General features: G+C 39.3%; 4 protein-coding genes and 2 long non-coding RNA genes across 8 annotated transcripts in view; 3 read left to right on the forward strand and 3 right to left on the reverse strand.

The window, feature by feature from the left end:
• Positions 1-286: 286 nt before the first annotated feature.
• Positions 287-32,431, forward strand: LOC125237894 (ethanolaminephosphotransferase 1-like). Its single transcript, XM_048145132.1, has 9 exons — positions 287-486; positions 1,373-1,441; positions 14,062-14,275; positions 15,691-15,844; positions 17,701-17,809; positions 18,791-18,948; positions 20,450-20,627; positions 21,985-22,161; positions 31,685-32,431. Exons 1-9 carry the CDS (start codon positions 430-432, stop codon positions 31,745-31,747), a joined length of 1,179 nt encoding a protein of 392 aa, XP_048001089.1. The 5' UTR covers positions 287-429; the 3' UTR covers positions 31,748-32,431.
• On the reverse strand, positions 7,721-9,697 carry LOC125237895. The gene is made up of 4 exons (XR_007178381.1): positions 9,417-9,697; positions 8,751-8,828; positions 8,491-8,617; positions 7,721-8,102 (listed from the first exon to the last, which is right to left on the reverse strand). It is a non-coding gene; the product is annotated as an uncharacterized LOC125237895 (long non-coding RNA).
• LOC125237896 lies at positions 9,954-10,579 on the reverse strand. Its single transcript, XR_007178382.1, has 2 exons — positions 10,434-10,579; positions 9,954-10,032 (listed from the first exon to the last, which is right to left on the reverse strand). It is a non-coding gene; the product is annotated as an uncharacterized LOC125237896 (long non-coding RNA).
• A 6,098-nt stretch (positions 32,432-38,529) lies between the features above and the next one.
• On the reverse strand, positions 38,530-41,061 carry LOC125237876 (coiled-coil-helix-coiled-coil-helix domain-containing protein 7-like). The gene is made up of 3 exons (XM_048145106.1): positions 40,891-41,061; positions 40,711-40,809; positions 38,530-40,628 (listed from the first exon to the last, which is right to left on the reverse strand). Exons 1-3 carry the CDS (start codon positions 40,939-40,941, stop codon positions 40,515-40,517), a joined length of 264 nt encoding a protein of 87 aa, XP_048001063.1. The 5' UTR covers positions 40,942-41,061; the 3' UTR covers positions 38,530-40,514.
• A 213-nt stretch (positions 41,062-41,274) lies between these two features.
• Positions 41,275-55,793, forward strand: LOC125237786 (partitioning defective protein 6-like). 2 transcript variants are annotated; one of them, XR_007178373.1, is made up of 8 exons: positions 41,275-41,544; positions 43,436-43,661; positions 49,189-49,316; positions 49,552-49,649; positions 50,112-50,280; positions 54,099-54,223; positions 55,048-55,440; positions 55,484-55,518. XR_007178373.1 is itself a non-coding variant. In XM_048144968.1 (7 exons), the coding sequence occupies exons 1-7, from the start codon at positions 41,485-41,487 to the stop codon at positions 55,157-55,159; spliced, it is 918 nt and encodes a 305-aa protein (XP_048000925.1). In that variant the 5' UTR covers positions 41,275-41,484; the 3' UTR covers positions 55,160-55,793. The 2 variants fall into 2 exon arrangements, 1 of the variants encoding a protein (XP_048000925.1); XM_048144968.1 differs by having other exon boundaries at positions 55,048-55,793.
• Positions 55,794-70,520: 14,727 nt separating this feature from the next.
• LOC125237957 (dual specificity protein phosphatase 23-like) overlaps positions 70,521-72,089 on the forward strand; it is a 7,772-nt gene continuing 6,203 nt past the window's right edge. Inside the window, exon 1 of one of the 2 annotated variants that reach the window (XM_048145206.1) lies at positions 70,521-70,539. In XM_048145206.1, the coding sequence (XP_048001163.1) occupies positions 70,536-70,539 (4 nt within the window). In that variant the 5' untranslated portion in view covers positions 70,521-70,535. Of the gene's footprint in view, positions 70,540-71,981; positions 72,070-72,089 lie in introns of those variants that run through there. The other variant, XM_048145205.1, reaches the window with a different exon arrangement.

The raw sequence follows: 72,089 nt of genomic DNA on the forward strand, positions 1-72,089 counted from the left end.
CTCACGAAGCGACGCAACTTTTCATACAAATACGTAAAGTCCACGAGCAACTTTGTCGCCCGTGGGCGCGCACCCTTACCTAAACAGGAAGTCACTCCGTTTCCAATTACGTAAAACTGACGCAGCGCGAAAGCTCTTTCATTCCTGTGATTCTATTGGCCGACTGGAAGTTGAGCTGTCAAACGTTATCAATGATTGGTTAAACCACGTTGTAGGTGTCATGACTGTCATCATCTCATGTCAGTTACGTCAGTTGTATTGTATGTACTGTGCGAAATGCGCACGGTCGATTATTATCAAACTCAGCGTTACTGATTTACAAATTAAAATCTAAAGTATGGCGTGAATACTTTAGATAAATTAAATTAAGCTCCACCGCTTATAGATTAGTATTTTCAGTTTATATATAAGTGATGTAAAGGCGTGAAAATGTTCAATTACAAGTATTTGAGTAAGGACCACTTGGAGGGTTTCGATAATTATAAGGTAAGAAATTCATTTTATTATGCGGGATATTTCTGTTCCATAGTGTCAGCTATTGCCTGATTTATGTGTTTCCAAATATTGATTACTTACATAACCTTAAAATAACTAGTTACTCGCTTCGCATGACGCCGTACATTAAAACTGGTAATTAATTAGTCTAAACGTGTTTTAACAATTATTATTCCGAATAATCTTGTTATTGACACACAATATATAGTTCTTATTTAATATCCAATAAAATTCTTTTGTTTTTCAACATTATTTTTTATTGAATATAATACATTTCAATTTACAAATAACTCAACGAAATTCATTACCTTTTTGTACAGAGTGAAATAGGCTTTTATTAACAATGTTTTATAAGAACTAAGAGATGAAGGTAAATAATAGGGAAAATCTTTTAAGCAATCAAATTTTTTGTGCAATAAAGTTTAAATAAAATAATAAACCACCTAATGAAATTGAAGTGAAAAATACATGGCATAAAGTTTTTACCTACTCCTATAAAACAATTTCTGATTGATTACATATGTAGTCCTCAAAATACCATCTCACCTAGTGATGTGCAAGTTGCCGGAAACTTTCCAAAAAAATCTTAAATTTCTTGAAAAATTCACGAAACTTTCACGAAAAATAAAGGGAATTCAAATTTATGAAATGGAAAGTTTCCATCCATACAAAGTATGGAAAGTTTCCCAAGTTTTCCTATGTGAAAATTTCAGAATTTTGGAAACTTTCCGTTGGCATATCAGTAATCTCATCATATACTAAGTTTGGTTACTGAAAGGGGTCTAAAAATGGTCATATAGCTTGGGTATCTTCTTTTAGCTGAACAGTAAGAAAAGTAATATAATATTATTATACATCAAATTTTATTTATTTCCAGTATATGGCGATAGACACAAGCCCCCTCAGTGTCTATGTGATGCACCCGTTTTGGAACAAAGTGGTTGAGGTAAGGATCAACATATAAAATACTAGCTAGTTAGAAAGAGACAAAAAGTAGCCCATGTCACTCTCCATCCCTTCAACTATCTCCACCTAAAAAATCACGTCAATTCGTCGCTCCGTTTTGCCGTGAAAGACGGACAAACAAACAGACACACACACTTTACCATTTATAATATTAGTATGGATTAACTGTACTTTGGCTTTTTTTTTTTTTCATTATTGTCTACTGTATTTTAACTATGAGGTATTCTAGAAGACAGTACAGTTGCCAGTTTAAAAAAAAATATAAAATGATAGAATGCTACATATGAGTTATTATAGCATTGGAAAACCTTAGCTTGTTACTCACAAGTAAATTAAATTATTTTATGTTAAATATTGTTATTTGCAATATTTGTTTTGCGAGCCATAGAAAAATTGTATAATCGTTAGTTAAGAGATCTATTTGCAAAAACAATCTCTACTCGAAATATGCATCATCTATACTTACTTATAGCTATAATTTTAATAATAATTCCTTATTTTCTGCTCTCATGCATTTTACATTATATTTGTCCTTGATACATTCAGCATTGAGAATTTTAATGATTTATTTTTGATAAGGTAGATGAATTGCAAATTAGCGTGGAGAAATTTTTGAACGAATTCATTGTTAAATTCGCCATGCACTTTTGCAGCTACGTACTACAGTATATACATTGTTATATCACTTGCAAATTGTACTACATTTTTGAAAATTTGAATGAAAATGCATGCATACCATGTGTCTGTGTGGCATGACCCATAATAACCTAACCACAAAATTAAAATTTTGAAAAAACCCCCGACTGCGACATAGTGAACCGATTTTCATGAAATATGGCTAAGAACACTCCCGACTAACTCAGGTTTCAGACTAAAAAAACTAAATCTAAATCGGTTCATCCGTTCGGGAGCTACGATGCCACAGACAGACACACACACAGACAAACAGACAGACAGACAGACAGACAGACACGTCAAACTTATAACACCGTCGTTTTTGCGTCGGGGGTTAAAAACAATTTCTACTCAAAATATGCATTATCTATACTTATAGCTATAATTTTAATAATAATTCCTATTTTCTGCTCTCATACATTTTACATATTTGTCCTTGATACATTCAGCATTGAGAATTTTAATGATTTATTTTTGATAAGGTAGATGAGTTGCAAATTAGCGTGGAGACATTTTTGAACGAATTCATTGTTAAATTTGCCATGCACTTTTGCAGCTACATACTACATTGTTATATCACTTGAAAATTGTACTACATTTTTGAAAATTTGAATGAAAATGCATGCATGAAAATGCTATAAGTATGAGTTTTACTCATACTTATAGCAATCTTTTCAACTCTAAGCTTGTAGTATTCCGAAAACAAGTCATGGAAATTCTCAGCCAAAAATCATCATCACCATTATGTACATACATACATACATACATACAATCACGCCTGTATCCCATAAAGGGGTAGGCAGAGCACATGAAACTACTTAAAGTCGCCGTCAATAGAACTTGTGAACAATGTAAACAAACCTTGTTGTCAAAATGTATTTAATTTGCATTCTAACTCATCAGGTACTGGCTAAATCCATGTGTTATTTAATAAATTCATATCACATTATGATCCTCAACCTTTAAAATAATAAAATTGTGCTAAAGTATTGATATTTTATGTAATGGTTTGTTTACATTGTTGACAATTTCTATTGACAGCGATTTTAAGTTTCAGGGCCACTCTTTGCAAATAAGGGGTTAAAAGAAAAAAACCAAACTGTGGCATTGCAGTGACAGGTGGCCAGCCTCTCGCCTACGCCACAATTTAACCCATATCCCATAGTCGCCTTCTACGACACCCACGGGAAGAAAGGGGGTGGTGAAATTCTTAACCCGTCACCACACAGGAGACCGTCACACCATTATGTTAAGTTTGGTTTCTATTTTATTTTATTATATGTGTCTCATTTGTTCTCTAATGTTTTTTTTATTTTATTATTTATTAATTTATTGTGTTTTATTGTGTACCTAATTCAGTGTAGCTTTAGTATAAGCTGTAAATAGTTATAGTTTTCGTTCCTTACATGTGTTTATTTCATGCTGCGCATACATGTTTTGGGTGGCATTCTAACTTAAAACCTATGTGTATACTATTTTATATCATGTTGTAAATGTCAGCTGTTTTGTGTGCCTAATAAATAAATTAAAAAAAAAAAAATCTCATTTCGTCATTTTGTGAGCGAGTTTAGTAAAACCTCCCACTTTCTTGATTGCTATAAAGCCCCTGTGTCAGTTTATTCATATAAAGATACAAGCAAATCTCGTCCTTATGGTTAGCGACAAAGTGGGGCGTTTTACTAAACACTATCATCACATCTTTATTCAATTCTAATCCAACTTAAAATAAAAATGCAATCCAAAATTTATGCAATGAACTATGACCACAGTTATTGATTCATTCTATACCTAGCTTGCAGACAAACATATAACAAGATTACAGGCACCCAAAAAATATTCCTATCCTAGACCACTCTATAACCATGTCAAATTGACAAGCAGTAAGAGATTTCTTACAATCTGATCAGGGTTCGAGGATATATATCAATGGATATATATCAAGATATATATCCGATATATGAAAATGAAAAAAATTAAAAATATTTATTGTAGATAAGTAGGTAAACCTAAGTAAGCTAAACCTAAGTATTACATTTGTACGGGCTACAATCTACGAGTATGTTAATATATAACTTATCCCAAAGTGAAATGCAACCAATGGTTTCATTGGTCTCAGCACTAGGCAAGCCTGTATCGCGGAGGCCAGTACTATAATGTGGTACAGATAAAATAGGGTTGGTCGGTTGTTACACTTATATATCGGATATATATCCAGCTAGGATCGACGATATATATCAATGCATATAAATATCCGATATATATCTTTTTTTTAATAAATATTTCAATTCAAAAATGGTTTTGAAAAATGTAACATTGTTAAAAAACTAGTTTTTTGTGTTTGTTACTGTTTTTATACAAAATTTTATGTTTTTTTGTACATTTTTCCTTATTTAAAGTAGTATTCATAAATAACGCAACAAAAAAATTGGTTGACGTACATGATACTCTGTTAGGGCACAGCAAAAATTCTTACATACTTAGGTTCGTTACATTACTTATATTATATTAATATTTTTAAAAGTGGAAAATGTCTGCCTTGGGTGAGACTTGAACTCACGGCCTCTGGACCCTCTCTGGGCCTCTGGAAGGCAGACGTTTTCCACTTTTAAAAATTTATTCTAAGCCTAGTGGCATCGATTGCAGACATTTATGCTAATCAGAAGTTAAAATTAATATTTTTATCAATTATTTGGGTCTTTAGTTTAAATATTTATCTTCCACCGGAAGATGTAGTCATAAATTAATTTTCTAAGTGTTAACTGTCTGGCTGGAGATCGTTATCACGCGATATCCTTATCAATATGGTCCGATGCGCGTCACGTATTTGTAAGAATAAGAATACATCTGTATTTAGCGTACGCAAATATAGATAATGAATGAACACTGCCTAGTCGAAGTGACATCAATCGTTGACGTTACGCGCTCAAAACGCAGTCTGGCTCTGTCACGCCACTACAGAAGAGTGATATGAAATGAAATGAAATATTTATTTTCCAAGTAGGCATATTACAATGCGCTTATGAACGTCAAATAAAGCTACGCCGGCTCTAACCCTACGCCTCAGCCTCGAGAAGATTTCAGTCCCCCCTCAGTTGGAGGGGGGTATCCACTATGGGACCGGCAAGAAACTCGGCGGGCCACTTCTTTTCAAAACATTACAATTTACCTGTATAATTAACATGCATTAAAAAACAAGATACATTAAGCAAAAGTCAATGGAACAAAACTCTATGGAAATTCATTTCAATAAATTATACAAAGTACAAAGCTACTATGATTAATAAGAGATGTTAGAGATGTATAGAGTCTCTTAATGTTGGTATTGATAGGGAGAGCTGGCTACGATACGCTTACGAAACGCAATCGATTGTGTTGGCTAGATACTCAGAAATTCAAGGCTTGTGTGTATATGTATAGGATTTAGGACCTGTGCTTAAGGAAATTTACAAGAATTCATATAGATTCACCTGTCCTGTTTATGAGTACTCAATTTTCTCGATTGATAGATAGATAGATAGATAGATAATCATTTATTCATCACACAAGGTAATAGGTACATTTAAAATATACATGGTGTACAAAATATCTATACTACTAACAAGTGTGACTAGTCTATAATTTAAAAATTAATAATTGCATTTCATTATTTTCACATTAATATTTCATAAAATTCACTAATGGTATACACAGTCTTGCTGCGCTGTCTGCGCGGGCTTGTCTGTGCTGAACCATTATGAAATAAAATACAAAATGATAATGATTAGAATTTTAGCCAAAATTCTTATCATTTATAAGGCCATGAGCTGGCTTATCGGAATTATTAAATTTAATAACATATTAATTGGAATGAGTTAGGAAATCGTCACTACTTTGAAAAAATCTCGTATCTCACACTCTAAAAAAAATTTGTTTGCTCCTATCAATATTTTGATCGTCGTAGTCAAGCATCTTGATTCCATACGAGCCTGATAAGATCTTAGACAAATGGAATAAGGTAATTTTGATTGCTCTTACTTTTGCGACGTAACTGAGACAATTAAGATCTTGTTCAATAATTACATGAAAAATAATTAGGCGAACTAAATTACCTTAGTAAGTTCAACTAAGCACTTGATAATTATTATCATGATACGTAACTGTATCAACTAACGCAAACCAGTTAGTTCAACTATGACGTTGCTCAATATTAACATGGAGAATGATTGTATTAATTATTTGACCTAAATAAATTCAACTAAGAACATGATTACATCTACTTACGAACCTTGTGAGTCTGAACTAAGATATTGGTCAATTTGAATATTAATTGTTTAATCAATTCAACTAAGACATCTGTCAATATTAACATGAAGCATTACTGTATTAACTATTTAATCCGAATAAGTTCAACTAAGAACATGATTACATCTACTTACGCACCTTGTGAGACTGAACTAAGATATTTTTCTATTTGAACATGAATTGTTTAATCGATTCAACCAAGATGTAGGTCAATATTAACATGAGGCATTACTGTAGTAACCATTAAAACCAAATAAGTTCAATTAAGGACATGATTACATCGATATACACACTTTGTGAGAGTGAACTATGATATTGTTCAATTTGAATCTTTGTTTTGTTATACATTTCAACTGAGAAGCTTGTTCAGTACTATCATTCATGTTCAATTGTACTATGACTTACTTTGTCTCATTTACTAAGACAACAACCCCTTATTGATAATTGTCATAAAACACCACGGGACTGAATTAGACAAATTATGTTTTATACCTATTTACAAATACATACGTTAACTTGACAGATAACATAAAACGATTCATATCTAATTCAGGCTGGTGATGCGTTTATGAATAACGCCATAAATAAAACAAAAGTTATAAAAAAATGACATTTATTCATAATATACTTGGCACCTACTACTACTACCTACTTAGAATAAATAGTTTTTTCTTGCGGCGGTTATCACATCACAGCTAACCTAACAACTTACAAGTTCAATGGAGGAAGAAATCGAAATTTTAAAAACATGGGAGTTGGAGAACTTAAGACGCTACAGGAGCGAAAATGCTAAAATGGAAAGGAGCCCCCCTTTCAATTTGGGAATTCAAATTTAATATACAAGTGTTATTAACTAGATTTATCGAAAAAAAATGTCCATTAAGAACTCAGTTAAAAAATATTGCGAAAAAAATCTTTAAAATCGAGGTTCCGCTCTCGACTGTTTCCCCCTTCAAAATTAAGTCAATCGTAACTAAATTTGAGAATCTGAATAACAATGAAATAATCAGTGTCGGACCGTTCAGTTTTTGTGGCTAATTGTTACCAATTTTGAATACCACACCTTTTTTACGCCATAATCAATAACACCGTTTTTGAAAATTTTCGATGGGCTCTAGCGTCTTTAAAAATAAGAATCTCAAAAAATCAAAACGGTCCGACACAGATAAAAATTATTATAATCTGTCTTGAAAAAAATCATTGCTGTATCTTGAAAAACCAGGGAGGAAATAGTCGAGAGCGTTTGTATGGAGAATAGATCACTCCTGTATCGTCTTAATACCAGAGTTCACCAGTAAGTACAATGTATTATATTTTCATTGTATTATATATTTTGTAGCACGTATCTACTGCGTTCATAATGGACTGTCTTTCATAGATTATCGATCTGCTGACAACAACTAGAAATGATTCGATTTTTTCAAGAGACTCACCCACAACAATTATGTATGGCTGGCATGACAATCCTATTTTTTGAAGTGTGGCTATGCGAAGTTCGATGGTCTGGCTAATTTCTACACTAGAGCGGATATGCTTTATGAAACCTTCCCTTACTTCCATTTTACTGGGCTTCCAATTTTGACTTGCACCGGAACCTCGCTTCTTCTTTTGGCGGACTGCCGCAGTGTTCAGCAAAAATGGAATGGTGAGAAATCCGGCTATATTCGTTGTTTCCTCATAGGGCGCTATAAAAATGGGACTAGTTAGTAAAATATTATTACAAACGATATAATATAAGGAAAGATCAATGCGGGTAAGTGAACAGTGGGGCAACTGAAACGAGCCACGAAGGGCACGAAGGTTAAACATACTTTGCCACCGAGTGAAATACAAAATTTTACACTACACCGACACAAACAAAATATTAACTGTAAAACATCTAACTAAATCAAATCTATCAAGCTTGAGACATCCAGTTAAAATTTGTATGAAATTTCTTTGCACTCTTGTGGACAAAATGCAGTTTTGCTATCTGTTTTTGAAGACTAAAGAGAGCCTTTGCCAGTCGGTGTGGTGAAACTAACTATTTTAACATAGACAACATCTGCTTTATCAATTTTATCATATACTTACAATTGGTAAGTGCAGTAAGTTCGACTTTTTGTATTTCAGCTGTTCCTGAAGATTTATTTTCATTGATGGAAAATTTATAAACAAATTGTCCTAGTAAATTTCATGTGCTTTTGAAGTCGTTAAGCCGCTGGAATGATAAAACAAACAATTAAAAACAAAAAGTAAAAAGAAACGAATGCAGTATTCAGTTATACATATAATAATTATTTTAAAGTTACATAGTAAAAAGTGACTTAGCTAGTTAATGTTATTATATTTACCAAAGAATATCCTTGTGGTTTTTTGAGAGCAGAATATTTTCAAAATAGTGATGCAGAGTCCAATGACTTTTCCACAATCTGAAAAATATTTAGAAACTTTACTTTTCATTTGCCTCTTTAATTAATATAATTATAATACAATTAATTACAGTCATAACCTATACACTCACAGTATAATGTATCATAATAATAAATAAATTAATTAATGTAATAGGACATTCTTACACAGATTGACTGGGTCCCACAGTAAGCTCAAGAAGGCTTGTGATGTGGGTACTCAGACAACGATATAATTAATAAACAAATAATTATATAAATAAAAAACATCCATGACTCAGGATTTTCAGGAACATACCTGTGCTCATCACACAAATAAATGTCCTTACCGGGATTTGAACCCAGAACTGCGGCTTAGTAGGGACGGTCACTTAGTCACTACTCGCTAGGCCAGCCCGGTATCTTGCCTAACAATGCAGTTATATTAAAAATATTATTGTGATAAGATGAGTATGTTACTTCAAAAATGGTTGGAATAAAATCTCTCTCTGGTATGTTGGTCTGCCTATGCAGTATTCATTTATTGAATTGAAATTCTTATAATGTTTTTTACAATAAAATACAGAACCTCCTCCTTCTAGGTAAAGAAGTCTGTTAGAAACTGCTTACCCTGGAATTATAACTGGGCTCTGCTTTCTTCTCAGCAATTGCAGATGGCACATTTTCCTTTTCCGAGGACAAGTTTTCCTTTTCTGAAGTTTCTATAACTATTAGGTCTGTGCTTATGTTAAACTCAGAAAAATCCATCAGGGTCTGGAAATGAATGATACAATTAATATCACATACCATACTACAAAATTATGAACAGCGTGGAAAAATATTTGGCCCTAGAGGAACCGTATTACATCTTTTTTTAACTCAAAGTTAATATTTTTCAATATTGCTACAATATCTATAATTGGGGGGCCATTATGCTAGCAGACAAGATTTAAAAAGTAAAATTCCAAAGACGGCGTCCGTGAGACTTGGATCGCCCGTAGGACAGGGGAATTGCCCCGGAATTCGAATTCCGAACGTCAACGCGTTCTGTGAAACGACCTACTGCTAATTTGGAATTACACATAACCTAAGTGACAATTTGACAAGGTTTTTAAAGAATGTACAATTTACCGTTGGTGGACAAAAGGCGAGCGGAGAGCAGTTTTGCACTTATTTCAACACCCGGGCACGCTGGGCGTCGCCTATTACCATCGGAACATGGTTTTATTAGCGTCCGATTCCGGGGCTGGAAAATATGCAACGCTTTGTTAGAAACTATCCAACTATAAGAAAATACACAACAGAATCACTATCAAAACTCACTCAAACGGGCGATTGCGCCCGATTTTGACTCGGGCTAAAGATCCCCTCGCAATTCTCTCCCTGGCAAAAATAATTCCGGTCTCTCTCATTTTGACGGAACTATAGTTACCATACCAAGTCTAAATCGGCTCGCGCCGCGAAAGCACATGCCGGACGTTCAACGAAAATTGAGCCAACTTAAATGTGTATTTTATAGACAAGAAATTTAAATGTGTATTATTACGAGATTGCATCCATTATCGGCCGGGGCCGCAGCCCAGCAAGCTATTGGCCTCGTGTCATTAGCAACTTGACTAAATAATGAAAAAAATACATTGTACTTACTGGTGAATTTTCGTATTAAGTTCTCCAACTCCCATGTTTTTAAAGATTCGATCACTTACTCCATTGAACTTGTAAGTTGTTAGATCTGTGATGTGATAGATAACCGCAAAAAAATTAACACAAGACGCGTTGACAAATCACTTCGGCGTCAGTGTTACCAACTCCGATTTTGAAAAACGCTAGGCTAATGTATAGAAGATGTCTAAAATACGTTAACATTTTTTTTTAAATGAGTCTACCTCGAATTAAAGGCATAAAGGTACTTAAAATAAATGATTAAAAATAATTCATAAATGATTAAAAATAATTCAGTACCTATCTAAAATTGAAATGCCGTCAAATGATACCTAATGTGCAGTAAAATTCACCTTTGTTATTTGGTTACGAGTCTATTGTTTTTTAGCAATAAATTTGATGGAATTTTTATTTTAACTAATAGATAGTAATCAATAGTAAAGTAATCAATAGTAAATTACGATACAAGTGCGAAAAATGGGAAATTTGAAACGAGTTGTGATTAAAACACGAACGAAGAGAGTTTTTTAAATCGACAGGAGTAGTGAATTACCTATAATACTTATTCTATTCGTACATGTATCGTACAACGTTTTACAATACATACCATAATTATGTAATAGTACATTACGATACAAGTGCGAAAAGGTGGAAGTTCGAAACGAGTGGCAATAAATTAAAACACAACAGAAGGGAGTGTTCTAAATCAACACGAGTTACGAATTTCCTTTTCGCACGTGTATGGTACGACGTTTTTCAGTACAGATGGTCCTCCGAAGTTTCGACCTGACAAGAAATGAATCACTTTTCACACTAGTGCGTAAAAAACGCAACATCTGTACTGAAAACTATATTATAAGTCAATAAAAATATATATTAGCCCCAGTGTCAATATATTGTAAGTAATATATTATATGTTGCCCGTGTGGTGACGGGTTAAGAATTTCACAACCCCTTTCTTCCCGTGGGTGTCGTAGAAGGCGACTGTGGGATACCTATGGGTTAAATTGTGGCGTAGGCGAGAGGCTGGCAACCTGTCACTGCAATGTCACAGTTTCGTTTTCTTTCAATCCCTTATTTGCCAAGAGTGGCACTGAAACGAGTAGATTCATGTGCTACCCCTTCATGGGATACAGGCGTGATTGTATGTATGTATGTATGTATATTATAAGTCATAATTTATTGATTATTTCTCCTCATTTCCTCGCAAATTAGGACAAATTAAATAAATATACTAAAGCAATCTAAGCCTTGGAATGCTTGAATTTTCTGCCTTAACATGTACCTATATAATTATATGCTTAAAATCCTTGCACTTTAAGATGAAGCCTCACGCGCCACGCCGAGTCACGTGATCACGCGTATATATATAGCGTAACCGAAATTGCTCTAGTGTGGCTTCACCCTTTAGGGCTTCTAGATAGAACTTGCTACAGGCTCTGCGCTGCTTTATCCGGCACTGCGTCTGAGCTGAGCCAATTATAGCATTTTTTCTGGGAAGGGGTGGATCCGTTCCTGACTTGGATACTCATGAAGAATACAAAACTGAACCCATATCGAGTCCGGCTATGCTAACGCTGCAGCGTTTTTGATAACAGTGTGCAAGCGTTATTGCGATTATTAAATAACTTTAACGATTCTGACAACACTTTCATAGTGGGCTATCAAATATGAAAAGCATGGTTAGCTTAATAGGATCAGCATGGCAATCCGTAAATAACTCACCCTTCCATTTATTTTGAAAATTGTTATATTACATCGACGTCCGCCACACACGAAAATTCATAATAAAATTGAATACCATTATGGCGATGACAAATATGGTTGCTTTCAAGTTGATGCCTTAGACCAAATATGTAAAAATATGTGCCCAATGCTAAATAAAAATTTTCGATGAAAGAGCCGTGAAAATATCCCAGATCTGGTATATTTTATTCCGAGTTGGCAACACTCGCACGCGCTGCGGGAGGGGCGCGGGCGGAAGGCGGATGTACAAACGCTTACCCCTACTATTCACTTGATTGATCAGATTACCAATTATTTAATTTGTTTATTATGATAATAGATTTAACAATTCATTCTTAGTAGAACTCAATTCATTTCGTAATTGATACAACAATTTGATCATAATGGGATTGAGAAATGAATCTTCGTTGTTTCAAAATTTTATATGTCTAGAACTATTGACATACTTATCTGTCTTAAAGAATTAGTTGAGGATTGAAGCAATCTAGATTTAGTTTATGTCAAATACCAAGTCTTATTTGAATCAACAAAGACAAAATAATCAAATTAAGCATGAAAATGCTTAAAACCATTAACATACTTATTTGTTTTAATGAATTAGTTCAGGATTGAATGTACCTACACGTTTAGTTGTTTCAAATACCTAATCTTATTTGAACCAACAGACAAAATAATCAAATCAACTATGAAAATGTTTAAAACCATTAACATACTTATCTGTTTTAATGAATTCGATCAGGATTGAATCTACCTATGTTTAGTTGTTTCAAATACCTAATCTTATTTGAATCAACAAAGATAAAATAATCAAATTTACTATAAAAATGTTCAGAACTATTAACATACTTATCTGTTTTAATGAACTAGTTCAGGATTGAATCAACCTATGTTACATAGTTTTGCCTAACAAGTTAATAATTGATTCAAGGTGTTCATTGGTTAGGAATAACAAAACACCTAAGTTATTAGTTCAATCATACATTCCTTTATTGTTTTAGTAATCAGCTTTATTTGAATTGTATAAGATCGTAATTGTAGTGATTAACTTAACGTCAACTAAGAGAAAACTGCTCTTAGTTGGCCTTCATTTTTTAGAGTGCACGCTGCTCCTCAAAGTTAAAACGCAGTAAGTCTATATGCATTCCATACATACTTTTACTACAATTTTCTTTTCATTGACATACGAAGATACAAGTTTTTAGGGTTCCGTAGTCAACTAGGAACCCTTATAGTTTCGCCATGTCTGTCTGTCCGTCCGTCCGTCCGCGGATAATCTCAGTAACCGTAAGCACTAGAAAGTTGAAATTTGGTACCAATATGTATATCAATCACGCCAACAAAGTGCAAAAATAAAAAATGGAAAAAAATGTTTTATTAGGGTACCCCCCCTACATGTAAAGTGGGGGCTGATATTTTTTTTCATTCCAACCCCAACGTGTGATATATTGTTGGATAGGTATTTAAAAATGAATAAGGGTTTACTAAGATCGATTTTTGATAATATTTATATTTTCGGAAATAATCGCTCCTAAAGGAAAAAAAAGTGCGCCCCCCCCCTCACCCCTCTAACTTTTGAACCATATGTTTAAAAAATATGACAAAAATCACAAAAGTAGAACTTTATAAAGACTTTCTAGGAAAATTGTTTTGAACTTGATAGGTTCAGTAGTTTTTGAGAAAAATACGAAAAACTACGGAACCCTGAGCGTGGCCCGACACGCTCTTGGCCGGTTTTTTTAAAAGTAGTGACGAAATGAGTTTTGTTAGTTTTCTATTTATGTTACTTAATTCAACATAATTTCCTAAATGATAAATTCAAACACGAACATTTTATATACGGTTTAGACATACATACTTTTTTTTCCAGTTGGTACCCCGCTGGGTGGCCCCGAACCTGCTAACATTCCTCGGGTTCCTCCTGACCGTCCTGGACTTCGTTCTACTCTCGTACTACGACTACTCGTACACGGCCGCCAGCGCACGGAACGAAACCATAGTGGAACTGAGCCAGCGCCCTGAGGTCATACCGCAGACGCTGTGGTACTTCCTAGCTGTGTTCCTGTTCCTGGCTTATACTTTAGGTGAGTACTGGCTAAAAGTAGCTTATACGATGAGGTAGCACACAATCAAACTCTTAAACAAAGGATACTATAGACTAGACAGCCAAATAATAATACCACTACGAACGAGATGGTCACATACAAATTATAATAAGAGTGACAGAGAGCAAAATGTTATTTTTTGTCTTTGTCATAGTTTCACTTTTCCGCCGCTGCCACAAACGAGTTTGTGGCAAACAATAAGGACGTGACTTGTCAAGCTTATTATCCGCCCAAATTACGTAGGTTGTGTATGGTAAACTGTCAGCCATTTTTAAAGTGATTCTTAAATTCGCTCCATTATTCTATATCTGTCCCTTACGGGTGTACCCTTGCGTCAAGTCTATAGTATCCTTCGTCTGAGATCAAACTAGATAATAGAAAACAATAGTGGAACTGTGGTACTGAGCCAGCGCCACAGAATATATAATAATACAAACTAGTACAGAAGGCTCACTCCTTTGATGTTCACAAAATGCCGCTATTCTAAATTCTTACCTACATTAACAAACGAAGCGCTATTGCGTCGCGCGAAGGTCGTCACCACTGAATGGGCCGCGAACTGTACTTGTAGCGCGGCGATAAAATCGAGCCGCCCCTGCCAGCGCCCTGAGATCATACCGCAGACACTGTGGTACTTCCTAGCTGTGTTCCTGTTCCTGGCTTATACTTTAGGTGAGTTTTTTTTTAGTTTACCAGTCAGACAATCTGGTTGGGTTGAAAGAAGATTACTATAGCTAAGAAAGCGGCTCAGGCAAGAGTTGGACAATCTATTTATAACCTAACCACAAAATAAAAATTTTGAAAAAACCCCCGACCGCGACATAATAGACCGATTTTCATGAAACATGGCTAAGAACACTCCCGACTTACTCAGCTTTTAGAAAAAAAAAATATCCAAATCGGTTCATCCGTTCGGGAGCTACGATGCCACAGACAGACACACACACAGACAGACAGACAGACACACACGTAAAACTTATAAACCCCGTCGTTTTTGCGTCGGGGGTTAAAAACGAGACTACTTTTAGTGGAATTGAACTAGCATCCCGCAGACTCTGTGGTACTTCCTAGCTGTGTTTCTGTTCCTGGCTTATACATTAGGTTAGTAGTTCACAGTGGCGGCTGGTGAAAATTTCTGCTAGGAAATATTTAGCAAAAAAGAAACCTACTTTAACATTATTTGTATATGAGTGAAATATGACAGGCCGACTGTTCGCGTTTTTGACAGGAGGTAAACTGAGGTAACCGAGAGGGGGTGGGCGGCACTTTCAGCGGGGAGCGGGAGTGGCCATACTGTACGATAGTACTCTTTCTTATACTGTGCTATAATATAATAAACACAGAATGTCCTGTGGTTATAAAATTTAGACATTAATATCTTAATTGAATTCCAGATGGCATCGATGGCAAGCAAGCCCGCCGCACGCAGACGTCGGGCCCTCTGGGAGAACTATTCGACCACGGCCTGGACTCCTATTCAGTATTCTTCATCCCGGCCTGTCTTTACTCCATCTTTGGGTGTATGGACTACTCTGTCAAGCCTATCAGGTAAATATTAAGCCAGTTATTCCTATAAAAACTTATAAGTCAAAATCACTACAGGTCAATCCATAAGAGCTGGTAATTTTTTAAATAGATAGAGTGATTCGGAGCCGGAAGCCGGGGCGGGTCGCTAAACCGATAAAGAAACTAAATATTGTGAGTGTGTTTAGTAAAATGTCCCACTTTGTCGGTTACCTTTAAGGTGAGATTTACTTGTATCTTTATATGAATAAACTAACAAAGCGGCTTTATAGCAATCGACAAAGTGGGACGTTTTCCCGTACACACTCACATTATGTGAGTTTGTTTATTAAAAAGTCTTACTTTGTCGCTTGCCATAAAAACGAGATTTGCTTGTATGTACATATCTTTATATGAATAAACTGACAAAGCAGCTTTATAGCAATCGACAGTTTTACTAAATACACTCACATGATAATTACCGTTTTTATGGGCTTGTTGCAAGCGCGGATCCAGCTTCGTGCCCAGGGGGGGGTCACGTGGTAAAGGCCCGGGGCCCCAGGGGGGGGGGGGTCACGTGATCTATTTGTATGGCCAACCTAGGCTTGGCTAGGTTTTTTGTATTGTCTGGCCCGCCTGACACACAGACCTCAGGACCTTTGGGTGAACTATTCGATCACGGTCTGGACTCCTATTCCCTCTTCTTCATCCCGGCCTGTCTTTACTCCATCTTTGGTTGTATGGATTACTCTGTCAAGCCTATCAGGTAAATATCGTCACTACTTTAAAAAAAACTTGTATCTTCGTCTGTCAATGAAAAGAAAATTGTAGTAAGTATGTATGGAATGCATATAGACTTACTGCGTTTTAACTTTGAGGAGCAGCGTGAGATACGAGATTTTTTCAAAGTAGTGAAGTAAGCCCCTGGTTTTAGTGTCACGTGGACCGACCGCACGGAGCAATCCGCACGACTAATTTGTATGAAGTTGATGTCGTCCGCGTAGGGTTTCAAAAAAACGGGTTTTTTTTCTGGCTTAAAAAAAACATGAAAAAAACAGTTTTTTTCTGGAGTATGTTTTTTTTCTAAAGTACGAAATCTCAAAATTTGCAAAGCAGTTAATACTTTTATACGGTTTTTTGGACTTTATGTTAACTAATAAACGAATTTCATTTAATAACTTTAATTTCTGGTTTTATAAAAGTAACATTTACGAAATCTGTAGTTAGTAGTTATCGCTATTTACTGTTGGCGACACCACCGCCTATCCACGCTCCACGCATCGGGGATTCCCCAGTAAACGTTTTTATAATCAATGTTAATCGAATTACAAAAAATAAAACCGCCTTCAAAAAAAAGCGTGTTACAAAACACGGAGAAACTAAAAAGCCAAAAATAATAAACCTTCGAATTCAGATTTCTTATCGGATTGCAATAATCTAAACATCCAAATTATAAACAAATCAATTATTTTTGTAGTCGGTACCAGACCTGTTCGTCGCCTTGCTATTTTCTGTTTGCCCTACCCAACCATACGCAGGCTGGTCCCGACTCCAAAAATAATTAATTTGTTAAAAAAAAAAAAAAAGAAACATTCAGTCGAATTGAGAACCTCCTCCTTTTTTGAAGTCGGTTAAAAATGTACGTTATTGTTATTGAAACGTTACAAATCACGAAAAACCATTATTGTCGTATTATTTGGTCATCTAAAAAAAAAAACATATTTAGAAAAAAACAATGGTGCTCGGTTTTTTTCTCATGTTTTTTTTCTTCATAATTCTGAAAAAAAAACATTTGGTTTTTTGGTCCTTTTTATTTCACCATACCAACAAAATTGTTATAACGTATGACAATATGTCATGTGTCCTACTCATTCTCGATAACATAGAACCACTTGTTCCAGAATGTACTACATAATGTGGAACATCCTCCTCAACTTCTACCTGAGCCATTGGGAGAAGTACAACACGGGCGTGCTTTTCCTACCCTGGGGGTATGACTTCAGTATGTGGGTGAGTACTTAAGCACAGTATAATAAAGAGTACTATCGTACAGTATGGCCACCTCTCGGTTACCTCACAAAAACCACCTGTCATAAACGCGAACAGTCGACCTGTCATATGTCACTCATACAAGCATGGTAAGCGTTCACCTACACGAGCTTAGAATGTGTGCTAGGAACGCGCCTCCTTCATATATTTGATCGCCTGTGTCCGAGGTGTGACTTAAGTACATAATCTGGTAAAAAGAGTAAATAGCCTAACCACAAAATTAAGATTTTGAAAAAACCCTCGACGTAGTGGACCGATTTTCATGAAACATGGCTAAGAACACTCCCGACTAACTCGGCTTTCAGACAAAAAAACTAAATCTGAATCGGTTCATCCGTTCGGGAGACACACACACACACAGAGAGACAGAGACGTCAACTTATAACACCCCATCGTTTTTGCGTCGGGGGTTAAAAAAAAGGCAACTTTGTAGTGTCATCCCTTTCAAATCAATATTGTGTAAGAAAACGAGACAATACGTTTACGATATTAACACTTATTAATTTGTAATCTTTTTTGTCAGGTTGTATTTTATTTTAGGATTAAATTTAAATAAAATTTACTCCTTTTTCCCGGCCCCACAAAACTACACGGTTATCACAAAAAAAAATCGAGTCCAGCTTTGAACAATATAACACAATGGCAATATAACACAAAATGAATATCATATGATTATCCTACCTATATGTACAATATACGTGACGCACGTCAAAATCGGCTGCCCAGAAAAAAAATATCGAAGAAAGTTCAAATTTCGTTTTTTTTTTTAATTACTAAACTATAAAGTTTTGGGAGCTGAAATCTGGCATACTCGATACTAATACAAAGACGAATCAATAAAAAAAAATTCAAGCCAAAACTCGCCGGGGGCAGATTCACTTAGCTTATCCTGGCATGGCCTTCGTTAGAAGCCCAGCTAATGATGAATATTTCCTCCTTCAGGCGTCGACGATGTTCTTCCTGTGGACGGGGCACGCGGGCACGGGCTGGTACAAGCGCCACCTGGCGGGCGGCTACACGCTCGCGGACGGGTTCGAGTGCCTGGTGTACGCCACCGGCGTGTTCACTAACCTGCCTGTGGCGCTCTACAATACCTACCAGTGAGTGTTACTTGATGCGACAGATATCCGGTCTGGACGGATACCGAATAGTAGCGCTACCGGAGTCTTCACCAACCTGCCCGTGGCGCTCTACAACACACACCATCACTTGTAGCAACGGCTATCCGGCCACTATCCGGTATCCGGCCAAACACCGGATAGTAGTGTAGTGTCCGGATGGTCCGGCCGAATATCGATTAGTATCGTAGTACCAGGCCGGATACCGGATAGCAGCATAGGATTTGGCCGGATACCGAATAGTGCTTTTACTTAGGTAATTTTGACCAAATCTTAAACCGGACGTTCGGTGCGATAGCTGAATATTCGGTATCCGGTCTAACCAATATCCGTTGTATATTTTGATTACTTGCTCATAGTACGGTAAAACACTCACCTCGTTCAGTCGACTATGTTCTTCCTGTGGACGGGTGCAAGCGCCACCTGACGGGTTCGAGTTCACCAACCTGCCCGTGGCGCTCTACAATACCTACCAGTGAGTATTTGTAGATGCAACGGATATCCGGTATCCGGCCTAATAGCGCTACTGGAGTCGTCACTAACCTGCCCGTGGCGCTCTACAACACACCAGTGAGTATCTATATCTATAGCTTCTAGTAGACCGGGCCATTAGGGCGAGGGCCTCCAAACTGCAGCCCGCGGACACGCCTACAGTAGACCTACGAGAGCACCCCTTCTCAGGAAAAAACGAAAAAAAATGATAATGACCAGCGTAAAAAATTCTAAGGAACAATAAGGCCCTGAGGCAAAATAGTTTGAAGCATTAAGCTATTTTCAGTTTGTGGTTCGTTTTCAGAGCGGGATGGAGGTTTTTTTTTTTTGTCGAAATGTAATGTGTAAATAAATAAATAAATATTATAAGACATTGTTACACAGATTGAGTGAGGCCCACGGTAAGCTCAAGAAGGCTTGTGTTGTGGGTACTCAGACAACGATATATATAATATATAAATACTTATATGCATAGAAAACATCCATGACTCAGGAACAAATATCTGTGTGTAAAGTGTTGGATTTTTTCCTATGTTTTACTCGCATACAAAGTTATTCTAGCACTGGACATTGAAAGTATTATGCCTTAATTTTATAAACTACTACACATATTTTTATCTTCAATTATGTATCCCTTGCACATATTTTTAAAAAGGGATCATAATAAGAAATAAAAGATAAACGTTTTTCTCATCGAAAAATCCTCCTCGACGCTTTTTCACTTCCGAGCAGATTCTTGGCATTCTTGCTATAAGTTTGTGTAGCGTTTCTTGGCTAATGGATTTCCACTCGTATTGCAGTATCTCCCATAGAGCTGTTGCAGATGTCGGACATTGTCTTCGGACTCTACGGTCGAGTTCATCCCATAAAAGTCCGATCGGGTTAAGGTCTGGGGATTGCGGTGGCCAAATCATATTTTTTAGCACACCTTGGCGTTCTTTATTGACTGTGTACAACCATTTCTTATTTCTTCATTTTTTTTAAATTCCAGATCATACAAACTCCGCACTGGCAAGATGCGCTCCTTCACCGAAGCCCTAAGACCTCTCTGGTCGCTACTCTCAGTATTCCTAGTATGCAGTATTTGGGTCCACTACTCTCAACGATTACCGGAGTATGACCCTAGGATGCTGTTCCTACTCATCGGAACACTGTTCAGCAATCTTGCTGTAAGTACACCTCCAAACAATGATATCGGCTCACCTCGTAGCTTCAACCATTGGTCAAGTTAAATCTTAAATAGGGATGACGACTACATTAAAAAAATGGCATTCTGTTTAGTCCGTCAGTTAAATCGTCCAAAAATACTGAACACATATTTTTCGCTTTTTCTAATTAAGAGGGCTTTCGTGTTAAAAAATAGTGAAATCGCAACAGAGCGCTCGATCATACCGTGTGTGGTATCAAATTAAAGGGCTTTTCGAGCAGTTTATAAATATATATCACATTATAGGACTTTTTCTACTTGGTCTAACAAAATATGAGAAAATGTCCAAAAGTGGTAATAATTGTACCGGTGAAGGCTCGTTTTCAAAAAATTGGCAAAAATCAATAATAGCAATTTATAATCACTAAGGCATAACAGCAATTTAAGTAAACGTTGCAGATTAATTTAGTACAAAACTTACTTCGATGTGATGTAGATTTTCAAAGAAATTGTCACTTAATTTTAGGTAATTTCTGAAAAAAATTGAATTCGCCTTAGGCTAGTTTACTCTTTTTCAAAAACTTAAAATAAAAATCTAGTCTGAAATGATTGTGGTACAGGATATACGAATTATAAATTTACCCGTTTTAATATTCAAAATTGTCCAAATTTTACAAATAAGATCGACTGATTCAGCTCTATACGTGCGTTTTTCTAAACGTGCATTAGAGAAAAATTCATAATTAATTTAGTGAGTTAGTTTACAAAAATCCAGTCTTATAAAAATCAAGATAATAAGATGCTCTAACTGGAACTTGAATTGAATAAATCTATTGGATAACGGAAAGTGTAGTATTTCACCGACTAAAACTATCAATTTTACATTCTTTTGACGTTTTTTTTGAAGCAGCCTTAATGAAAAAATACAAAGATATAGAGCATCAAAGTTCCTGAGTAGGGGCTTGTGACGTCACTTCTAAGTGAAAATTGAACCTAGGTACAATTTTCACTTAGAAGTGACGCCTAGGCGTGACGTCACGCGAAACTTCAACGCACTGTTCCGTCGTCACTTTTCGTTTACGAGAAAAAAGAAAAAATACGTGTCTAAAATTCTTTGATAATTAACTGACGGACTAATTAGTTTTTTTTAGTCGTCTCGCCTATTGCAATACATACATTTCATAAAAAAACTGTTGAGGTTTTCCGACCGACATAGAACTATGATTTTTTGAGGCTGCAGCCACAAGGAGGCCAAAACATCAACGAAAAAATTCTTAGTTATTACTTTAGGCTCATTTTAAAAATATCGACGTGTAAATGTAGTACTGGTACTATTTTAAGTAGTTACTATTCTTAAAAAAACCTTTTGTGTGTTCCAGTGTCGTCTAATAGTCAGTCAGATGTCGAACCAGCGTTGCGACGCGGTCAACTGGCTTCTATACCCACTGGTGTTGTGCGCCGCAGTGGGTCTCATTACTCCACAACACGAGCTAACTGCATTCTACGGCGTTACTGTGCTTGCTGTGTTGGCGCACATACATTATGGCGCTTGTGTGGTACGTATGTCACTAGTAACTGGTTGCTATGGTAACGGAGTGATCCCACTGGTGTGCGCCGCAGCGGGTCTCATTACTCCACAACACGAGCTAACTGCATTCTACGGCGTTACTGTGCTTGCTGTGTTGGCGCACATACATTATGGCGCTTGTGTGGTACGTATTATTTATTTATTTATTAGTAAAAACATGTTTACATGACATTACAGTAAAACCAATGCGTCACGAAACTTAGATAACAAAAAAGAGAGAAAATATAAAAATTTTACCTTCCAATAAAATTTGTATTATTTTGCCTGGTATATCCGAGGTCTTTATAGAGAGAGTACGTCGCAGACGTCGCATCGGACCGATAGATGGCGCCATCGTTCGTTGTAAGTCGCTCCGGCGTCTCACCGCCGCGATGTTGGTAGTCCCGTTTTTCCCCACCTGCAACACAAGGCCCCCCCGCGCCCCGACTCGCCACCAGCCACCCTCATTGTTGAGGAGAAGTGCCGACGGTATATTAAGCCTACCAGGAAGGCATCACTCAGACCTCGGATATACCAGGCAAAATAATACAAATTTTATTGGAAGGTAAAATTTTTATATTATTTGTGCCGTTTGTATATCCGAGGTCTTTATAGAGACCTGTTTATTATCTCCTGGTGGCGAGTCAGCTGGCGCGCAACCCTTTGGTAGCCCTATTGGCATAGCATAGAAGAATAAGTGAATCAGTTGAACCGATTTGACAGATGTATCAGTCGAAATAGCCTTCGATCCGCGAATATCTCGGTGCCAGAAACGCATAAAGAGATTTTCGTGATGACGTTTAGCTTTAGTCAGCGAATAGTTAGAGAAATGACATTATTATACATCGCAGATCAAAACCAAAAAAAGATGTAGGCGAGGCTGACTTGAACAAGATACAAAAACCTTAGATACACTATTATTATTAACAGACACGTTATTTTATCAGGTTATAAACCCAATTTCAGACACAAAGTGTGGAAATTAACTGTAAAAGTAGTGTAACTATCTGTACTGTAGCAGGGTAACGTAATTGATACTGCTTTTGTCAACCCTTCGTAAAAATTATCTAAATCAATATTAGCTTTGATATGACTATTTAAAGTCCAACGTCTTACGTCCATATCAAACACAGAAAAAGGTCATCACTCACGCGCCCAAGGGCTATTTGTTACAATACTGGTATTTTCGATCAGACTATTTCGCGTCAAGCGAGCGCGGTTGCAAGCGAGACTCCTGAACTCTGAACTCTTTTTAGTGAGGGCATTTGAGGATACCGATCGCTCGGTAAAACTAGCCTAGAGGATGAAACGTACGAGCGCTGTCGATTGCAACTACACTGAACGGAGGTATCAGTCGATTTCTTTAAGTCAGTCATTGACTCTTAGGGTAATCCATTACCTAATCCAAAACCCGATGCGACGGATTTCTACTTCGTGCAATGAAGGTCGACAGAGTAGACTGAGAGGTGGAGACGTCCGTGTCGCATCGCTGGTGGTTGCTGAACACGTCGTGGTAGCAGGTCAAGGGGTGAATTTAACACCGCCACACATGCGCGCTTTAAGAGCGTAGGCGGAGCGCAATAATGGCGGTGCACCGCACTAACGCTGGCGTTGCGCCCAGTGGGCGCTAGCGGGAACGAACGAGCGCTGATAGCGAGCGCAACGCGCGCGGGACGCGAGCGGAATGCACGCGCATTCAGCGCGCTGATAGCGTAGCGTTAGCGAAGCGGAATGCGCTTTATGTGTGGCGGAGGCTTAATACGTACCGTTGTACGGCGTAATGCAGGGCTCTCGCAGACGAAGAGGTACGATGACGGGCGAAGCAGAAGAAGGCGAGGTCACCGAAGGTCACTTACTTGGCTCCCAGGGGGTGCATACTGACCTCGTACGACAGTCTGTTGGAGTCAGCAGTTACTGTCGTAGTTACTCGTAACAGAAGAGATGTAGTCCTGCCATCGTACAGCATAACATAACATACAACTGAACTGTGCATAGCATATAGTGCTATGCGAACCTTAATCCGACTGCATGTCACTTCAGTCGCCAGCGCCACCGCCTGTTGAAGATTATTCTCCATCGGAAGAGCTTTAGTTCGTACAATGTTCCGATTATTGAAGGTCTTATCGGGCTGCAGATGCAAGCAAAACAGGGGCGATTGGCCTACAGCTATCGGCAGCTGTACGAGGTAATGCTGGAAACTACAGCGGTGCAACCTTCCTCTGTAGACCACGAAAGTTGTGAAATTTATGAAATCAGGTTCTACGATCGAATCAAGCACTATATCAATTGAGTATAGTCGAGCCAGATGATAACTACTGAAGTACTCCTGAGTTCCTGGCCCCTTTCGCTTTGAGCTGGAATCTGAAGTTCACTAAGGCGAAGCAGGTTTATTTTTCCCAATTTGTTTATTAGAGGCTCGGCGAATAAGTTAATCTCTCGAATGGACAGGGGGCGCCACAAGCCTCCGGGAAATCATCGTGTACTTGGAACCCCCGCGGCCAGATTGCCGATCGGTTTTGGTGTCCGCCCGGTAAACAGACGCACGCTCAGGATGCAGGACGCTGGCTCGAATTCAGATCTGGACATTCTGAAAGGGATTTTTTTTTTTTTTTTCGCAAACCTTTACGATGTCTTTGACCTACACAATGAGCGATGTACAGGAATCACAGGGTCTTCTCGCGAGGCGCCTCTCCGATTAGATAGCTCGCGAACATCGTCAGGACACCCTCGCAGCAGTGCGGCTCCTCGTCCGGTTATTGACGTCTTACCTCGTTCAACTATGGGTGTCCAAACCACGTTAGGACGTAGCATCTTTAGAATTTATCTGTTCTCACTTCGGCGACGGAGGAGTCCTTGGTCAAAATAGAGTGTAAATACAGTCGTACTTCACGGGAACTGGAAAGAGAAGAGTGGATACCATAGTGTACGGGATGTCAGCTGATAGCGGCGCCCGGCGTCACATTGGAGGGTAGTATCAGCCTGGTCAGCAACAGAGTCTGCAACGATACCGTAGCAGACGGAGCCTGGATAGTCGTGGTCGTGGCACCATTGTAGGGGAAGACAGTGTTCGCGGTGAGCGTGACATCTTAGGCGCGACGGGCGTTATCAGCGTGGCGGCTAGCAGCACCAAGGGCCCACATCAGCAATCTTACCAGCTTGTCACTGCAGCAGACGCTGTTATGTTCGGCGGTGAGATTGAGACGGCCGTCGTCAGCTCGAAAGGCGTCTCGATGCCCTGTCGCGTCACGCAGTATCGTGCTCGGTGGCCTTCTCGAGGTGGCCGCCGTCAGCGCGGGAGGCACCGGTGCAAGCGTGGCAGTCAGCTACATCGGTGAACAGCATCAACAGAGTTCGCGGCGTCGTCACGGCAAACGCGGCAGGAAAATTAGCGACGCCTTCGCGGTAGCCGCAGTATTGCGCTCGGTGGCGCGATGAAGGTCGCCGCGTCTACAATCTTACCTCGTGCGATAGAGGCGACATCAAGGCGCCAGCATGAGCGTGTCGGCCGACGACACCGGTGGAAAACTTCAAGTAGCTTGCGGCGTTGTCACGGCAGACGCAGCAGAAGGATTGCGACGCCTGTGCAGCGGTTAACAGTATTACGCTCCGCATCACCACTGATGCGCCAGCATAAGCGTGGCGGCCAGCAATACTGGTGGACAGCTTCGGCAGGGTCGCGTCTCGCGTCGTTGTCACGGCATATGAACGCTCTACATCACCATCGAGGCGCCAGCATAAGCGTGGCGGCCAGCGATACTGGTGGACAGCTTCAGCAGGATCGCGTCGTTGTCACGGCATATGAACGCTCTACATCACCATCGAGGCGCCAGCATAAGCGTGGCGGCCAGCGATACTGGTGGACAGCTTCAGCAGGATCGCGGCGTTGTCACGGCAGATGAGCTCGCTGCATCACCATCGAGGCGCCAGCATAAGCGTGGCGGCCAGCGATACTGGTGGACAGCTACAGCAGGATCGCGGCGTTGTCACGGCAGACGAACGCTCTGCATCACCATCGAGGCGCCAGCATAAGCGTGGCGGCCAGCGATATTGGTGGACAGCTTCAGCAGGCTCGCGGCGTTGTCAAGGCAGACGCACGCTCTGCATCACCATCGAGGCGCCAGCATAAGCGTGGCGGCCAGCGATACTGGTGGACAGCTTCAGCAGGATCGCGGTGTTGTCACGGCAGACGAACGCTCTGCATCGTCACCATCGAGGCGCCAGCATAAGCGTGGCGGCCAGCGATACTGGTGGACAGCTTCAGCAGGATCGCGGCGTGGTCACGGCAGACGAACGCTCTGCATCACCATCGAGGCGCCAGCATAAGCGTGGCGGCCAGCGATACTGGTGGACAGCTTCAGCAGGATCGCGGCGTTGTCACGGCAGACGAACGCTCTGCATCATCATCGAGGCGCCAGCATAAGCGTGGCGGCCAGCGATACTGGTGGACAGCTTCAGCAGGATCGCGGCGTTGTCACGGCAGACGAACGCTCTGCATCGTCACCATCGAGGCGCCAGCATAAGCGTGGCGGCCAGCGATACTGGTGGACAGCTTCAGCAGGCTCGCGGCGTTGTGGCGGGGGCAGAAGGTGGCCGCGCTGGTAGCCTGCGTATTGACGACTGATCACTAACGGCACGGCGCTCGCGTCGGGGCAGCAGCAGACATACTTACAGCGTCGCACGCGACGCCTATGCGGCGGCCACAACGTTGTTCGGCGGCACCGCAGAGATGGCCAACGTTAACGAGGAGGCAACTTCTACGTAACCTCGGCGGCGCCGACGCGCGGACAACACTGCCGCGGTCAGCGGCGCTATCGCAGCGCTACAGTAAGTTTCGGCGTCGACACGTGGCTTGGGGCCTCCGCACCGAATCGGAATTCTTTCTAAAATAATATGAATCCGCTCACCCATTCGTCGGAGAAATTCAAACCTCCTTGGAGCGCGGTATTCCTCCACCGCGCCCGCCGCCGCCGCCGCCGCCGCAGCCCGCAGGTCGCGCAGCACGCGGTCGCGAAGCACGTGGTCCCCGGAGCACGTGGTCCCCGGCGGAGCAACTTACCTACGTTACCGCTTATATTCTCGCGCGAAACTTTTAATACGCGGATAACACTTCCTACTTTAGTCTCGGAAATGCGAATAGTTTAAAAAGAAAACTGATTAACGGTAACGATTTTTGCAGCATGGAACTTTCTTACAAAAAAGTGGGTAGAATCATAAAGCACCGCTCGTTCATTTCTATAGTGAGAACCCCGAAAGACGAATAATGATCGCTAGCGAGGCATAATATATCTCATTATTCAAGACGAACGAGCGCAAATTAAAAGGGAAGAAAGAATTGACGGATGAAATTGAAAAATTTCATAATTCCGAAACGTTATAAGCCACTTTTTAAATAAAAACACGAATAACTCTGGTTTGACCAGAAATAACAAGGAAATAGAAACTAAAAGATTAATTTCGAGACACCATGCTGTAAAAATGTTCGAACGGAATACGCGACAACCGGTCACTTCGGCGTTCGACGAAACAATGAGGGCGGCTGGTGGCGAGTCGGGGCGCGGGGGGGCCTTGTGTTGCAGGTGGGGAAAAACGGGACTACCAACATCGCGGCGGTGAGACGCCGGAGCGACTTACAACGAACGATGGCGCCATCTATCGGTCCGATGCGACGTCTGCGACGTACTCTCTCTATAAAGACCTCGGATATACAAACGGCACAAATAATAAAGAAAACAAAATCTATATACATATATAAAATGCTAATGCTAATGTACGTATGTCCGGGGTTTTCTCTATCACTATCAATTCCAATCAACCCCCTGTTGGGGTGGTAAATACGCCTTGGTCTCTAGATGAAAGTAAGGGAGTTTGGTCGCGGTGGGTGGAAGTGGGTGGCTGTGGGTGGCGAAAATGTTAAAAAAATATATATCTGTCCTTCTTCTGTACTGTACATCTCTACTTCTGTATCACGCAATATAATTTTAAATGTATCACGCAATATAAAAAATGTGGGTAAGTGCATCTGTACTTATATATCTGTACTTCTGGAAAGTTCTAAAAATTTCTGGATTGATCTATAAAAGTCCAGAATTTGTGTAAATGTTTCAATCGATCTGGAATGTTCTAGAAAGTTCTAGATACTTCTGGAAAGTTCTAATATTTTCTAGAATAATCTAGAACGTTCCAAAATCTGCAAAACTGAATGTAGTTGATATAGAATGTTCTGGAAAGTTCTGATATTTTCTAGAATGATCTAAAACGTTCCAAAATGTGTAAAACTGAATGTATTTGATATAGAATGTTCTGGAAAGTTCTAATATTTTCTAGAATGTTCTAGAACGTTCCAAAATGTGTAAAACTGAATGTAGTTGATATATAATGTTCTGGAAAGTTCTAATATTTTCTAGAATGTTCTAAAACGTTCCAAAATGTGTAAAACTGAATGTAGTTGATATAGAATGTTCTGGAAAGTTCTAATATTTTCTAGAATGATCTAGAACGTTCCAAAACGTGCAAAACTGAATGTAATTGATATAGAATATTCTGGAAAGTTCTGATATTTTCTAGAATTATCTAGAACGTTCCAAAATGTGCAAAACTGAATACAGTTGATATAGAATGCTCTGGAAAATTCTAATATTTTCTAGAATGTTCTAGAACGTTCCAAACTGTGTTAAACTGAATTAAGTTTTACATATTTATGAAATTTCTACATTATTCCATAAGTTTTCAGAACTTTCTAGAACATTCCATATCGATTGAAACATTTACACACATTCTGGACTTTTCTAGATCATTTGAACATTCCAGAACATTCTTATGAACAACATTAAGTTTTACACGTTTTGGAACGTTCTAGAACATTCTAGAAAATATAAGAACTTTCCCGAACATTCTAAATATATAAAAGAAGAAACTGACTGACTGACTGACTGGCTGACTAACATATCAACGCACAGCCGAAACCGCTGGTCCTAGAGATTCCAAATTTGGCACGTAGGTTCCTTATATAATGTAGTCGCTACGGGACGAGACGGGACGGGCCGGGACAGGAATAAGGTTAGGGATAAGGATAGGGATAGGGATAGGGACAGCGACAGGGACAGGGACAGGGATAGGGATAATATGGGTATCGTTAGAGGGATATGCAGGCAGTGTAAAACGCAGTGCAAAAAGCAGGCGGCTCAGTGGGAAGGGATCGTTGTTGTAAGGGATAATGCAAGAAAGTACTTTTTACCCACCGACCATTAGTGTCGAAATACGGGCTATGTGGGTTGTTTATAAAGGTTTCCCCAGCGTATATAGAATACATACCTACTCATACCTACTACCTACGCTGTGGTCGATGTGGTAACATTTCTACAATCATTGCAAGCATTTCTTTAAAAACAATAGTATTATGTGTAATCGAAATAATCGCAGACAAATGTACCTACAGAGAAACCTACGGATCCAAATGAAAATCTTAATTTTTGTATACGTTTGAATAAAAATACTTTTAGTACGCGGGCGAAGCAGCGGGTAAAAGCTAGTTAAAAATAAAATTAAACAATTGATTTGGGCGATGACGTCACAGCGTGGCTCCGTTGCGTCGTACGTATGTCACTAGTAACTGGTTGCGATGGTAACGGGGTGATATACCCACTGGTGTGCGCCGCAGTGGGTCTCATTACTCCACAACACGAGCTAACTGCATTCTACAGCGTTACTGTGCTTGCTGTGTTGGCGCACATACATTATGGCGCTTGTGTGGTACGTATGTCACTAGTAACTGGTTGCTATGGTAACGGGGTGATATACCCACTGGTGTGCGCCGCAGCGGGTCTCATTACTCCACAACACGAGCTAACCGCATTCTACGGCGTTACTGTGCTTGCTGTGTTGGCGCACATACATTATGGCGCTTGTGTGGTACGTATGTCACTAGTAACTGAATGCTATGGTAACGGGGTGATATACCCACTGGTGTGCGCCGCGGTGGGTCTCATTACTCCACAACACGAACTAACTGCATTCTACGAAGTTACTGTGCTTGCTGTGTTGGCGCACATACATTATGGCGCTTGTGTGGTACGTATGTTACTAGTAACTGGTTGCTATGGTAACGGGGTGATATACCCACTGGTGTGCGCCGCGGTGGGTCTCATCACTCCACAACACGAACTAACTGCGTTCTACGGCGTTACTGTGCTTGCTGTGTTGGCGCACATACATTATGGCGCTTGTGTGGTACGTATGTCACTAGTAACTGGTTGCTATGGTAACGGGGTGATATACCCATTGGTGTGCGCCGCAGTGGGTCTCATTACTCCACAACACGAACTAACTGCATTCTACGGCGTTACTGTGCTTGCTGTGTTAGCGCACATACATTATGGCGCTTGTGTGGTACGTATGTCACTAGTAACTGGTTGCTATGGTAACGGGGTGATATACCCACGTGTGCGCCGCAGTGGGTCTCATTACTCCACAACACGAACTAACTGCATTCTACGGCGTTACTGTGCTTGCTGTGTTGGCGCACATACATTATGGCGCTTGTGTGGTACGTATGTCACTAGTAACTGGTTGCTATGGTAACGGGGTGATATACCCACTGGTGTGCGCCGCAGTGGGTCTCATTACTCCACAACACGAGCTAACTGCATTCTACGGCGTTACTGTGCTTGCTGTGTTGGCGCACATACATTATGGCGCTTGTGTGGTACGTATGTCACTAGTAACTGGTTGCTATGGTAACGGGGTGATATACCCACTGGTGTGCGCCGCAGTGGGTCTCATTACTCCACAACACGAGCTAACTGCATTCTACGGCGTTACTGTGCTTGCTGTGTTGGCGCACATACATTATGGCGCTTGTGTGGTTGCTATAGCAAACTTCGCACTTGTATCGTACGACGTTTTTCAGTACGTATGACCCTTTGAAGTTTCGACATAGGCACATAATCAATCACTTCCCGTACTAGTATGATAAAATAACACTATGTTTAAGATTTTTTAGTGGGAGTTATAGCTTTTTAGATGCAAACTAGAGATGGGCCGAATATTCGGTATTCGGCAAGTTTTTCAATGTTCGTATTCGGCCGAATAGTTCGGTTACATTGCGCGAATATTTACCGAATAAACAAAGTAAATAAATAGCGTAAGTTGTTTCGTTTTTCATTGGATAATGACATCCTATTTCAGCATTCTAAGGAACCACCAAAGGGATATAAAATGCGTTAAAATATAAGTACCTACAATAATTATGTAAAAAAGTAAAAATAACGTAGCATAAGAAACAAAAACCAAAATTTTCTTATGCACTAAATTATAGAAACATTAAGAGCCTTAGTACCCATTACCAATCATTGAAAAGTTTTTAACTCTAAACCAGTATTTAAAATATGGCGAAACCGAATATTCGGCCGAATGCTCGGTTCGGTAACAACTGAAACGAATGTTAGGCCGAATATTGGTATTCGGCCTATCTCTAATACAAACCAAGTATCTAACATACAATTTTCTACTTCCAGGTACAGCAGATGTGCGCGCACTTCCGAATAAACTGCTTCCATATAAAGAAGCGCGACGATTGACTCTTGGACGACAATGCGTGTTAGTAACGAACATACATACATACATACATTACAGCACTCCAACTATTCTGTAGCTTTACCACGAGATTAACCCACTGCGGTTTCGAAAAAGACCACCCTGTATGAGTATCTTTTTGTGTTTTTTTCCTGTACAGAATTTTTAAAGTTGGAGGCACACTGACATTTTATCTCGCCAGGTGGCGCCTGTGCAAGTGTCTAGGCATGTCACTGTCATATGTGAGAAAGAGGAAAAACATCATCTTCTCGCTCTCACGTATGAAATTCTTTATCTGTGCATGTGCAATGCAAGTGCAAAGGACTAATAGGGTGGCGCCATCTGTGATAATCTTTGAGTGTCTACCCTCATTCACGATTTTTTTGAGTCTTGTTGAGTGTTCGCTAATATAATTAAACTTGTTACGGAACTTAAGTCCCGTTACTATTTTAAATAGCACTTTCGGGACCAAGAACCCGCCTAACGGGCACTCGGGAACTTAGCTCAGATGTCCGACAACCCACTGGGATACGGATGTTTTTCATTTCACACCTCAAGAAAAACCCTTAAGCGCTGGTAGTCTAGCGGTAAGTGCATGCGACTTTCGTTCCGGAGGTAGCGGGTTCGAACCCCGGCTCGCACCAATGAGTTTTTCGTAAGTTATGTGCGAAATGTCATTTGATATTTGCCAGTCGCTTTTTGGTGAAGGAAAACATCGTGAGGAAACTGGACTAATTCCAATAAGGTCTAGTTACCCTTCGGGTTGGAAGGTCAGATGGCAGTCGCTTTCGTAAAACTAGTGCCTACGCCAAATCTTGGGATTAGTTGTCAAAGCGGACCTCAGGTTCCCATGAGCCGTGGCAAATGCCGGGATAACGCAAGGAAGATGATGATCTCAAGAAAAACCCATCTTACACCTCGTTACCCATTGCATTCACTACCAGACAAAAAAAACTGCGCACTACGTCAGAAACCGGTCGTAATTTATAACCGCCCGCTTATATGGCGAGAACCTTAGTTCTTGGTTGCAAAAGTGTTAAATACTCTTTTATTTTATGTGGTTTTTCTCAAGAGATATATTTTTTAATTTACTAAAGCTACAATCACTAAATATTAGTTGGAGTACTTGTATTATGTTCTCTGATGTTTCGTTACGTGAAGAATATGCACAGTCAAAAAATCCAGCAGTACATTAACAGCTCTTAAGCTAAAAATGTACTTGAATCACATCATGTACTGTTTACTTACCCTTATTTGGCACATCCAATCAGTGACTACACAGCTATAGTTTGTATTTTTAAGCATTTGGGCAATTTTTTTCAAAGTTGTCCCACTTTGTTTATGTGGTTTCCACTCAGAATCGCGAGCTCTTTCAATCGTAATAGGAGAAAAAAGTGTCCAAAGGTTTTTTTTTCCATTTATCATTTTTTCATACATTTTGTATGGCGGTAACGGAACGAAGGTTTGAACAATGTATGGAAATCTTTTTTCTCCTATCAGGATAGAAAAATATCGCAATTCTGAGCATGAATCGTGTAAAAAATACCAATGTTGCAAAAAAGTGGTGTGGAAAAAAAATGGCCAATTTCATAAATGTAAACAAAATTTACCCTCAAAAGGCTCCTTAAGTCAGTTGAGGGTAAATTATTACGCGACGAAATAAGAAGGATATGTCGCTCAGTGACAGATCCATTTGGTTTTGTATTTAATTGGTGAACAGTTAAATCTTGTTACTACCCGAAAATTTACAAATTATACAATACAATACAATACTCTTTTTTGCACACCTCACATAGTTTACAAGTAATACACAAGAAACAAAACAAATTAAACAGAGGTAACAACAGGCGGTCTTATCGCTTAAGAGCGATCTCTTCCAGACAACCTTTGGGTACTGGATTATTTGTGAATGTGCACGGGAAAACGTCCCACTTTGTCGATTGCTTTAAAGTCGCTTTGTGAGTTTATTCATATTATAAAGATACAAGGAAATCTCGCCTTAATGGTTACCGACAAAGTGGGACGTTTTACTAAACACACTCACATTTGTTTACGTTTTTTTAATACCTAAACTACAGAGTGTTCAAAATTGTATAAACACATTTTCATGTTTTTAGAATAATATTGTGTTAATATAATTTTGAAAACCATAATGTGTTGTCACTGACATTTCTAAATATTTAACGTATAATTTACAAATATTCTCTTGTGCATATATTTTCTTGGTGTTTTAACATGCATTGTCTTATTTTATTCATTAAGAGTTTTTAATTTTAGTTCACTAGACTTAATATTGACTGGGATATAGACCGTGATTACCTTTTCAATACATATTATAAAACATAAGCTTTTCTGGGCGAGCTCATTCTATCTAGGCCACGTCTTCGCCTCGGCCAGTCTGTGGCCCTGAATGAGCCCATTTATAATAATAAAAAAACTGTACCCGCTGACTGTGTCTGTATGCTTAGATTATTTTAAACTACGCAACGTTTTATTTTTAGTATGAATAGGTAGACGTTTGACCATGATCACGCCTGATGGTATGTGATGATGCAATCTACGGTGGAGCATGCTTACCTATGTGATACCTGTGTGTGTACTCTTGCTTTCATGAGACCTGGATTGTGCGGAAACACAGACTCAGGCAGGGCATTCCACTCCTTGGCGGAGTGTTGGCTTGTTCGCAAAAGAAATGCTGAAGCGAAACGCATAGGGCGTATTTTTGGAATAGATAGTGATTCAAGAGGAATGTTTATATAGACATTCAAGTAAATCTTGTCATTTAAAAAGGAAGTAAATTTGAAAATTGTAAAACGAAGGTTCACCGTCCCATAGACATTTTTTGTTTCTTTATTTAGTCCAAGATCACAGTATATATAATAAAGAGTACTATCGTACAGTATGGCCACTCCCGCTTCCTGAAAAGTGCCGCCCACCCCCTTCCGGTTACCTCACAGTTACCGCCTGTCAAAAACGCGAACAGTCGACCTGTCATATCTCACTCATACAAGCGTACGCGTTCACCTACACGAGCTTAGACTGTGTGCTAGGAACACGCCTCTTTCATATATTTGATCGCCAGTGTCCGAGGTGTGGCATTATTTGCTTGTTCCCCTATAACTAAGAAGACGCCGGGTCGTTAGTTGAATATAAAGGTTTTCATAGTTTATATCTTATGCAAAATAAGTATATTTATTAATTTTTGCTTTCCATGAGCTTGTGTTATACAGTAATATTTTTATACACTATTTAACATTAATTTAAGCAATGTTTATTTTACAGTTGAAAACTCCTGTATAATCAAACGTATTATTTAATTTGACTGTATTAAAACAGAATTCTGTGTGTATTTATGTTAGTATTTCATATTTTATTCATAGACCGTAATAACATTTAGTATTACGTTGAAGATCTAAATGTATTAACTTTTTACTTTAAGACAGCTTGAAGTCATTATTTTTAAGTTTGGGAGCTATTCATACATAAACCAAAGACATATGTAACTCCGTATAAACAGATAAGGTCTAAGAAAAAACGTTTCTCGGAACCATAGAGAAAAATGGTACGGTGGCCTAGATGGCGATACACCTTTGGGGGACTCTCATGCTATTTGACATTTTAACGCATATCAAGCTAAGAATATGGGCCAAATTGTCAACACTGAGGTTCAAAAGATTTAAGCCTGTATCGAGAGATGGCAGTCTATGCACTGTCACTACACATTGTTCTTTGGCAGTAACTCTCTAGCAACTCGCTAACAATTTGGCCCATATTTTAAAGCTGAGTTTAGACGTGCAAGTTATTGCTGCAAGTTTTAAGACAGAAGTATATGCAAGAAAGAGATGCAGATATCTGCCACTCACTTTTACCTATAGTTGCGTCTCAAAACATGCAGCAATAACTTGCTGGTCAAACCTCAGCTTTAGCTTGATATATGTGTTAAAATGTCCAATATCAATATTAGCGCCATCTAGCCGAGCGTCCCCCAAAAGTGTGACGCCATCTAGGTCACCGTACCTTTTTTTGCATTGTTCTGAGGTACGTTTTTTTCTTAGACTTTATCTGTCTTTTACGGAGTTACATAATGTCGTTGGATTGGTAATATTGGCATTACATTTCTGAATGTATGAATAGCTTCTATGTAAAAAAGTGGCATTTAATTTATGCAATGACAATGACATTAAGTTAAAAATTGCCACTTTCGTTTCTAGTATTTTGCTAGTATTTTTAGTACCTCATCTGTACTAACCATAGTGTGTATTTTGTGTTAACACTTCTCTAAGTATTTATATAGTATTCTTGTTTATTTACTGATTGCATTATTAAAACCGTATTTTTAAAACTAATTTGTATTATAGCTTACTATTTAAGTTTAATTTTGGCCTATTTAAAATATACTATGACAGTGATTCAGGCAGTTAGTTAAATACAAATGTGATATATCCAAATAGGTATTTTATTTAATATTCCGGATGAAAATGTCAATGTTTGTATAAAAAGCTATTTAATGCCTTAACTAAAGCATACTGTTAAGTACTTATTTATAATATTTATAGTAGTATTATTATTTTCACATTGTTTGGTTTTGTTTATAAGTACCGTAAACTAGGGCTACTTTGATTATTGGGGTAACTTTAATCATCAATTTCTTAAGTATCCATAAAGAATCTGTTTTTAAACTACGTAATTCTGTTAAGCCTGAAAAATGATTTAATTTCACGTTCAAAACTCATCTCCCAATTCCTCAATAATCGATGGTCAATGATACCCCATTAATCAAAGTAACCCCAGTCTACCGGGTCAATCGGGGTGACTAGGGACAGCTGGGCTGAAAATAATTTTCTATTCCCCTATTCACTTTGTTGGTACTTCCAAAATAACTAAATATTGTAATCATATCGCTAATGCATATGCATATCGAATATGTATTTATGTCCTATGTTATAAAATGAAAGTACATTGTTTTTGTTTGCTTGATTTTTTTGTACAATTGGGAATATGATCTTTTATTCTTGACTATTGGCGTTTTATCTTGATTTCATAATACTCTTTCTTAATAATGATGTGTTCGTGTAAATAGTTTGACTGAGTTATACTTATAGGCAATGCAACAGTGAAAATTGAAATGTTACTTGGTGATGATTTGGCCTGAAAAACTGAACGATGTGGTGAATAACTGTATGATATCTATTTTTCCTTTCATTTAAAAATATGTGCTGTCGCTCCGCACTCGCTAACATACATACCTATCTGCTTGATAATAAATAGTGTTTGTGAGTCTGTGGCATCATAAATTCAATACTTTTAGGGTTATTCACTAGGTTTTACTTTCCTAGTCGCTGTTATAATTTTACCAGGAAAAGTAAGAGGATTCTGAAACTAAGTCATACAATTATTCACTATATTTTTCAGATCACGTAGTACATAAATATCGCTGTAATTGTAGAATATCATAATAACTGTATGAGTCGTTCCGAACCGTAGTTCCATACTAGTATTTATCAAATCGCTAGTATTAATATCAAGTGCCTCACGAGTGAATGATATTTTTGTCACGTAATTATAGTCTTACCAATTCTAAATCACACTTTTGACAGGTATTCGTTGTCTAAACAGGGTGAAATGATTCTAAATGTGCTTAATCACGAAGGTCCACTTCAAAGTACGTAATAAACTGTAAGCTGGGGTTACTATAAACAGCAACATTGATTATCAGATTACAAAAGAAATGAATGAAATGTATTTATGAACTCCTTTAACTTGTGTTTAGAAATTGACAAACGAATATTGATGGTCAATTTTACCCCTCTGTTAAAAGTAGCCCCGCTTAACTTTTGAATAAAACGAACGAAAATCTGTAAAAAGTTTGACTCTAGCGTTAAATCTAGTAGCGTAAATTAAATGTATTAATCACTAATGTAGAAAAATTTAGCTGTATAGCAGAGTTAGCATGGTTGCGTTTTTTGTCACCTGTCGCACGTACAGTCAACAACAGGTACAGACAATGTGCGAAAAATATGTATACAAGAATTTTATTGCCTGTACATTAAGGTGTGTATACATATTTTTGTCAGTTTGTATTCACAGCTGTGTTGTTGACCACGAGAGGCGACCATGCTAAAGCCGCACATAACCTACCAAATGGTCAGTTTTGTCGAAGTATCGTCAGTTGTAAGGCACTAGTGCTGCCAAAAGCGTGTAAGCGATGAACTATCTTCGATAGAAAAGAACAAAAGATAGTCGCAGCCGTGTGAGTAAAAGAGACGCGATGATAGCGCGAGCGAGATAGTTCGTCGCCGAGCGATAAACTAATAGCTCGCTCACTCTTTTATTTACACAGGATCGCTTTTGATGGGACCAGTGCCTATCTGACCATGTTAAGTTGTGGGCGCTGACTTCTTTAAATTTAGAAGCTGATTATTTCGAAATGATAATACCAGTACTTGTCAAATATAATCATAATTATATTTCAGTGAGATCTAACTAAAACATGACCCACCAGCTAGCAATAGGGACTTAAGACTACATAAAAAATTTCTTAAATAACCGCGACCGCCTGACCATGGAAACTTCTAGAGTTTGTCACTTGAGCTGTATTTATTATTTAAAGAAGTCAGACCACAATCCAAACTCAAACTATTGAAATATCTTCATCAAGGATCGGTAAAATACTATGGCGAACCCCAATTGCCAACGGCAAATTGTGAAAGTCGAAGTACGAAACAGGTTCTTCCCGATATGCCTTCGTCGTTGTGATAGTTATCTAGCGCTTTTACACGAGTCTCGCTTTTTCGGCACCAGATGGCCTGTCGCGAACGCCAAAGTTCAAATATTGCTTGTCACTATTTCTTTTTTTTTTTGGTGGCAGCGTGCACAGGTCGCGTGAAGAAAAACCCCGAGAAGGATACGGGGAGCCTTGCTCATGTGCATATTTGTCGCCATCAGTTTTCCCTTTTAGGCCTGAGTAGACGCTCGGTGGTGGGGCGGACTCGCTATGCGGCGTGGACTCAGGGGGCCGATTTTTGAGTCTCACGCGTTCGAATTCAGAAAATTGTCACTGAAAAGCAAAGCAAGTCACCGTTTTCAACCGGTATTTTAGTGACAAAATCCCGTATGCGAGGTTCAAAAATCGCCCCCCAGGACACTTAGTATGAGCTTCAATTGTGCGAGCACTCAGACCTTACACTTATACCACACACACGGGATGAGATGGGGTGGTGATTTTTTTTTTCTGATGCTGTCACTTGCTTCTCTGTCACTCTAATTACGGGTTCATATAAGTGTAAGAGAGAACTAGTGTTCATTTTTTTCTGTTGGTGTCACTTGCTTGTCACTCTAATTAGGGTGCGCGCCCACGGGGGACACAGTTGCTCGGCGACTTTCGTATTTGTATGAAAAGTTGCGTCGCCTCGTGTGCGCACTTTCATACTAGACCATGGTCGCGACAAAAAAGTCGCCGGCAACAGTTGCCCATATGCGCGCTCTCTTACTTGTTCATATAAGTGAAAGAAAACTAGTGTTCGCGGAGGCCTCAGGCTCACCCAGTCGATGTAATGTCACAATCAATAAATAAATAATGTCAACTTGATGCTCGTTTTATTTCTTGTCCTGTTTTCTTACACTAATTGATTAGAAAGGGATGACACTACAATGTTGCCATTGTTTCTACTCTTATTTGCTGGACTGTATGATAAGGTTACAATAAAATTGGATTTCAGAAAAAAAAGAAGTACTTAAATAATGACTAAATTTTCTTTACTAATAATTTTAACCACATCCATTACAATATTCAGTAAATGAACATGATCTTTAAATCAACAAGAATATTTCAACAATAAAAGTATATTGATAATACACTTATTTTTCTTTGTATTAGCTTGAAGCTAGGAACATACTACGGCGGACGTCCGTCGTAAATCGACCGCGGACGGGGATCTGGACAATGAATATACACTTAACCGTGCAAACTATCGGTCGACGGACGTGGACGTCCGATCGAAATCTAGCTCGCTGGATGTTTTGTTCCGTGCACACTGATCGGTCGCGGTCGCGGTCGATTTACGACGGACGTCCGCGTAGTATGTTCCTAGCTTTATAGTACAGTCAGGCAGACTTAACCCTTCGCTGTGTTTGATGAGGATCCTTATGGTGTTGGACTTTAAAAATGTATATTAAAATGTGTATTTTTCTCTTTTGTGTGTTTACGAATAAAATTTATTCTATTCTATATCAAAGTTAATTATTTTATGATTTTTTTTTACAGAAACAGACGACGGGTTAACCCTGAAATGCATAGTGATGTATATATGCATCATGCATTTTTGACTCTATTGACAGCATGTCAAAATTCAAATTTGAATAAATCTTTGTCAAGGTCATGCATTTAAGGGTTAAGTCATAGAATAGGAGAACCATGAACAAATTTATATGCAGAGAGGGTATGAGTTATGTACCTACTCTGCTGCTTACTGTACATTTTTAAACAGAACCCATTATTAGGTTAAGAAATGATAAAATAAATGCCAGTATACAAGATATTCTGAAATTCCATTTAGGCTTAGAATTCATGTAACTGATGTGACAATAAAGCCTGTTCTTATTTGTCAAAATTGTATAGTTGTGTACATTCTTATGAAAAATAGCCATACCCTTATTATTATAGGCCCGTTTATACTGGATAAAAGTTATTCTTACTGGGCCTTCAAATGTATTTATTAAAGTGAATCTTTAAGCATGGCATCAAAAACTTATTCTATAAAGTTTGGTGAACAATCACAAGGAGTCCTTCACATTTTTAATATAGTCCGACTTAATTTTCTCTCTCTCCTCCACATCAGGAAGGTAGGGGTAAATGCCTCTGGCTTTCCTATCGCTGTATATTTTTCCCTGAAATAATATCAAAATCTTAATCAGAACATAAACCCACATTGGAACTATAACAAGGCCTGGCAATAAAAAATGTACCTACCCAGAACTTTTTACAAGTATTGTAGTTATCAAAATACGCTTCGCACTTTTTGTGGTCAAAGCCATTTTTATTCAGACACTCGTAAGACTGTTCTTGCTCCTGAAAAGTTAAATTACATAATTTTATTTTCGTATTGAAGTACTGTTCATGTTCAACACGAATTTGGAAATATAGACAAACCTTTAAACATGGATTAATTCGTGCAGCATTTGGATTGTTGAGTTTCGTCATGTTTTAGGTAAACAGTTAAGGACTTCTGTGTTATATTTGTACTGAAAAGTACGTGAATTATTCATTCGTTCCAGAAAGAAAAACAATCACACAGCCTCTTCAGCTAAATGCGAAACGTCAAATCTGACTGAAGACAAGATAGCGATTTGACAGCTTCACGGTCAGTGACACATTGGCAGCTTACGTCCCCGCACCACTCAGCGTTTTACTCATTGCCTTAAACAATTTAATTATAGGCTTGAATCGGAACGTCATAGTAATCAAGGTTGTTTTATATTCCCGTTAAAACCAACCAATGGAAACTGCATAGTTCTCAACAGTGGCCAATAACAATGTAGCATGCGATTACTAATGCAGTAAAAATGTTGTAAATGAGAATTACCCAAAATTACGACGCGAGCGAGAGCCGAATAACAGCCTTTTTGTAAAAGCAATAATCGTCTAATTTAATAAAAACTTTTATATTTTACAATGTTATATTGCTAATGAAGTGCCTAAATATTTTGATGGTTTTTTATAATTAGTGCATTTAATGCTATAGTGATGTCGAAGAACAAAATCGCCGCACGGATAGACAGTCAAAATGTTGAAGTCAAAACTAAGGTAAATAATTTCTAATATTTCTTACAAATAAAGTGAGTCACGTTATCTTTGAGGCCTAGTTTATATTCTTTGGGCAACGAGTAGTTAATTTACTTAAGCATTTGTACATGATGAGTCGAGGAATGCTCGTGGGCTGCGGTTGCCAAGGTGAATTGAGATAAATCGTATAATTATGTGTCGGTTGAAAGAAAATCACGTACAGACTAATTATATGTTGTTTTTAACAGCTCATTTGCACTTTTTGTAGTTATAAAACTTGTTTGTATAATAAATTAACAGTACTCTTATTCCCAGCTCTTAAAGCAGCTAAATTATTATACCACCTAAAAAGTCATAATTTAAGGCTTAGATCTTGGTGTATCTTACTTATAAATCTTATAATTTAGAAACATTATGCATTAATGTAAACAAAAAACTTAAAGCTAGGGTCAATAAATGTAATAATCCAAATACAATGAAATAAACAAGCAAATAGTTTATTATTCAGGTCATTAGAAAACTATAAGGAAGTAAAGGAAGTGTTGTCTGCACTACAGGATTGATTTTAGAATGGAAATGTTTGTTAGATAAGGATGTCTACCTAAACAACATACTATTATATGTAATAATAGCTTATAAATAGGCTTAGTTACATGTGAGCATGTCTCGGCCAACAAACTTGTTTTCTGAATAATTTTTTTTTTCTTGTAAGGAAAATAGACTTGTTCTACTAAGCAATGTGCCTGATAACTGCAGAATGCTTAAAAGATAAGCCATTATCTATTTAATCTACATGCTTGAATAATTACATATGTCTACTTTTCTCCAGTTCTCATTACAGCGGCTATGAAACTAGCTAGTAATCATGCTAAGTGATAGTTCCTACCATTCCTATATTTTTAGAAGGGTTTCTTTTGCTTAGCTAGTTAAAAAAAAGTGTTTTTACCACATTTTCATTATTTAAATGTCAAATTTTTATCTCAAAACAATGTTTACAAACATTATATGGCCATTTGTGGGGCAATTCCCTACCTTAAAACCCCATTGCTCTACCTTAAAAATCACCATCACCCCTCGTGTGCGGATGCGTCAAAAAATCGTGGGTTCCAACCTCGGCTATGCCATGTAGACCATAAAAATTGTTCTGGAAAAATTGAAAAAAGATGTCCTACCTTGAATTGTTATACAGACAGACAGACAGATTGTTATCTTATTTATATGAATTGGTAGAGTAAGTTCGTAACCATTTTAGGGGAGGGTGTAGCTGGGGGGTAGCCTGTGCCACTCTCACGCTATATAATATGATTTAACAAAAAAACAGTCCATAGTGGAAACAAGTTAAACATACAAAATTGAAAATAGTCCTGAAGCAGTCCAAGTCAAAAAAAAACGAATTCAGCACAAAATGTGAATCAGTTTAAAAAAAATTGACTATAGTTTGTACTTTTGGCTGTTGAAAGTGTAAACAAAGCGGAGCTGTCAAATTTGACAAACCCAGGAGTAGTGAACCTTTTTAAGGCCAGATTGAAGAACAAAAATGTGGGTGGCTACTTACTTAGTACTTTTTATTTATGGTGAGCCAATTTTAATTATTATAAATGCATAACAACGCCCATTTGCATTTGACGACCGGTCTGGCTCAGTCGGTAGTGACCCTGCCTGCTAAGCCGCGGTCTTGGGTTCGAATCCCGGTAAGGGCATTTATTTGTGTGATGAGCACTATATTTGTTCCTGAGTCATGGATGTTTTCTATGTATATAAGTATGTATTTATCTATTTATGTATGTATATTGTCGCTTAGCAGCCATAGCTTTGTTTAGTTTGGGGCTAAGGTGATCTATGTAAGGTGTCCCCAATATTTATTTATTTAATCTTTATGTAGGATGGAATTAACATCTATTATCCATTCCAGTTTGACGCAGAATTCCGGCGGTTCTCCCTCAACCGCTCAGAGAAGCTCAAGTACGAGGACTTCAAGGCTCTGATCGAGAAGCTCCACAGACTCCATGACGTCACATTCCTCATCTCGTACACGGACCCTCGGGATGGGGACCTGCTGCCCATCAACAATGATGATAACTTCGCGCGAGCGCTGCTCACGGCGCGCCCGCTGCTCAGGGTCATCATACAGAGGAAGGGTGAGTCCAAAATACTTCATACTTACTTCCTTCTCTGGCACAGCGACTAGGGAATGCAATAGCCGGCCACACTTCATGGGCATGCAATAACCAACCAAAGTCCATAACCGGTTAACCGGTTATGGTTATGCCCAAAAAATAACCGATCGACGGTTATAATCGGTTACGGTTATTTTCAACAAAAAGTGGTAAATTTCCAATCAAATAGACGAAAAATTCAATAATGACTACTTATTATAGATTATAGTTTTTATTGAATTTACATTATTAGGTAATATAAGTCTTAGTGTATTTTTTTTAAATCCGCAAGTTAGTGAATAAAATGTGTGAAGTCATAAATAGACATAATTATACCATATTTTTAAATTAAAGGAAAAATGGAAAAATTCTACCGGTGTTAATTTTTTCCATTTTTCCTTTAACTTAAAAATATGTCATATTGCTCGCAGACATTTCTCATTTCTGCATGATAAAAAAACAAATTTAGACATATACCTTTAACGAGATACAATATTCAATCGAAATTTTTCACAAATAACGGAAGAAATGTGTTTTTCGTTACAAATGTCAAAAATGATAGTCACAGCCAAAAAAGGCTGTTGATACTTTTGGAATTGGTGTCATCTCACACAAATGATGCCGACTGTACTGTAGCAAGACAGAGTGTTCATAATGACACTGATTATTAATTACTTAGTGCTATGTAAAGTATGTAAATAAATCTGATGACGTCATCGCACGTCTAAAGACGCAACATGCATCTGCTAAAGGAAGTTAATTAACATATAATACGAGGATTTTAATTATTAACACATATATCTCATTTTAGCTCTTATGAGACTGAAGATAGATTTCATATTCGCTGGTAAAGATTTTTCAAGTGCAGTTTATTATTGTTGTTAGAGAATAAATGGCTTTGGATAAGTAAAGACGAGTTGGTACGAAGTTTAAGATTATTGAACCCTTTCACTTACGTAGTCCGATATGTTACTATTATTGTTACACGCCTGTACTGTGTCCCACTGCTGGGCAAAGGCAAAATTTCATACATGTCGAGTGTCGTGAAACCGCTCATTTCTGTTCTGTGGAACAGCCAAATTTTTTTTCGCGATTTCAGCATTAGTCCCATTTTAAAAGTTGTTCATTATGACCTAATAAATCACTATGTAAAGTTTGGATAGTACTTAGGGCCCCCCCACATCTAGCGTCTCGCGAGTAGCGTCGGGCCAACTGTATGGAAAAAGTCGCTGCGTCGACGTCGCGCCGACGCGGCGTCAGGCGTGACCATCCACATATTACGTCACACCAAAATTTCAAGTTTTTGGACCCCTCCCCCTATTTACGCTTTTTTTAGATCCCTTGTAGATTGTCACATTTAGTATGACCCCCCCTCCCCCTTACGCTGTGACGTAATTTATGTATGATGCCTTACAAAATCACACTGTATACTTGCTATAACTCAAAATAAAGTAAATAAAATTACTAAACGAAATAACATAATTAAAATTAAGGAAGACGCGAAACCTAAAAGGCAAAAAAACAGCCGTGACTTTAATTTAAAACGTAAAAGATGACTCGCTCTAATATACAGATTTAATTATTTCCTATCCTTCCTCATACCTACTTAATTATACAGCTAAACCAATATCGTATGACCTTTAATCTATACAATGCCACATACCGCTTAAGGTTATACATATATCAGTTATTAAAACCAACGAAAAATGGCGTCTACTTTGTTAGAAAATCTATAGAATTCAGGGTTACAGATATAATGGTCAGTTTTTAAACCAGGGGACTTTGGCATGTTATTGTTAGGAAAGCTGTAGAATTCAGGGCTACTATTATAATAGACAGGTCGCCTGCATGTCCACTGATGCATAAACGCAGGTTGAATAACTTGTTGTAGTTATTTAAATAGTCGTATGTACATACTAATTGGTAATGACATGTGATGGTTCGGTATGGGTAGGAAGTATGGCAGTTAGTAAGTTACAAGCGGTAGCGGTTATGCCACAGAATATATAATAGTACAAGTTATGCCAGTTATTAACCAAACATACGGTTAGCGTTTGAGATAATACAAAATGGATCACTCGTGCGTCTGTCCGTCCGTCCGACTGTCACGGCCCATTATCTCCGAAACAGACAGTAGAGTTTATTGTTAAATGGGTTGTTATCCCGCCTATCCGAAGTGACTATGTTACCGAAAAAGTACAAATTTTGACTTAGTAGGCAGTGACTAGGATAAAACATAATTTAACTAGTTCAGCACGGGAAGCATGGTCGCGCGATAGACGATAAAATAGCAGGCCGTACCTATCGCACTATTTGTAAGTGCGATAGGGACGGCCTGATATTTTATCGTCTATCGCGCGACCATGCTTCCCGTGCAGCTTATTAAAGCTGCCATTAGGGCCATTAGGCCCTAAGTTTTATTGAATATGGGTGTAAACCTGCAGGCCTAGCACATGATGGCCGCGGGAGTATGTCGCCGCGAGATAGACTACCTGTCCTTATGTCATTAATACAATTAGACAAAGACGTGTCATCTATCTCGCGGTGACATACTCCCGCGGCCATCATGTGCTAGGCCTACTGTCGCCAGTTTAATTGAATATGCCTAGTAGGATTTAGTATGAAATTGCAAGTTGCCTGTTACAGTGAATTTTTATTAAAGCCTGACCGTCCCGCAGCCGGATGGCATTACTACGACGCGAAACGAAAACGAAACGCCGCGAAAGGTATAGTCTGGCTCTGTCGCAAGAGCGATAGCGATAGATATCTACGAGCGTTTCGTTTCGTGAGCGTTTCTGCATTCGGCTACGCAAGCGGAAATATATCGTCACTACTTTAAAAAAAACTTGAATCTTCGTCTGTCAATGAAAAGAAAATTGTAGTAAGTATGTATGGAATGCATATAGACTTACTGCGTTTTAACTTTGAGGAACAGCGTGTGAGATACGAGTTTTTTTTTTTTAAGTAGTGACGATATGACTACGCGCCATGTTGCGGAATTTCATTGGAACCATTTTTAACCCCCGACGAAAACGAAGGAGTGTTATAAGTTTGACGTGTATGTCTGTCTGTCTGTCTGTCTGTCTGTTTGTCTGTCTGTGTGTGTCTGTGGCATCGTAGCTCCCGTACGGATGAACCGATTTAGATTTAGTTTTTTTTGTCTGAAAGCTTTGTTAGTCGGGAGTGTTCTTAGCCATGTTTCATGAAAATCGGTCTACTATGTCGCAGTCGGGGGTTTTTCAAAATTTTTCTTCATACAGACAATAGTCAGATATCTGGTTAATCTTTACTTCTCTCGTGACTTGCACCAATGATTGGAGTCACCTACTCCCGTTCCATGGTCATGGGTACAATACAATGCTAGTAATTAATTTATACATCTGTAGAGTACAGATACAGTAGTTGTATGGACAATGGGCATCATGAGTACACACACAGGACTACACTTACACTTAATATACACTTTTGATAATCTAAGATTAGATTATGCCACAAAATATATAATAGTACAAGTACAGAAGGCTCACGCCGTGGCTTGCGTGGGCGATGGTCGCGCGATGGTCGCGCGACGGCGATGCGACGTATACGAAATCAAACCTTATCGACATGGAAGTATGAGACGCGACGGCGACAGTCGCGCGACCGTCGCCCACGCAAGACACGGCGTCACTCCTTTGATATTCACAAAACGCCGCCATTCTACATTCTTACACTGAGAGAAATTTGCATTGTGAATTTAACAAGTTCGACTTGTTGCGGTTTATCCGTTTGAATCAGCCAAACGTATGTTTAAAACAATATGTGTCAGGTTGTTTTTATAAATATTCAAATATATTGCCGATTCAAATGACAAGTAGCTTGTTGTTTGAACCAAAGAGCACGTAGGCGCTATTTTAACCAAAAAACTTATTGAACGAACATGAAAACTGGTTGTATTTTCTCTCAGTGTACCTACATTAACAAACGGACCGCATGCGAGCAGCCGACATTGACACATAAAGACTAGCGTCTGCACCTAATCTTGGGATTAGTTGCTAAAGCGGACCCCCGGCTCTCGTGAGCCGTGGCCGCCGGAATAACGCTAGGAAGAAGACATCTGCTGCAGTATTTTCAAACTGTTGGAAATAATACTCATTGAGTTTGTATTACATTTTAACCGAACTTTCGACGAGCCATTGTTATGTGCCGGAAGTTCTTTCCCATCGTATTTTGACATTCGTTGGTTACATACTTCCGTTTTTTATTTAAAACTGGTTTAAACTTTCACGAATTATACACATTATAACTTTAAAAAACGGAGTTTAAGTAAATACATACATACAATCACGCCTGTATCCCATAAAGGGGTAGGCAGAGCACATGAAACCACTAAAGCTTCAGTGCCACTCTTGGCAAGTAAAGGGGTTGAAAGAAAACGAAACTGTGACATTGCAGTGACAGGTTGCCAGCCTCTCGCCTACGCCACAATTTAACCCATATCCCATAGTCGCCTTCTACGACACCCACGGGAAGAAAGGGGGTGGTGCAATTCTTAACCCGTCACCACACAGGCAAGTAAATACATAACGCGTATAATTTTATAATTAATTATACGAGTACTCGATTGAGTCGCGTTTTTTTTAAAGTTATATTGAATCACACAGTGGATATTGGGTTCAACAGACTTGTGTTGAACCCAATATCCACTCAGAACTTGCGTGCAAGTTATAGAACCATCTAAGTGGAGCCTTAGTCAATTCCCTTTTTGGAAAACTTAATTGAGTTCAACATGTTTAACTATGACTAAGTTATACCAACTATGGCTGTCTACATATTTTAATGACTAACTAAACTAATGCATTGTGAAACAAATAGAACAATGTGTTTCATTAAATAGCTGTACTATAAACGTGATGTTGGTACTTGGTATACAATGGAAGGAATTCGTCATTTGGGCGTACTAACTCTTTGTTGACTACCGCTCATTCGACGATATAGGTACGTTAGAGTAATTGTAACATACAAGCATAGCAGTAAATGTAGTGTAGTATGGGTTTGTTACTGGCGAATTCTCAATGCAAAATTGAGTCTTCAATGCTTATTAAGTTGCATTCTTTTAGGCAGATGCCGCTATACGCCACCCTTAGCCGTATAGGAAGTGACGGAGGGCATGAAAAAGATTCGTAAATCCAGCACGCCTCCGTGGCTAAGTTGGTCATACCGACTGCACCGGCAATGCAGCAGGTCGCAGGTTCGAGTTCGATATGTAGAGTCGCTCGCAGGCGTTTCTGCATGGTAAAAAAAACGATATTGTATATGGTTTTATGATGCGTAAGGTATTGTCAGTTATTATTAGACGCTAGCCTATCTAAAAACCTTATTCTAAAAAGGAATTCTCTTTGTAGTCAATTATTGGAAGGGAACCGTTTTTGACAAATTGAGAGACTTTTTACAAAAACAGTTGTAGTTGGCAAACATTTTGTTTTTATTTCTTAACTTTTTAACTGAAAACTATCTTTGTGTTTTGCAGGTGACAGCCTCGAAGAGCTCAATGGGTACGGTACGATGCGGCACCGGAACTTCATCTCATCCATCCTGAGCGGCACGCCCGCGAAGAACAAGGGCCTGGCCATATCCAACCCGCACGACTTTAGAATGGTACGTCCGTCCACTTATTGGCATTATTCACCTTTCGCATATTATCTGTTGTGGTATAGCATACGAGTTTATGACATTGCGGTATTTGATGGCTGTGCAAAATTGTATGTGACCTCAACAGCCCGCAATGTAATTAACTAATTAAAATCGCTAAATCCGCCGTCTAAATCAGGCTTTAGTATGTTGTTTTAGGAAATCTGTATCCACTTTTTCAAAGATTGTTGTATGTCTATAGGTGTCAGCTATCATCGACGTGGACATAGTGCCTGAAACGTGTCGGAGGGTCAAATTGCTCAAGCATGGCTCGGATCGACCGCTAGGATTCTTCATAAGGTAATTGACGACCGGTCTGGCGTAGTCGGTAGTGACCCTGCCTGCTAAGCCGCAGTCCTGGGTTCGAATTTCGGTAAGGGCATTTATTTGTGTGATGAGCACAGATATTTGTTCTCGATTCATGGTCATCACACCCGCACTTTAAATGTGTCATTGCACGTAGGCGGAGAGTGAGTTATAGAAAAGTCGTTCTTCCAAGGGAATAATGAAATTTCTCGTACCGTACTTAACTTTTTTACATCTATTTACATATTTTTACATTGCGAACGTGATGAAGAACATCGTGTGTAACTCGGGGAGTATGAATATTACTAACTCGAGTCTTTAAATCGCTCCGGCGAGCCTTCGCGATTTAACTTACTCTCGTTAGTAATATTTCAACTTCCTTCCCTTGTTGCACAATGTACTATTATTTTAAGTATAGGAAACTAGCCTATTATGATTGTCGTGTCTGTATCGCAGGGACGGCACGTCGGTGCGCGTGACGCCGGGCGGCGTGGAGCGCGCGCCCGGCATCTTCATCTCGCGCCTCGTGCCCGGCGGGCTCGCCGAGTCCACCGGCCTGCTTGGCGTTAATGATGAGGTGCTGGAAGTCAACGGGATCGACGTGTGCAACAAGACGCTAGACCAGGTCAGTGCGGGTTCGATTACTACGACTTGTGCTATCCAACAAAAACATACAATCACGCCTGTTTCCCATAAAGGGGTAGGCGGAGCACATGAAACTGCTAAAGTTACAGTGCCACTCTTGGCAAATAAGGGGTTGAAAGAAAACGAAACTGTGACATTGCAAGCTATAGCTAAGCTAAGCTATTGTGCTATCCGAGCTGCTCGAAACCGGAGTCATTGTAGGAATCAAAAAATCAAAAAAAAAAAAAATCAAAATAATTTATTCAGCAAATAGGCCACAGGGGCACTTTTACACGTCACATGTACATAGCTATTTAAAAAAATATTTAAAATTGAGTTGAAATTACAATTGATACTATTATATACTAATTCTAAGTTCTAACTAAAGTTAACTCTATACAATTAATTAGAGATGTAGAAGGTCTCTAAATGTCGAATTACAACCAAGAACTACACTAAATTTTAATATAAAAAGTACAAATACAAAAAAAAAGTCTAAAATTACTTTAGAGGTGCAAATGACTCTAAATGTCACAACTAAAAATAAAATGTATATCTACTTAATCTAATTCTCCTTAGAGATGTATATGGTCTCCATGAGTCAAAATCATATATTTAAAATATTCACTAAAAGAAAGGAAACAAACGACAACCGAACAAAGTGTCCTAATTTAATAAAAATTATAATTAAAGTTACTAAGTTATAACAGCCCCAGTAAGCTTAAACAGACCGGTCTTCACAGACGGCACCCGTTCACGAGTATGACGCGTATCTCAGCCATCGCCTCCCTCAACCTTTATTCGGGAAGGTGGCGACCCGATCAACGACGCCACCGCAGCAAAGACTTTTAAGTGTGCATGACATGTTCAAGCTGCCAGTGTTTACCCTTTTAACCTTTTATTCATTACTATGAAAAAAAAAAAAAAAAAAAAAAAAAGCTGCCAGGCTAAATTAAATATTCAAATAATAAAACATAGCTGTAAGACACTATATTCTGTGCTCGTATGTTACAAAGGAAGGAAATATAGATTTATACAATAAAATTAAAGTAAGATAAACATTAAACATTAAACACATAATCTTGGAGATGTATAAGGTCTCCAAGTGTCCACAACTAAACTTAAATAAAAACAATATAATCAGACGAGAATATGTTCTCATACGTCAATTGAACACTAGTATGCTTAATTACACAATGCAGAGAAAATGAAAAAATATATACGACTTCATTCATCTATTGACAAGCAACCACCTTAAAGGCATCCCTATCATCTATAAAATCCTTCACAGTGTAGTACGCCTTACATAACAACAAACGCTTAATGCGTGCCTTAAATTTGTCAAATGGCAAATCCACTATATCGGTTGGTACTTTGTTATAAAAACGTGTACAGTTCCCGACGAAAGACGTACCAACCTTACGGAGACGGTGGGCGGTCACAGCAAGTTTATGTTTGTTCCTTGTGTTATAGTTATGGATGTCACTGTTAAGCTTGAATTCGTGGATATTTTTCCGAACATACATAATATTTTCGTATATGTATTGAGAGGCAACGGTAAGAATGTTCACCTCTTTGAATTTTTCTCTTAAAGATGCTCGACCGCCCAATCCGTAGATTGAACGGACTGCTCGTTTTTGCAGCACAAAAATAGCCTGAATGTCTGCAGCTTTTCCCCATAACAGGATCCCATATGACATAACACTGTGGAAGTAGCTAAAGTATACCAGCCTGGCCGTCTCTACGTTTGTTAGTTGTCTGATTCGCTAAGGCTAGCTGGCAAACTTAGTTCTGCAGCTTACGCAGTAAGCTGCGTAAGCTGCAGAACTAAGTTTGCCAGCTAAAGTGGCTATATGTGCATGCCATTGCAGTTTTGAATCCAAAGTGACTCCAAGGAAAACCGTTCGATCTTCAAATTCCAGCGTTTCACCTTTCATTTGGATCTTACTGTTATTTACCTGCTTAACGTTCGGAAGCGCAAATCTGATGCACTTGGTTTTCTTGGCGTTTAGAAGTAAGTTATTCGCCGTAAACCAGTCTGTTATGCTAGACAGTGCATCGTTGATGTTATCGAAGCTGCTTTCCTTTCTGTCAACTTTGAATATAAGAGAAGTGTCGTCAGCAAATAACACTATATCATGTTTATCTTGCACTAGTTTCGGTAGATCATTAATGTATACTAAGAACAGGAAGGGACCGAGAATTGAACCTTGAGGCACTCCAAGTGCTACCGGTGAACCTGCTGATTGAGTCCCATTGATAACAACTCGCTGAGTTCTGTCGGAAAGGTACGATGAAACAAGGTCAAGGGCAGCAGCTTTAACCCCATAGTGGCTCAATTTTCTCTTTAAATTCTCGTGATCAACGCAATCAAAGGCCTTTGATAGATCACAGAAAATTCCAACAGCATCTTGAGCTCTTTCCCAGGCGTCAAAGATGTGTTTTAGAAGTACCACACCGGCATCAGTAGTTGAACGACCTCTGGTAAAACCAAATTGATTATTGTCAAGCAATTTATTTCTGTTAAAGTGAGACAACAGTTGATTAAGAATAAGCTTCTCAAAGACCTTACTTAGCGCTGGTAATATTGAAATAGGTCTAAAGTTGGTCGGGTCTGATTTCGTTCCTGATTTAAACAGCGGGATAATTTTGCTGTGTTTCATAATATCAGGAAAAATGCCAGTTTCAATACATCTGTTGAAAATCTCAGCTAAATAGGGTGCGATTGATTCTACTATTGAGTGTAATACTTTAACTGACAAGCCCCATAGATCTTCAGTTTTCTTTAAATTTAAAGATCTGAACGTTTTAATAACTATGGTCGGAGTAACATAAGAAAATGTGAATATTTCTGAACATTCTTCTACATTAGCTTGCAGCATTTCTTCAGCGACAATTGGCGATGAGTTAAGAGACTTTGTTGTCTCTGCCGGTATATTCGAGAAAAATCGCTCGAAGTGATCTGCCACTTCACGGTCGGAACTTACTAAAGTATCAGCAACTCGTAGGTTGTAGTGCCGTTCTTTTATTTTACGCTTTCCTGTTTCACTGCTGATCACTTGCCATGTAGTTTTAACTTTATCGCTGGAATTTAAGATCTTTTTGGATAAATAATCAGCTTTAGCGGCGACACACATCCTTTTAAAAGATTTCGAGAAATTCTTTACGTACTCTATAAATTCCGGCCTTTTATCAGTTGTTCGCAGATCATACAAATCATAGAGCCGGCGTCTCTTATCGTGAATATCCGGCGTAGCCCAGTCGCTAAGCCCAGTCGCTAAGAAGAATATAATTCATCTCACATTTAAGTAGTGTCCGACAGATTTACTGAGTCTACGGGGCTATATGACACTATGTTCTCACGCTTTGTACACATATTTAAAATCAGATACAGGTCGAACGCGATTAATTAACATTGCTTTACCTTTTTTCCCAACGGTCCGGCCAGGTTGCACTGACCGTAGTCGCGGAGACTGACGTCCCAGCAACCTGGCCGAAACGTTGGGAAAAAAAGGTAAAATAATGTTAATTAATCGCGTTCGACCTGTATGTGACTTTAAATACGTGTACAGGGTTACTCAAGGTCAATGATGAAAATAAAGATACCTGACCAGGTCAGTTTGGCCTTATGGCCGGGTTCTCCTTGTAGTCTTCGCGTCTGACTGTCTTTATTACATTATTGTTGATGTCTGTAATAAGATTAATAATGCTGGTGCTGGTGGAATGCTGGGATAAATTAATGTTCTAAGAATTGTTAATTTTCTTTGTTTTAATAAACGTTTTAGCTTTGAAACTAACAGAATAGGAATGTCTCCCCAGGTGACGGACATGATGGTGGCCAACTCCTCCAATCTCATCATCACCGTCCGCCCCGCCAACCAGCGCGCCGGGCCTCCCCCGCCGGCCACGGCGTCGCAGCCTAGCTCCGAGCCCGACGACGACAGGTACACACACACACACACACACACACACACACGCACGCACGCACGCACGCACGCACGCACGCACGCACACACACACACACACACACACACACACACACACACACACACACACACACACACACACACACACACGTACTTACAGACGACAACTTAGCCAGTGCTACACGATGCACACGAGCTTAAGGCCGATAGTCCACTTCATATGTTTATCATAGAAATATGATCATAGGCAGCCATACTTTTTTTATCACGTTGGAGAAAAAGGGAGCCATACAGTCCTATGATCATATTTCTATGATAAACATATGAGTGGACTATCGGCCTTACTAACCAACGCAACGAGCCACGAGCGAACCCCTCGCAAACCAACCCCAAACTTGTTGACGACAGATACGTGTCTTACATAATCGTGTGAGTGATTATCACGCATTTATAGACACACATACAGGCTAAAACCTAAGTGCGTTTTCACATTATCCGATCCGATATCGGATGTCGGACCGATACCCCATACATTACAGGAGCCATCTTGGATTTTTTCTATTGAAATCCTTCCGACATCCGATATCGGATCGGATAATGTGAAAACGGACTAACTAGTGCAGCCAATCATCCGGCAACCGCCTGACAACCCTCCGAACATGAAGGCAACAGAACTCCTGTACATTAACCACACGCACCCACAGAAAACGACTACGCTAGCTAGTGACACACGAGCGTACCTGAAAAAAAAAACTATAGCCTAAAGGGAAACCACACGATACACTTTTCGACATGTAAAACCTAAAAAAAAAACAAAAGGTTAATTGGTTATTTATTTGCAGGTTCGACCAAGACGAGCAGGATGAGATCGTAGACCTGACGGCCGTCACCCTCGAGGAACCGGAGACCTTCCCCTTACCCAGCAAGGACGACGGCCAGGTCCTACACCTGTAGTGCAGTGTAAAGTGAGGTCTACAGTGCATTCAAGGTCTACACCTGTAGAGTGAGGTCTATAGCGCAGTAAGGTCCCTACACCTGTGGCGCAAATGCATAGTTAAGTCTACAGTGCATTCAAGGTCTACACCTGTAGTGCGCAATGAGGTCTACAGTTCAGTAAGGTGCTACACCTATAGTGCAGTGCACAGTGAGGTCTACAGTGCATTCAAGGTCTACACCTGTAGTGTACAGTGAGGTCTACAGTGCATTCAAGGTCTACACCTGTAGTGTACAGTGAGGTCTACAGTGCATTCAGGGTCTACACCTGTAGTGTGCAGTGAGGTCTACGGTCTGCGACCCAGCTGCTGTGTCTCTAGTGTGTGTAGTCCACAGTGCAGTGCAACTAAGTGCTACAGCCTACATCAGTGCAGTGATTATAATGCAGACATAACCTACACCTTTTAAACGCCACGCGCGTCGCGTCATCGTCAATATTGTCGAAATGCACGAAAGTCGATATCGTCAGTCAACGTAAAAATTAAATGGTTCTACAGACAGCCTTACTACAGATGTAGGCGAAAAGGTTTTCCTTCGCATTTTTCCGGAAACGTTCGTATTTGCAAAGACATATCGTCACTACTTTAAAAAAATCTCGTATCTCACGCTGCTCCTCACGGCTCAGCCACGACATTGGTCTAAGCGCGACAGCGGTGAGCGGCGGCCATACATTGGAACGAGACACAGCGATGGGACTTTTCATTCGCACATATGGCTGCCGCTCACCGCTGTCGCGCTTAGACCAATGTCGTGGCTGGGCCGTTAAAGTTAAAACGCTGTAAGTCTATATGCATGCCATACATACTTACTACAATTTTCTTTTCATTGACAGACGAAGATACAAGTTTTTTTTAAAAGTAGTGACGATATGTAACTCCGTATAGATAGCTACCATCTAAGAAAAATACGTATCTCAAAAACATAGAGAAAAAGGTACGGTGGTCTAGATGGAGTTACACCTTTCGGGAACGCTCGGCTTGATGGCGCTAATATTAATTTGACATTTTATCACATATCAAGCTAACAATACGGGCCAAATTGTCAAAACTGAGGTTCAAAAGTTTTAAGCTTGTGTCGAGAGATGGCAGTCTATGCACTGTGATTACACATTTTACTTTAACAGTAACTCTCTATAATACTTCGATCCTCTTTAGAGTTGTTCCTGCTCGTTCACTGAAAAGATCGCTCCCAACCAGTACGATCTCCGAAATGTACTACTTCGTTCTTTTAGGACATTTAGTACAGTAGTACACCGAGAGAGCGAGAGACAAATTGTGCATATGGCGTACCGTAACGCTCGCTCGCTCTCGCGCGCGCTTTCGGTCCGAGTCAGTCGGTTTTAGTTCGGTTGCGGTCGGATCACAGGGATCGCTTTGCTGTCAGTGTCACTCCTCGGCTTTTTGCTCCTTTCGCTCCTATTCTATTGCGCGTGTGTGAGTGTACTACATGTCCTAGAGAGCAGAATCGTTTGGGAGTCGTTCGGTCTAGTACAGTGCAGGGAATCGTGTCTTTTGTACTATTAGTACATGTCCTACACAGGCTTAATCCTCTTTGGTATTTGTCATGCTAGTTCAGTTAGTGTCAGTACATCTTGTACTGAGACTGACTGAAATAGCATGACACGTTCGTACGTGTCCGTAAGAATAGGAAGGAATAGTTATTTGTTATACAAGGGGGCAAAGTTGTATTTTAACGCCGAGTGTGGAATTGAAAAACGAGCAAGTGAAAGGATTCTATAGTTGAACCACGAGCGAAGCGAGTGGTTCGAGAATAGAATCCTGAACTTGCGAGTTTTTTAACACACGAGAAGTAAAATACATTTGCACCCGAGTATAACACAAAATTTTTCCCCTCACTGTAGCGAGGAAACTACAACACAAAAAATGCGTTTATCACTGCTTCCAGTAGTTCCACAGGTGGTAAATCATCTTTATTACTAGATTCACCTACTTTTATCAATTTTAAAGCAGTTAATTTGACTTTATTCAAGGTCAAATTACTTTACCCACTAGTGGATAAAATGCGTTTTTACCCGCTGGTATTAAAAGACAAAACACGTGTTTCCGAGCTAGTGAGGGGAAAAATCTTTTTGCACTACATCTGTAACTCTTTAATCTTAATTCATAGGCTGAAGTGGTCCTGTACTTTCTACTACATTCCAAATAGTTTGGAGGCCAAATAGTCCAAGTTTTGAATCTTCTATTACAGTAGTTGATGCTACCTACAGTCCAATCAGGGTACGTCGCCGAATGGCACAAACGCTCACGAAACGAAACAAGATACCTATCTCTATCACTCTTGCCTTTTGGCGCGACAGAGCCGGACCACCTTTCGCGTCGTTTCTTTCGGAAATGCCATTCGGCTACGGCACCAGATGAGCTTACACAGAAAAACGTGATTTACAATTTACCTGCCAAAAATAATTCTTATTGATTGGACTGACAACGTGCTTCGCCTTATTATCGGTGAAAACCGATTTGATAATAGTGAGTTGATACCGGTTTAAAGGCACTGGTCCCACCGCGAGCTAGTAAGCTACGAGGTATCGGCTATAAAAACGAACAAAAGATAATCACTCCCGTGCAAATAAAAGAGACACGGCGATGTTTATAGTTACTCGCCCAGCGGTGAGTTATCAAAATCGCCGCCTTGTCTTTTATTTGCACGGGTGTTTTTATCTTTTGTTCGTTTTTATAGCCGATAGCTCATAGCTTACTAGCTCGCGGTGGGACCAGTGCTAAATACAGTAATCTCAATAGTCCGGCACTGTTGCCAGATTGGATGTCGTATAAAATACTGTACTAAAATAATATGTTGACATAATAACCTACCCACAAAATTAAAATTTTGAAAAAACCCCCGACCGCTACATAGTGGACCGATTTTCATGAAACATGGCTAAGACACTCCCGACTAACTCGGCTTTCAATCAAAAAAACTAAACCTAAATCAGTTCATTCGTTTGGGAGCTACGATGCCACAAACAGACACACACACAGACAGACACGTGAAACTTATAACACCCCATCGTTTTTGCGTCGGGGGTTAAAAAAAGACCAAACAACCGAAGTCAGATCAATACTCATCTCATAGATGATAACTTGGGGTTGAAATAATCACTTTTACCTCTATTTTACTGCCGGATTACTGAGTTTCGGACCATTGAAGTGCCGGATTATCGAGATTTTACTGTACTAACAACCGGTATAGTAATGACTACCCGTGATGTAGAACCAACATCACAAAACTCTGTAGCAATAATTATTTGGTCAATTTATAAACCTTAACATTCCAGAAGGCTTAAATCAATTATTATTAAGATTAGTTCCCTTTTTTTATAGAAAATCATTTTATACTATCGACAATAAAAAATAGTTTTAAAAATTATTGTATTTAGTGTCAAAAGTCCATACGTTTTGAATAAAAAATCCATATCATTTAATGTATTATAATATGTTATATTGTCAACTTGTAGCAATGACAATCTACGCTTTAGTACAGTCACCGGCATAGATAAGTGACGATTTCCGTACCTTGTCGCTTTTAATCGTTTGACAATTTCGTAATGACATTTCAAACAAGACGTTAAAGTGACAAGGTATAGAAATCGTCACATATTTATGCCGGTGACTGTACCAACGGCCTAGGTACGAAAATACTGTTTTCATGGTGTTTTTTTTACGCACTAGTTCGCAAAGTAGTATATTTGCCAGGTCGAATTTTCAAAGGAATTACGATATAAGTGCGAAAGAGTATTAAATTGTGTATCGTGCGACGTTTTTCAGTACATAGGGAATTCGAAACTCGTGTCGATTTAAAACACTCTTTTCCGCACTTCTATCGTCATCTACTATTTTCTAACAATAATTTTAACACATTGGGATTGTCTATTGTAAAATTCTCTCAAAAATATTATATAAAACCATTACAATGTACAAGTCTTTCTCTATAAAAGCAAATAGATTTTAAATTCAGCTTTGACAATATGACAATTTCCGGAAATGCACCATCTGGACTGAAAAGTAATGTTAGCAAGTTGACTCTTATATAGACTTTTGCTGAATATAGCTCACCTATCCGTCTTTGGTTATAAAAACTAGTATTAATTATCTCTTCCCATGGAAGGTGCTAATAGTAATTGGAATTCATGAAATGAAACTATGTCAAACATTTGATTACATAAGCACATTTGATATCAATTCTCATCAATTAATATGCTTATTGTAACCAAGTACTTAAAAATCAGTATTTAGTTCCTAAGTTATGAAAACGTTATTCCATTCTAGCAAAAGACAACTTAGTAAGTAAAAACACTGACATAGCTTAAAATCTTACTCAAAAATATGTCCTATAGCATCTTATTTCGGTGTAATATAAAGGAGCGTAGTACCATATTTATGAGACGCTTATTTCGATACGTATTTTTGCACTTGATTGTATAATTTCATAGTGAACACAAAGAAATCTATAACTTAAATTACATACATAAATGTACACATGTATTCCCAAACTGGGTAGGCAGAGCACATGGAACTGCTCCCATGCCAATTAAGAGGGTAATAGAAATCAAAATTGTGATATTGGGTCAGTTGCCTTCGAGGGAAGCCAGTCCTGAGTAAAAGCTCGGCCACACATGCGCGTTTTGATAGCGGACGAACGCTGGCGTTGCGCCCAGGGGACGCCGGCGGGAACTAACGAGCGCGAATTGCGAGCGGAACGCGCGCGGATTGCGAGCGTTCCGCCAGCGCACCGCTATCATTGCGCTCCGCTAACGCTACGCTATCAAAACGCTTTATGTGTGGCGGAGGCTTAATCACTGGTCAAACTATACAATGTGAAAATTGTGATACAGTGACAGCTTGCCAACCCTTCGCCCACAACACAATAGAACCCATGTCCTACAGTAGAATTCTACTACGTACACAAGGAGAACAGGGGTGGTGAAATTCTTAACCTGTCACTACATGGAACAAATTTAAATTACTTTATTTATTTCAGAAAGCTATGTCAGTACTTAAAATTGACGAAATAAATGCGTCAGCAACGAAAACATACATTCCATAAGACACATCAGTGCCTTGAATCTCTATACATTGTTTTATACGCATTTAGCTTATACACATCTGTCATTTTTAAGTTATAGACGGTCAATCAAAGCTTGTCACTTAAAAAGGCGGAAAACTTGAAAAATTTAAGGCTTACCGGCCAATAGGCAAGACAACTAAAAAAACTAGACCGTCAATTAGATTATCAAAGAATATTAGACACGTATTTTTTCTTTTTTGTCGTAAACGAAAAATGACGACGGTACAGTGCGTTGAAGTTTCGCGTGACGTCACGCCTAGGTACAATTTTTACTTAGAAGTGACGTCACAAGCCGGAACTTTGATGCTCTGTATCTTTGTATTTTTTCATTAATTAGAAAAAGCGAAAAATATGTGTTCAGTATTTTTGGACGATCTAACTGATGGACTAAACAGAATGCCATTTTTTATGTAGTCGTCATTCCTATTGTCTTCATAAAGCGTGTGCCCTGCTAAACCTTGACGTTGGCGGAATCATCGACAATATCCATGGAGCCATAACACTTACAAAATCTATCAAAAATCTAAGAGTTAAGGTTCCATCGAAAATTTGAATGTCGTTTCTTTTTAGTGACAATTTTTGGGTCTATATTTGCTGACTTTAGCTTAGAAATCAAGCAAAAAAGTATTCACGGCCAAGACAATTATATTCTTAATTTAAGGATCAGCGTTTAAATATGGAAATACATACAAATACCAATCCAGTGGGCTGTTTCACCACAGTGACCTTGACACTGACAATTCTGTTCCTATTTCTGGGTTGACAAGTAACATTATTACTCAGTGTCAATATTCCCTTGTTGAACAGGCAATGAACGGCGAAATGTCACTGTTGGCACATTATAATAAAGAGTACTATCGTACAGTATGGCCACTCCCGCTCCCCGCTGAAAAAAAAATGCATTTATTTCAGACTATTTGGGTCCATAAGTTTGTTAATAAATTTTACAGAAATAAACCTTATAAACTAATGTTAATATCTGAAAGTGCCCCCCCCCCTCGGTTACCTTACAGATACCGCCTGTCAAAAACGCGAACAGTCGACCTGTCATATTTCACTCATACAAGCATAGTACGCGTTCACCTACACGAGCTTAGACTGTGTGCTAGGAACGCGCCTCTTTCATATATTTGATCGCCAGTGTCCGGGTGTGCTATCGAGCGAGAATAGTCACTGTTGTGAAGTAGGCCACATGATTATGAGTAGTAGACTAGTAGCCTAATATCGTGCCTTGTATTACCGCGATAATTTGCAAACGTTTTTGACCAGTTTTTACACATTATTATTAAGTAAAAACTACCATCAACTTGTATATACTTCATTTTTTACATAATGTCAGTAATTGTTAGAATATTTTGCAACTGTACATTCCACCGTCCAATTCGTTATGTTATGTTATACGTGGCGTCATTTATGCTAACAATGCTCAATTGGCATTTTGAGGGTAGAAAGCTTACATTTATTTAAATAGCTAAAGACACAGGCATGTTGTGTTTAAGATAAAAATGTTATAAACAATACATTATGAATGGTCACATCATAGATTAAATATAAGATCATACCATCCCATAGGTACATTAAAGTGCGACCGCCTAAGAACGCGCATACACTACACCACACATAGATGGCGCCAAAAAAATGTCTTGTAGGTTTCGATTATACTTGTAGATGGCGTTAAGGGTCACTTTTGACATAGATGTACAAATAATCGATGGCAACAAGGCATTTTTTTTTGTGGCGCCATCTATGTGTGGTGTAGTGTATGCGCGTTCTAAGGCGGTCGCATTTTAATGCATGGGGTGGTATTATGATCTTCTTATATTTAATCTATGGTTACATGTTTGAGATCTATATGAAAAAAAAAAACCTAAGTATCATTGTGACAAATTGTCATGAGACATGTATCCACCACATTCTAATTTAACTGAGCGATAAAATCATGTTATAATGAAATATTTAGATTTTATTTTCCCGACACATTTATCGTATCAAATGTTTTAGTTAGTTGATTATTTCTAGATCAAAATAATGTTAGTTTCGAGCTTAAATTAAATATTTAGGTTTATTTGTATTTAATTTACTTAACACATGTATCTTTAGCGCGTTTTCACATTATCCGATCCGATATCCTATTAAAGGCGCTATCTTTGATATTTATTTGCGTTTGGACATCCTTACTACGTCCGATATCGGATCGGATAATGTTAAAACGCTCTTAGTGTAGTTATACATATCATGTATGAATTGTATGGCTCTGAGGTGGTTCAAATGTTGGTAAGATGGTACATTGGTTGTTGCGACTTTTGTAAAATATGTTGTTCACAATTATTGTTACTGGCACAGATTACTTGCAATTAATTTATATTGTGCTTTATCATTATCACATTTTATAATTTTTGAAATTAAATTTTATATTTGTCTTCATACAATAAAAGTTTTTGAGAGTCACACGGAAAGATCTTCATAAATAAGGAACTGTTGCTTTCGTTCTAACATACACTTTTGAATTACGAATCTCAGTTCAGCCAATGTTATGATCAGGGTATCGTTAGTCTAGACAGTATGGCAAGCATATATCGTCAGCAACAATATATATGTACAGATACATCTCGATATAAACTTATGTCGCAGGGTGTATAGGACGCGTATGAAGGGTAAATCAACTTTTTGACCAAGAAATCGGAACTTCTAATGAAAAAAGTTGCATTTTTTTCAGCTAGGGCCTTGAATGTTTTAGAACATACCAGGTGGGCCCTGTAACATAAGCAAAAAATTAAATTATAGCGGTATAAAAAGTATAAAATTCTTTATTTAGGGGTAACATTTTACAACAAATTTGAGTGCCGTTACAAGATGTAATAGTCTGTCGGTAGATGGCGCTAGACGTCACCCCAAGACGTGTGTACAAAAGGATAGGCATGGAAAGATTTGCGAAGTCCGGCGTGGCTTCCGTAGCTCAATTGGTAAGAGCATTGCACGGATTGCAAAAATGGTGCGGGTTCAAGTCCCGCCGGAGGCGTAAATTTTTCCATTTTGTCCTTTAATATAAAAATTTGAGTTGGTCAAAAAGTTGATTTCTCTATGAAATGAATTCCATAGTATTACCTACTTAGTATCTTTTATAATTGTCATGTATATTTTAATCAATGAGTGATATTTCATTTGACATCATTTTTGTTTCTGTATACATTTTATGTTTTGTATTAATTCTTGTACTTAATCGTTTTATCACATGTTGCCTTTTAAGCGTTTTTGGATGAAATTTACGTATTATTTGCTGATTGGCTCAAAATTGGTCCAAAATGATGTTTGTAGTCAAATGATTATACATAGTTTAGGAGATACGTTATATTTACACTCTAAGCTAGTATACGTTTGTGTTGTATGTAATAAAATATATTCTTATTTAATTTCTATATTTTTATTCTTGTCACTGAACACACGCGGCGATCTAGATATTTAAAAGAGTCTACGAGTGTAATGAAAACGGTTTAACAGAATTTCGCATGCAAAGAACCACAGAACTATATTTAGGTAGAAGATACCTAAAGTTAATCTTTTTGTATAGGGGCCGAGCGTGTCACATTGTACTGACATTGTTATGTTACCTCTTATAGGTAATATGTCCCCTAATTTTTATGTTGTAACAATTAAGTAAGTATCACCAGGGGCGGCTCACTCCGCGATTCTATCGCCGCGCTACAAGTACATCCTGGCGGCCGCGAGTTTGTGGGTTATGTAGCGGGTCTTGCTTCAATCAAACCACAAAAATGTTCTCTTTATGAAGTCTATTTGAACAGAAAATGTCACATGTAAACAACACAGCACAAAAGATAATTCAGAACGTGAAAAACAATCAATTCGCGTAAGTGTGGATCGGGCGCCGGCGAGGCGCGGGGCAGCGTGGATTCGGCGTCGCGGCTGGGTCGATACTGGCGTGTCGGCCGGCGCGAGCGCGGGGCCTCTCGCCGCTACGTCACCTGATCGGATGTCCCCGCCCACCGCGCCCGCGCGGCGGACGAAGGAGATTCAATAGAGTAGCTAGGATAATGTATGAAATATGAATATTGTAAGTATAGATATAGTTTATGATTTAAGTATTGATATTGATTTTAGTAAGTTTATTTATGTTTATATTGCATGTGAATTTTTAATGTAAAAGTGAATGTTATTATATAAGTGTTTGTGTTTATTATTTATGTTTAGTGTGATAGATATTATAGTATTAATGGTATTTAGTAGTTATGTAGTAGGTATGTATATAAGTAAATATTATGATGATTATTTAATGTTATATACATGTATTTAATAGAGGTAGATAGGTATAGTGGTTACACCACATCACTCCCTCCCAGAGACCGTCTCACGGGCGATAATAATCTCTATAGTAATCTGGAAACGTCACTCGTCTGCCGGATCGGGTAAGTGTTTTTGGATTATTGTTTTCAGTATCCGTGATCTTCTGGGGGTGTGTACTCGTCTTATCTTTCTTTCTTTCTTTTTCAGGTTCTTTGACTGGGCTGTTGCTGCTATCTTCGAGCGTATAAGCTGGCTTCAGTCTATCAATGGATATGGTGGTTTCCTTTCCTTTTATTTTTAGTTTCCAGACTTTATCTCCACGTTCTATTACTTCGTGTGGCCCGGTATAGGCTGGCGTTAGTGCACCACGTACAGCGTCATCTCTTACAAAGACGTGAGTAGCTGACTTCAGGTCTTTAAAAATAAAAGTATTTTTATTTCCATGTCTCGAAGTAGGTACAGGGTGCAGCTGCTGAGTAATATTGCGTAAGCGCGCAGTGAAATCGGTGATGTCTGTTGTCGTAGCTTCGCTTGGCTGGAAGAACTCGCCAGGCAGCCTTAACGTTTCACCATATACAAGCTCTGCGGATGATGTCTTCAGGTCTTCTTTGAACGCGCATCTTATTCCTAGTAAGACTAGTGGTAAAGATTCCGTCCAGTTTTCCTGCGCGTGACAGACAATGGCTGATTTCAAATGCCTATGAAGTCTTTCGATGAGGCCGTTGCAGGCAGGATGATATGCCGTCGTACGTCTGTGTTTGAATCCGGCGATTTTTGCCAAGTATCTGAAGAGTGCCGATTCGAATTGGCTTCCGCGATCGGTGACAATGTCTATGGGGCAACCGAATCGGGATATCCAGACAGACAGGAGGGCTTTGGCGACTGTTTCGGCTGTGATGTCCATCATCGGAATAGCTTCTGGCCAGCGTGTGTAGCGATCTATTGCAGTGAGACAGTAGCGGTAACCTTGAGATGGCGGCAGAGGTCCGACGATATCAATGTGAACATGCGAGAATCGGGCTTTAGGTAGTTGATATGTTCCTAATGGTGCCTGGACGTGCCTTGTTACTTTAGAAAGTTGGCAAGCTGTACAGGCTCGTGCCCAGTTACGACAATCTTTGTTCATATTTGGCCAGATAAATCGGTCGGTTACAAGCTTCGCTGATGCCCTAACTCCAGGGTGACTCAGCGAGTGTAAACTATTGAAAATTCGTCGTCGAAATTCAGGAGTCACGTAAGGTCGAAGAGTTGAGGTGCTACAGTCGCAATATATGTCGGTGGCGGAACCAGGTATCTTCATCTTCTGCAGCTTGATGGTATGGGTTGTGTCACCGTCTAAAATGCGTTTCAGCTCTGAGTCCTTTCCTTGGGCTTCTGCAAGTTGTTCAAGGTCGACAGGCTTTTCTAGCTCTTCTATCCGTGACAGTGTATCAGCTACCACGTTGTCCTTTCCTGATATGTGGCGTATATCCGTGGTAAACTGAGATATCAGGTCTAGATGGCGAAATTGTCTCGGTGAGCAGTTTGACTTGTGTGACGCGAAGGCGAAGCACAAAGGCTTGTGGTCGGTGTATACTGTAAAAACTCGTGCCTCTAGCATGTGTCTGAAATATTTGATTGCGTTATATATAGCTAGCAGCTCCCGGTCATATGGAGAATATTTTTGTTGAGCGGGGCTCAGCTTCTTCGAATAAAACGCAATCGGCTGCCAATCGTCTCCGTGCTTCTGCTGAAGTACTGCGCCAATCGACGTATCTGACGCGTCTGTGACAAGTGCTAAAACGGCTTTACCATCTGGGTGTGCTAACGTGGCTGCGTCACATAGGCTTTTCTTACAGTCGTTGAACGCCTTTAAAGTGTCGTCCTGCAACACAACTGGCTGTGATCCTTTGACTGATCCAATCAGTAAGTTGTGCAGTGGACCTTGTAACTGAGCTGCTCGAGGAATGAAGCGACGATAGAAATTGATCATTCCCAAGAATCTTCTGAGCTCTTTGATGGTCTTGGGAGCTGGGAATGTCTCGATTGCTTCGACTTTCGCTGCCAGAGGTTTCGTGCCTTCCGCCGAGATGTGATAACCAAGGAACTTTACTTCCGGTACGCCAAAGGTGCATTTGGCGGGGTTTATGACCATGCCGTAGTCCCGTAGCTTGCCGAACAGCTGTTTCAGGTGTTTTTTGTGAGCCTCTTCATTCTCCGAGAAGACGAGAAAGTCGTCTAAGTAGGCGAATACAAAGTCCATTTCTCTTGTGACTTCGTCTACGAACCTTTGAAATGTCTGCCCGGCGTTGCGGAGGCCATATGACATAAATGGAAACTCGTACAATCCAAAAGGAGTCGCTATGGCAGTCTTGGCGATGTCGTCAGGGTTTACCGGTATTTGGTTGTACGCTTTTACTAAGTCTATAGTAGAGAAGACGTTACAACCTGATAGCTGGTGGGCAAAGTCGTGAATATGGCGGAGAGGGTAACGGTCTGGGACAGTTCGTGCGTTCAACTGACGATAATCTCCGCAGGGTCTCCAGCCGTTATCCTTCTTCGGTGCAAGGTGTAATGGCGAAGACCAGGGGCTTGACGATGGGCGCGTTGTTCCGTTCTTGAGCATAGCTTCGAATTCGGCTTTGGCAATTTTCAGCTTATCGGGAGCTAACCTTCTCGGTGTGCAGTGCACCGGTGGTCCTTCAGTCGTCGTGATGTAGTGCAGAGTGTTGTGCTTCACTTCGCGGTGAATACCAGGAGGCCGTGTTATCTCCGGGTAATCTTTCAGGATATCATTATACTTCGACTCACCGTTGAGGGTTTTGACGGAAAACACGTTGTCCTCTGGAGTCACGGCTGTAGCGATAGCTGACAGTAGTGTAGTGCAGTCTATTAAGCTTTTGGCGGCAGTCGACAGCTAAATTGTAATGAGATAGGAAGTCGACGCCAATGATGGCTTTGGAGACATCTGCTACGACGAATTCCCAATAGAAGTCTCGGCGGAGCCCGAGATCTAGGCTCAGCTGAAGGTGACCGTAAGTATTGATAACTGACTCGTTGGCAGCGTACAGTTCGTAGTTGGTTTTTGGTCGATATTCGCGTAATGCGGTTTTAGGAAAAACGCAAAGATCACTTCCGGTGTCTACAAGGAATTGCATCTTTGACCGTCGGTCCGTGACGAATAAGCGACCGGGTCTGGGGCTGGGGCAATCGCTGGCCGCTATTATCGATTGCCCTGCTCGTTTCCCGATGAGAAGTCGCAGGGTTTGACGCATCTCGTCGCCTCTTGTTGGAACTTGTAATGATACCAGCATACCGGAAATTTGCGGTAGCTAGATTGCGAACGCTGCTGACTATAACCACGTCGCTGGCTGTCGCTACGCTCACGGTGCTGTGGCTTACCTCCATCTCTGTATCTGGGACGAGATCGTGACCGCATTTCGTTGGTCAGCTCCTGCATCTGTTTTGTGAGTGCGGCGATTTTACTAACCATGAGGTCGGTGACTGATTCAGGATGGCCGGTTGTGCTTGCTACCTGTGGGGTACTTGGAGCGATGTCCCATACACGGTCTGCTAAATCCGCTAATGAATCGAGGGTGGACGTGGGCTGGGTAGCTACAGCTGATTGAATATTATGCGGCAAGCGGCTGGTCCATATGGACTTCATAAAGTCCTCAGGGACGTCCGGCCCGGCGACGTGTTGCAGGTGCCTTAAAAATTGAGAGGGTTTTCTGTCGCCTAAATCCTCATGGAGCAACATGGTTTTCAATTTCTTCTCCCGTGAAGCTGACAGACGCTTAATAAGCTCACTTTTCAATTTTTCGTACTTATCTGACGCGGGAGGGGATATAATTATGTCTTTTACCTCTGCTGCGTATTGTTGTTCCAGCTGAGATAGAACGTAGTAAAATTTCGTCGTATCCGAAGTTATATTTGATAATATGAATTGGCCCTCGACTTGCTTGAACCATACTTCCGGCTCTTGCGGCCAAAATGGAGGTATCTTTACGCCGACGCGGAACGTCTCGGCGCCGGTTGCAACATGTTCGTTATTTTTCCCAGGTGGGACACTCTTCACACTTTTAGCACGTTCCTCTTCGTTATCAGACATTATGATTGACTTACGGTTTCCGTAGGTTGTTATGGAAATTCACCAGAAGAAAGCTGCGGTAATTGTCCAAAGGTCGGGTCACCAGTGTGGGTTATGTAGCGGGTCTTGCTTCAATCAAACCACAAAAATGTTCTCTTTATGAAGTCTATTTGAACAGAAAATGTCACATGTAAACAACACAGCACAAAAGATAATTCAGAACGTGAAAAACAATCAATTCGCGTAAGTGTGGATCGGGCGCCGGCGAGGCGCGGGGCAGCGTGGATTCGGCGTCGCGGCTGGGTCGATACTGGCGTGTCGGCCGGCGCGAGCGCGGGGCCTCTCGCCGCTACGTCACCTGATCAGATGTCCCCGCCCACCGCGCCCGCGCGGCGGACGAAGGAGATTCAATAGAGTAGCTAGGATAATGTATGAAATATGAATATTGTAAGTATAGATATAGTTTATGATTTAAGTATTGATATTGATTTTAGTAAGTTTATTTATGTTTATATTGCATGTGAATTTTTAATGTAAAAGTGAATGTTATTATATAAGTGTTTGTGTTTATTATTTATGTTTAGTGTGATAGATATTATAGTATTAATGGTATTTAGTAGTTATGTAGTAGGTATGTATATAAGTAAATATTATGATGATTATTTAATGTTATATACATGTATTTAATAGAGGTAGATAGGTATAGTGGTTACACCACAATAAGCGATGTCCGCGTGTGGAATGGCTAATAATACTTAGTAAATAGACATATTGAATAAAATAAATACCATAAGACATTCTTACTTAGATCTACTACTGATTAAGTCCCACGGAAAAGTTCAATAAGGCTTGTGATGTTAGAACTTGAACAAAAATATATAAATACAGTATATAAACCTAGAAAGTACCCAAGACTTGAATATAATAGTATAACATTTTATGTGAGTATCAATTCGTTTGGATCCATTGGTAACCCTATCATCGGACGCCGCGCACGTGCGGCTCGTTTCTTTGTAAGAATTTTGTAGGTATTTAAAAAGGCGGCATTTCGTGAACATCAAAGCAGTAGGCCTTCTGTACTTGTACTATTATATATTCTGTGGTATCACGTAACGAGTCATTTTTTGTTTTTCATGACTTCTATCTACAAAAATTGACGCGCGAAAGCTGTAAGTATGAACGGATTACCTAGTTTTGAATGAGTTCGGGCACGCTAAGTAGATGCGTTTCCTTGATCCATTGCAGGTACCAGCAGCAGGCAGGGGTTATGTGATATCTGTGGAACCTTTAGATATGACAAGCCACATTATGTTTTGGTAATATTACTTCATACAAATAACCTTGGAAAGATGTAATTAAACCTGACTTGTCGTCGTTTGTCGCACGTGACGACTCGCCTCACTGACCTACTCCCGACTCGAGACAATCAGACCTGGATTTTAAAAATAACAGATACTTTAACTATCACGAAAATAGGTCAACGACTCCCGCTGTCAAAAACGAACACAAATCAAACCGATCAAGTTCATAGATCGATATTTTTGGCAGATCGATTGTCAGCTCTATGTCAAGGTCAGACGTATGCAAAATAGATCATATTCTATAGTGAGTACGATTGAATTTGCGTTGAACTAAGATCGCCTTCAAAAATCGATCCATATCGATAATATTGATTTTTTTCAGCCGGTTAACTATAGTTTCTTAACGTTAGTCCTTATGCGACTACATTGAGGGTATATTTTAGAGTGATTGTACAAAGGTTAAGATGTAGATCAGTGTCACTCTCACAGGTGGTACGCGGTTTGTTTTCGGCCAGTGCTAGAAGTGATTTCAGGCAACAGTCACTGCAGTTTCTGTTGGTGGTTATTAATTAAATAAGTTAACATGTGTGAGTATTGAAGACTTTAATATTTATGTACCAAGCATGCACACTGATTCTGATGTCGCAATTTTGATAGTTCGTAGTGGTTTTTTTGTTTTGCAAATTAATGTGAAAAATATCTGGGCAACCGAGCTTCGCTCGGTTCTGTTTCGTATCCTTGACATGTGTCGCCATCTAGTTCAAAAATGAATAGTACCTACATCGAGCGAAAGAATTCTCAGCCTTAACAACACAACTACTCCACACGAGATGGCGCGCATTTCGCCACAAAAACTCAAATAGTGTATTTTTCTATTCGTTTTAGCCTTGACCTGTGTCGCCATCTAGTGTTTGCAATAAATAGTACTTACATCAACCGAAAGAATTCTGTCTTAACAGTACAACTACTGCACACGAGATGGCGCGCGAAGAAAAACGCATGAAAACTCGAAAATTCGCGTTTTCCGGGACCTAAGGATAAGTTAGACCGATTTTTCACTCCCAAAAACCCCCACATAACAAATTTCTGCGAAATCGTTAGAGCGGTTTCCGAGATCGTCAGTGTAAATAAATATATATATAAATAAATAAATAAATAAATATACAAGAATTGCTCGTTTAAAAGTATAAGATTAATAGATAGGTTACATACGTGAATACATAATGTAGGTACAACACAAAAGACCATTTTATTACAAGTACTGTTCTCTCTGCCTCTGAAATCGTGACATTAGGTACTGAGTTTTGTTTATCAATTAAGGATATTTCATATTGTTATTTATATCCAAACCAAACCGGGAAAATATTGCAAAAAGTCCAGGTCAGAAGTACTCGAAACGACGAGCATGTATGAGGAACGTTATGAAAGTGCGTGAAGCGAAAGTCGTTTGTCAGGATCGTAGCAAATGGAAACCCGTGATTTCTGCCTACCCCTCTGGGAGATAGGCGTGATTGTATTGTGTGTATGTTGTTGAAATCAACAGATCTGCGAGTTATTTATCATCTACGGTTTATGAACCGTTGCGTTTCTAATTTCATCTCATAATTACGCACATGAATCCGTTAAATTGAGACTTATTCCGAACTCTGGCCAGTCTAATTTAATCCCGACGATTCCGGCATAATGTTAATGTGTTTACCAAAATCTCTGACGTCATTTGCCTCATTCACTGAATTATAAATGACGTCACATCTCCGAAGCTTATTTATATTTACGATTTTTCGCGGCAATTTATTGTTCACAAAAACGTTCCAAAGATTTAATAGCAGCATGTTGTTTTTTTTCTCAATGCTTTATTTACCAACACAACAAAGTTAATCTCCATCTTGAAATAAAAATAAATACTCCGTATAACAAGGCCAGAAAGCTGAAAATTACGTAAACGATGTTTTCCAAGGTGTAATTTTCCCGTGGCCAAGGTTAGGGTCTCCAGAAATAACTGTTACATCCTCCAGAGTTTGGAGTCAGTGCCAAGTGTTCTCCGTCCGTTGTCTCGGCAGTCCTCCGTGGAAAACCGAGCTCGATGGTCAATACCTGCCAGTGTCAAAAGTGCCAGTGTCTGTAAACCCCCTATTTA

This window comes from Leguminivora glycinivorella, chromosome 22 (assembly GCF_023078275.1).
Source record: "Leguminivora glycinivorella isolate SPB_JAAS2020 chromosome 22, LegGlyc_1.1, whole genome shotgun sequence".
Classification (NCBI taxonomy): Eukaryota; Metazoa; Arthropoda; class Insecta; order Lepidoptera; family Tortricidae; genus Leguminivora; species Leguminivora glycinivorella.

Coding starts and splice junctions, on each gene's coding strand:
- LOC125237894 (XM_048145132.1), top strand. CDS start 430: ATGTTCAATTACAAGTATTTGAGTAAGGACCACTTGGAGGGTTTCGAT. Junction 487..1,372: donor AGGGTTTCGATAATTATAAG/GTAAGAAATTCA, acceptor ATTTATTTCCAG/TATATGGCGATAGACACAAG. Junction 14,276..15,690: donor GTTCCTGGCTTATACTTTAG/GTGAGTACTGGC, acceptor ATTGAATTCCAG/ATGGCATCGATGGCAAGCAA.
- LOC125237876 (XM_048145106.1), bottom strand. CDS start 40,941: ATGACGAAACTCAACAATCCAAATGCTGCACGAATTAATCCATGTTTA. Junction 40,810..40,890: donor GAATTAATCCATGTTTAAAG/GTTTGTCTATAT, acceptor TTAACTTTTCAG/GAGCAAGAACAGTCTTACGA. Junction 40,629..40,710: donor ATACTTGTAAAAAGTTCTGG/GTAGGTACATTT, acceptor ATATTATTTCAG/GGAAAAATATACAGCGATAG.
- LOC125237786 (XM_048144968.1), top strand. CDS start 41,485: ATGTCGAAGAACAAAATCGCCGCACGGATAGACAGTCAAAATGTTGAA. Junction 49,650..50,111: donor CCGCTAGGATTCTTCATAAG/GTAATTGACGAC, acceptor TCTGTATCGCAG/GGACGGCACGTCGGTGCGCG. Junction 54,224..55,047: donor TCCGAGCCCGACGACGACAG/GTACACACACAC, acceptor ATTTATTTGCAG/GTTCGACCAAGACGAGCAGG.